A 72,089-nucleotide genomic window follows, 5' to 3' on the forward strand; every position below is an offset into this window, starting at 1 on the left:
GTAAGTTTACCGTTACCAATAGTTCTGGAGCCAATAATCTTTCCTTTTTGGTTTCCTCCGAAACCAACGAAGCCTCCAGGATTAAGTTCCAAATTTTGGGACATAGAAATTCTACCCGTCACATGTCGTGAGCATCCATTGTCCATGTACCATGATTGTGTTTCAACCGAGCTGTTAAGGATGTCTGCAACATAAATTATTTCATCCTTAGGTACCAACTGTGTGGGTCCTCTTTTGTTAGTTTTCCCAGAGTTTCTCACAACTTTGGGTCTTTGAGAAAAAGGATAATCATGGGGAATTTGTGAATGATACTTAGGTTTCAGATCTGAGTTCTTACCCTTTATATGTTTCTGTGTCTGTACAGAAACATCAAGCTCAGTGCCAGCAGGCACGAAATGCTCATGGAGAGGTTTTGGTTTTACCTTCTGACTTTCGTCAGGTTTTATAGTTTATTTACAACCCTAAACCTTTCTTGTCATTTCTGCTAACTCCATAGATCAAAGAAGTTATTTTTCTTATATCTATGGTTTTATCCAGAAAGTACTGGACTGCTCTGTCATACCTAATGACGCAATTAGTATCAGAAGCTTCTGAGACTATTTCCTCCTCTAGTTTTGAAATTTTTATTTTCAAGGCAGAGTTGTTACTTTCTAAAGAAAATAATCTTTATTTTAGACAGGAAATATCTTTCTCAAGATCACTATGAGTTTCAGAAGAAACCACTTGAACTTGTTTAAAGTTCTTGTACTTACTCTGAAGACTCTGGTACTTTTCCAACATTTCAGATATACATGATTCAAGATCAGAACAAGATAGATTAAAAAATACCTCTTCAGAGTCGGAGTCTGATTCTGATTCTAACAACACCATGTCTTCTGGTTCTTCAGAACCTTCTGGATCAGCTATTGTTGCCATCAATGCAACGTTGGCTTGTTCCTCGTCAGAATCATCTTCTTCTGATTTTGAGTCGTCCCATATAGCCATCAGCCCCTTCTTGCCTTTAGAAAAATTCTTCTTAGGCATTCTGTCCTTTTTCAACTTAGGACGATCATTTTTGTAATGACCTGGCTCCTTGCACTCAAAGCAGATAAGCTTTTTACCAGAACCTTGCTTCTTCTATTCTAAAGAAGAATCATAATGACCAATAGTTCTTCTAGCTCCTCTAAACTTACCTTGACCATTGTGCATGTGCTTCCATAGTTTGTTGACTCTCTTTGAAATTAGAGATAATTCATCATCATTTTCTGAGTCTTCATCGGAACATTCTGATTCTTCCTCAGTTTGATAAGCTTTTGTCTTCTCAGGCTTAGACTTTAAAGCAACAGATTTACCTTGCTTTTGAGGTTCATCTTCCTCGAGTTCAATCTCGTGGCTTCTCAAAGAACTAACAAGTTCTTCAACACTAATGATGTTAAGATCCTTTGCTAGATTCAAAGTTGTTACCATAGATTTCCATTTTTTAGGAAGACTTCTGATAATCTTCTTGACATGGTCAGATATAGAGTATCATTTATCCATAACTTTCAGTCCTGCAACAAGCATCTGAAACCTTGAGAACATAGTCTCAATTGTTTCATCATCATCCATTTTGAATGCCTCGTACTTCTAAATCAAGCCCAAAGCCTTTGTCTCCTTTACTTGAGCATTCCCCTCATGAATCATCCTTAGAGAGTCAAATATGGATTTGGCATAATCTCTATTTGTTATCTTCTCAAACTCAGTATAAGAGATAACATTTAGCAATATAATTATGGCCCTGTGATGATTTTTGAAATCCTTCTCCTATTGATCAGTCATAACACTTCTTGCTATATTATCTCCTTCAACATTAACTGGGTGAACGTAGCCATCGACTACAAGATCCTAGAGATCAACATCGTCACCGAGAAAGAAACTTTCTATTCTATCTTACCAATAATCAAATTTATCACCATCAAAGGTTGGTGGTTTTGCACTGTAGTGATCTCTCTCATTGTTGTTAATAATGTTAGCAGCGTTAGCAGCGACCATTGTTTCTCACACAAAAATGGATCGGTACTGAACACGGTGAAGTGTTGATAAATATTTTATCACAATCAGAACCGGAGCTCTGATGCCAATTGATGGTGAGAAAAACATAAGAAATGGGGGTTTAAATTAGGTTTTACAAAATAAGAGCTTTTTACCAACTCAAGAACACCACTTAAATGTTAATAACAAAGAGATAAAAACACAAGTATTTTTATCTTGGTTCGCTTGAAGCTCAAAACTACTCCAGTCCCCCCGCGAAGGTGATTTTGCCTTATATACAAGGACTTAATCCACTATAATCAACTAATTGCAATAATCACATAGAATAACCGTCTTGGTCTTGTAAAGGATCCGACTATACCATAGTCTTCTTAAGGACTCATAAAGAATAACCTTCTTTGTCTTCTTAAGAATCCAACTATACCTCAGTCTCCTTAAGGAATCAAACAAACAATTTGAATAATATTTTGGATGTTACAAGTTGCTTCTACATAAGAAGATTTTACACAAATGATAAATAATTACTCACAGAAAAACTGTATAGAAAAATGATAAACTTGTTAAGTTTTTGCAGCGCTTTACTATTCTTCTATGTTCTCTTTTTCTTCAAGTCTCCAAGTCTCACTTATATAGCATAAGAAGAAGATCGTTGGAGGGCAAAATGGGGAAACCAAATAGAGAGTTTATTCACTATTGGATGGTGAAAGGAGTGATATTGCGTACTGTCCTTCGCCCATAAATTCAGTGACATGTGTGATGTATAGTATTGTCCTTCCCACGAAATCAGGTAGTGGAAAGAATATTTGATTCGTACTATGAACTAATTGATCACGTACCCATTTGATCTTATCTTCAAGTTCATTGGCTTCTGATGAAAGTTGATGAAGCATGAAATGAAGAAACATAAAGTTGGATTCATAAACTTCATAATATTTGGTCAGAACCTTGTCAGTGTCAGTAGTTTGGCTTGAGATCTTCAGTATCTTTAGAATCTACAGTCAGAACCTTGATAACCTCAACGTCTGGATTGAGATCTTCAGAATCTTCAACTAAGTAACACAACTTCAGAAGCTTGCCATTCTTCAGAAGCTTAGTGATCAGAGTCACGTCCAGAAGCACGAACTGAGAGAACGTTGCAACAACAACATAGTGTCTCCTCAGAAGCTTCGCAAGAGTGAATCAGCAAAGAAGCAGAAAGATCATTGCAACATCAACTTTGAACATCTTGCATAACTTCTTATGACTAGCGCAAAAGCGGAATTGGAACTAGTTATTCAGAAACTGATGACGTTGCGCGTCATATACTCAGAATCGAAACTGGTTGTTAAAGCTATACAATAACAAACTATTAAGATACCAAAATTGTTCTCACATAAATACAATATTGTTATCATCAAAACTCAAGGTATAAATGCCGAACCAAATCTTATTCTAACATCAATGATAACGTGGACCTCAAAGTGGGTTAGAGTCTCATATGAATAAAATGCTCGAAATGGGTTTGAGTCCCATATGGGGCGACAATTCCCGAAATGGGTTAAATTCCCATGGGGAACCCGAAATCCACAGGGTGGACCTCAAAGTAGGTTAGAGTCCCGTACGAGGAAAAGACTCGAAATGTGTTTGAGTCCCATATGCAACAACGGTTATTGAAGTGTGTACGATTCCCATGGAGAATCTGAAATCAACCAGAAAGTCAAAGCATGATACAAGGATCCGTGACCCGTGTCGATAGTGTAAGACCCCAATTTTGGCCCTAAGATCCCTCATGGCCCATATCATCTCATATCATGGCCTCAAGGATCATTGCATACCCTAGCTTCCCTCCTAATGGGTGGGATACCTTATGAGTGTGGTTCTTGATCACCAAACATGTATTGCATTTGTATAATCATTGCTTTTCATATGTTTACTAACCAAATGTACAAAAATATTGTCATCTAACCTTGTTTCTTGCAGCTGAAGCAATCATCGGTCAAACAGTCAAATCAGGCCTTGAGCAATAGATGGTGGCCATTCTTGAAGAATTTGGACACCATGATCATTCATAAAGAGTTCATTTAAGTTGTGATATCATTTGGAATCAAGATCTCATGTGAAAGAGGCTTGAAATTCATCAGAACATGGCCCAGTCAAGAAAAGTCAACAAAAGTCAACTGTGGTCAACTGTGCATTTAATCAGGAATTGGAGGGCGTGAGATGGTTAGAAAGACCTCATTCATGTCCATATAAACTTCATTTGGCATTTCAAAGACCAAGGTTGAAGGAATTGAAGTCAGATAGAAAGTTTCCCAAAATGGCAAGTGGACCTGTAATCTCAGCTGCCCAAAATGGAAAGTTTTTCCCCTCAAGATAACTTCATGATACAAGCTTCAAATCAAAATTTGTCCAACAGGAAAGTTGAAGATCTTGTTCTCACAATTCCAAAAAGTCCAAGAACTTGAAAATCCCATGTGTGGTTTGCAAGATATGGTCAGATGAATTTCAAAAAAAGACCCGTAATCAGGAGGGCATAACTTCCACATGGATTGTCCAAATTGCAAGTTCTTTATATGCACAAACTCCATTTAATGTGTACTTCAAGGGTGCATAATTGGATTTCTTGGAAAAGGCTCAATGCAAAAGGCCATTTTTGAAGTGAAACAATTAAGAGGGAGGGGCAAAATGGTCCAAATTGGAAAATATGAGAAATTTGAAAATGAGGCCAATGCAACCAGCTTCCAAATGATATTTGTGATTGGTTCCAAGTGACAATTTTCTGCTACATTGCTTCTAAAGAGAAAAGAGCTTAAAATCCAAAAGTGCACATAAGCTAAATTGCACTAATCCCTTCTTTTCCTTAATTATGATTATGCTTGGATTAGTACTCCATATATATTCTTAATCCATAACAGAAATTAGGAACTAATCACAACTTCACAATCACTTTCACAGTATAACAGAAAACAAAAGAAAATTCTCTCATCTCTCATTTTTTGTTCTAACACTTTTTGCTCAAATTTCATCAAGATCTACCAAACTTTTGTGGAAATTTTCTGTGGATTCTTGACTTGCAGGTGAAATCAAGTTGCTGTTGATCAAGATTGGAACCAAAATCGCAGCCAATCCTCAACTGTTGCAAGAAGGCATTCCCATGGCAGCTTGAGAAATCGCTCAATTCAACCGTGCTGGAGCTGGATTGGCATCATCACTCGCCTTCTGAAGTAATCTCCTTCATCTGTTTCGCGTCGCCGAGCTCTAAATCGCGAACTCCATTGCTGCACAATCAAGAAAGGTCGGATTTCAAATCGCGCAATAGCTTAAATTATGTTAGGGATTTGGTAGAGTATTGATTGTAGAGTAATCTGAAGCTTTTGGATTGTAAATTCGTTGAAATTTGAGTGAGTTATTCGCAATTGAGGTTTCGATGCGTTTCCTTCTTTCTTTCGATTCGCTCTGTGTAGAAATTGATAGATGAAATCGTTTGCGTAATTGTATTCCTGATGAGAAGCCGGTTCGATCGGTATAGAGTTTGTGGATTTTCATGGAAGTTTGCTCGAAACCTAAATTCTGGGCGAAGAACATTGAAGAAGACGATGAACTTTGAAGTTTTCTGGAAATAATGCTGTGTAGATCCGTTAGCATCCGCTTCCAATATCAATTTGTGTTTTTCGCTTGCCAGAACGAATCCTAGCCGGCCACGTCAATAAGTTGAAACGCAGTGTTTTGGCTTTGGCTACATTATTACGCCTCTGCCATTCAGTAAAAATTAATTAATTAAATCAATAATAATTCCTAATTGATTATTGCAATAAATATTTAAATACTTCTAAAATTCATATAATCACCAATAATTATCCAAATAATTCAGGATTTTTTTTGTTAATCTTCTTTTTTTTCTACTTTTTTATAGAATCAAAAGTAAAAATGTTGCTTGGTAGAAATTTGAATTGCCATAGAGATGTTCATGATGTATGCCAAATTCACATGTTACACCATTTTAATGATATAATCACCATACATGATCCAAATTAATTGAAATTTTAGGTGTAGAATCTTAACTCATTTCTGGAATTTTTGACATAGGTTTTGTATTTTTTAGACCTCTGTTTTTTAGATATGGATTATTGAATTTGAGTGTGGAAATATGTGACACCATTTGATATGCAATATTCCCTGAATTTTTTGCCATGCTTCCCCTTGGCCAATGGCCTTAATTTTTTGCATGTAGCACCATTAACATGTTAGCATTCACTGTGAATTTTTGTGGATTTTTATAATCCATTTTTCTAATTAATTAGAATTTTTGCTTCTGCCTAGCATTTTTTGGGCCTTGTTGGTGACACCTTTGTATATATGTTGCTATATCCACATACCTTATCCAATGACCATGAAAATTGATAGGGTAGTTCCTAACATGTTAAGCTATCATTTGGCCTTGGTCCCACTAATTTCCCATTTACCATCACTGTTTACCATTTAATTGAAGTTGGTGCATATTTTTGACTTCATTTGATCGTGTTTTTGCATGCTTAGACATGTTGAATTAATTCCCATAGTTCCTTTTATCCAAATTGCTTGAAAATTGACATGTAGCTTGTTGAATGTCCTCTGTTTAGGATATAATTTTTGTGGAATTTTCCATGCTGTTTTGATTTTTTTTTGGATGTGATCTTGCTGGTTGCTCATATGTGGTTTACCTTTGCTTCCTTTGCCTTACATGTTGCATAGATTGAAATGTGTACATAGTTTGGATATGGGACCAATTGGGATCCCTTTGTTGTTGAAATAGCTTGACTTTGATCATGAATTGGTTGCTGTTTTAGGATTTTTCCCTCTCTTGGACCCTAGGCTTGTCCTAGTGGTCTTATTACTTACATTTGAAGTTGTTTTTGGATTTTCAGGTTAAGAAGTTAAGGCTTAAGGATATTGTTTCACATTTGGGATGTTTTGCTTGATACTTGTAAACTAATGTGGCTGTTTTGTAGGATGTTGGTTCATGTCGAGCTTTGTGCTATGCACATTATTGTTTGATTATGATTGTACATTGTTGATTATTGTATTGTTGTTTGATTATGAATGGGATGCTGATTCTGTTTGATGATTACAGGTACCCTTAGTTGCTCAGTTCTCTTAAGAACTTGCATTGCTTTGCTTATAAGCAATTGGCATTGAGGTATAGAACCTTCTTCTTCATGTAGTCTGGAGACCCGGTCTGTTATTTGGCCGGGCAAATTGTCTGAAGTCCTCCTTAAGAGGCAATGCTTGTGTGTGTTTATATTTGTCCCAAGCAGGAAAAGTCCTCATTTGAGGCAATTGGTGGAAGGTAGGGATAAGCAATCTATCCCCCACTATTCAGTGAGTCTTCTCCTTGCTCCCATTTCATGGTTGTAGCATTGAGATCCCAACCCAAGATCTATCGAGTCTAATTGGGGAAAGAGTTCCATCTTTCTGAACTCCCCCACATTCTTATATTTACATGCTCTCTCGGACATGAGATAGAAGCAATGAGGCACACCCCTCATATCCTTTCACCTGCTTCACCTTAGCCTCTCAATGGCAAGGTTAAGAGCGACACTTACCTCTTACAGTGGACTTTCATAGTCAAACCCTTTTGCTTGAGCCTCATTGAATGGTTATAGCGTGTGCTACTTGAATTTATGTGATTGATTACTTGATTCATTTATACATGATTACTTGATTTGCCATTGTGCATTTACTATCATTCATTGCTCCTTGTAGCATGTCCATTATTTCATACCTATGTGATTTGTTTGTTTACCCATTGAGGAACCAGTTATAAGTCCCTGTGAGTTGGCATCTGTTCCCATGACATGGAAGAGATAGAGTGTAAGACCTCATTGGTCACTCATATCTTCTTTGCTCCTTGTTTGAGCATTGTTGTTGTATGTGAGGATTCATTGTAAGTCCCTGTGATGTGGCATTTGTATTCCTAGGATCATACTGTGGAGGTTAACATAAGTCCAGATAGATTGGCAGTTGATTTCCCTGTTTTGTTTTCGTTTTATTCTGATGGAGATTAGTGTAAGTCCATAGAGTGGCTTCTGATATCCTTGCTTGTTTTAGGAGACAGGTATAAGACCATTGAGTGGCATCCAGTATCCGCTTTTATTTACTTTCATCTGTTACCATGTTCAGATTATTGCTCATTTGTAGCCTACTCCTAAGGACCCACTTGAATCATCTTCTATATGATTTCAAGAGGCGGACCCTCCTAAGAAGTTTTACATACACACCATTCCATTCACCCCATTGTGTCCTACCTCTTCACACATACTTTTAAAACTTGAAATAAGTGTTGTGCAAACATTCTCACCTTCTTTCCAAATTAGAAACTTGGACCTTAAGTCCATGATTTTCCAAACTTCATTTTTGTAAATACTTCATTTTGAATCAATCTTAATCATACTTTGACTCCTTTTGTGAATAATCCTAATCCATTAATTTCACTCACTCAAATGTTTTGGCTTTGTCCATTCTTGTTAATCTTTTCATGCATTAGCCATAGGTTTCAATTCTCATTGTGGTTGATGTAAACCTCACCCTATCCTTAGTGAGTCGACAATAAGACTTCCGTACTGAAAACAGGGTTAACCCCTCTAGTACGTCGAAGTTATCCTCGCATGGTGGATGTTGGTCTTGGTCGAGTTTTCTCCCATTGATAATGAAGAACCTTAAGTGCTATTGTTCAAAAATGAACTCACAAATGTTTTGGAAATCTTTTAGCCGAACTACGGCGTTTTGATCCTTACCTTTGATGGAAGGTACGTAGGCAACGGGTTCATCCGTCCAAACACAAAAATAACTAACATGTACATTCTTTCCTCATCATCCCAATCATGTTTGCACAATGCTTATGTCATGACAAATAATAATTTTCAAACAACAAAGTGTGAAAAGGGCTCCCTAGGAGTACCTAGGACGTATTGGGTGCCTAACACCTTCCCATTGCGTAATTTACCCCTTACCCCGATCTCTGATCTTTTCCATTAGTTTTCTACGTGTAAAACTTCTTAGGTTTTTGTTCGCTTTTTAACCATTCCTTAGGATAAATAAAAGTGCGGTGGCGACTCTATGTTCATTGTATACTTTGCTTATGATTTAATCAATAGATCATATAGTAACGAATACACCGCTACAGAAAAGTGGCGACTCTGCTGGGGATCAAATAATCCTTGGTGGTATTGCCAACTTTTCACCTTTGTGTGATATATTATTATTGTTATTTGACATATTTTTGTACAATTTGGGATAACTGTATTGATTGTAATGTTTGAATTGCTTGATATACAAATGCTGTTTGCTTTGGTGATCTCTGTGAGATGAGTTCTATACCCGAACTCGAGTGCACTCTAGGATAGGAGAATGGCATAGTCTCGTTGACTGGTGTGGAGTAGTCCTTAGCCAGTTGACTTGCGAGTCCATTCACTTGGTGGAGGTCATGTTGGATTAATAATGTCACACAAGTTATTTGTGGTTAGGCATTATTCGTTCAATCATGTGCCTTAGAAGCCAAGGACCTTAGTTTACCAAACCCATCTTGGCCTATTTTTTAGGACGTAGTGCGGAGGTCGTTCAGATGTAAGTTCTGATGCGATTGTTACGCGATACTACACTCATAAGAGTTCCTCTTGAGAATATTTTTGGAATACGAGTATTCGTTCCTCCGATAATATCCGAAAGATGGAACGATGATTATGGGAACCTCTGATAGAACATGTCTGGCAGGTTTTAACCCTAGTACATTCCCTTTGGGTGGTTCTTAACCAAGACTCCATGCTCGTGACTCTCAGCAAACCCGTGATTCGTGGTTGAGTCGTTCAAACATCGTTAATATCAATGGATCCCGGATCAGGTGTAAAACCTAAAATCCACCAAAGCGGCTGGTTGATATTAAGGATGTTTGAGCCGGTTCATGTACCGTTAATATCAATGGAACTTGGGTGTCGATAAGGTGAAAACCTAAATCCACCAAAATGGATGATTGATATTAGGGATACAATGAGCTTTCCCGCGACCTTTGTTTGGTGTGCCTTGCTTGATCCTTGAGTGTGTTTGTTGCATTCATACATTCACGCATTCATCCGCATTCATGTCATCAGAAAAAAGAAAATTTTCAAGGAACTCAAAGGAGTTTATTTGCAAAAAATTTCAAACATGGAAAAAACCGGGAAAATTTTTTCACCTGATATATCTGATGAGATATTCTCATATATGATCAAAATGCTTAATATTTCAAAGTTTGTAAATAAAACCCTCGAGTTCCTTTGAAGTAAAAAAACAAGCATATGCATAAACACTTCATGCATCATTTGCATAAGCAGGTGTTTTGTTCCGGTCTCCCGTCCTGTGGTCTGACCCTGCGATCTTCATTTATTTTGAAGACGCACCTCACCGGTATTATACCCGAGCAAATTCTGCCAGATTGATGGATTATCTTGAACAAGAGAATTGTGAACTCAAAGAGGAATTTTCCGGACAGAGTGCTTTTGATGGATAGATCCCGGGCTGGCATTGGCTTTTGTTTTGGGGCATATAACGAGCACGGTCTGTTCACAAGTGGAGGATTCATCCTTGATGATCCATCTGTTGAAGAGGAAGCCGCTGCTATCATTGAAGAAGATGCAGAGGATATGAACAATTTTGTTATACCTGGTGGTGTCTGCCACAATTGGGTCGCTGTGGATGTTCCAACAGTTATCCATAGATCAGAGTAAATATGCTCACTTTGTTTAAAACCCTTCTCCCATGCCAAAAGGAGAAGTGATGACATTGTTTGGCTCATATATACAATGATGTTTTCATTCAATTATTGCATTGTTAAACATTTGTTTTTCCTTTGTTTTCACTTTTTGCCTTTGCATGAAATCAGTGATCACAAAAAACCCTGAAAAACAATAAAACAGCTTTTTCATCTGCATAAATGATTTGCTTGTTAAAATTCAAAAGCTCTTCATTATCCAGAATCATTGTGCAGGGATTTCTAAACCCATTGAACATAATGATTCAACGACATCTCCCAATCTTGAATTCTTTGTATTCGAAGCAGAGGAAGATGATGTTGAAGGGGATTCCTGATGAGACTACCCGACTTCTTGAGCACCAAAAGAGGCTCATTCAGCTGTATCATGAGAATCAGCAAGACAGTTAAACTGGGGCATTGCAAATGCAATAAAAAAAAAAATAAAAAAAAAAAAAAAAAAAAGAGAGAGAAGAGGGTGAAAAATCAAAGTAAAAGCAAAAATCAGGAAAAATTTTTCAAATAGAAAAAAGGAATAAAAGAAACCTTATACCCTCAAGTCCCTAGTTGACTGATGCTGAATGGGTTCAGAGTCGTTATGACCAGTTAAATTTGATTGAAGAGAAGCGTTTAACTGCCATGTGTCATGGTCAGTTATATCAGCAGAGAATGAAGAAAGCATTCGATAAGAAGGTCAAGCCTCGTGTGTTCCGAGAAGGAGACCTCGTGCTCAAGAAAGTTTTGTCTTTCGCGCCCGATTCCAGGGGCAAGTGGACTCCAAACTACGAGGGTCCATATGTTGTTAAGAGAGCCTTTTCAGGCGGAGCTTTGATACTTACAACAATGGATGGGGAGGATTTCACTCGTCCTGTGAATTCGGATGCAGTTAAGAGATACTTTGCCTAAAAAAAAAAGTATATGCAAATGAAAAACAGAATAGCTCGCTAAGTTGAAAACCCGAAAGGGCGGCTTAGGCAAAAATGAGCGTCTCGGTGGAAAACCTGCAAGGGTAATCCAGGCAAAAGTTAGAGACTTGATAAAAAAGCATATTTGCATCCCGCTAGATTGAGTACCTCACTCTGGGGCAATCTAGGCAAAAATTAGGGATTTGGCAAGTAACTGCATCCTGACAAGACTTTCTGTTTCACCAGCCGTCTTTTCGTCAGAAGATTCTCGATTCGTCGTCAACTGAAGCTTCGAATACATCGAGATTCAAATTGGTAGAGAAAGGATCATTATGTTCAATGTAGCCCTCTTCCAATATATATCACTGATTTCAAATTTGTACAGATCTATGGAGTCTTGCCATTTGCAGGCTACCATTCCACCAAATAAAATTGAGCTTTTATCCAATTATTTGCACTCTTATTTGTTTCAATTCAATAAATGTTTTGCATGTTTTAATTGATAAAAATATCATTGTTTTAAAAAAACAAAATTTTCCAAAATTTATTGTTTTAAACAAAGTGAACATTCACGATGATAAAAGGATACTCAAAGAATTTCTCAGTGCTCTCCCGAGGGTGGCAGGGTTTCCAACAGGTAAGACATTTGTTCATACTCCTGGTTTGGTTTGTATCCTTCTTCTCCAGATTTGGTTGTTGGGGTTGTTCCCTAAGCGGAGCTTCTGTGGATTTTGACTCCCCGAGGCAGAGTGGTGTGTTGAAGACTCAGTCTGTTCTCCAGCAGTAGTCTCTCTCCGGCTTGATTGCTCAGTCGTTCAGAATATTTGCGGCTAGTGGGTTGCTATCCCCGTATCCCGTATTTCTCCCCAAGTGGGTTGCCAGCATAATTGCAAGTCGAGTTGTTGGTGGGGTTGTTCCCTAAGCAGAGTGTTGTTGAAGATTCAGTGTTCTCCAGCAGCAGTTTTCCCCAGCATGGATGATTTCCTTGTGGAAGTTTCGGCAGTTGATGGTTTGCCACCTTAGTGCCTCGTCACTTTCTCCAGTGGACTGCTATCCCCGGACTTTATTTGTCCCCTCGGCGAGTAGAACAGTTATTGATATCCCCATCGAAGTCGCGAGCAGAGTTGTTGTCACCCTCCCCAGCGCAGTTGCCAGCGGATTTATCTGTTTTCTCAGCACGGTCGTTTTCCTTTTGGAAGACTCGGTAAGTCAGTGGTTTGATACCCGGTACTTTACCTTTTCCCGGCAAAGTCGTCAGTGGAGTTGTTTACGTTCTCTCTATCAGAATGGTTGTTATTCTCAGCAGAGTAGGATTTATTTTCCTACTCAGTGGTTGATTGGGTTGATATCCCGGTATTTTCATCCATCTTTCTCCAGCATTTGTCTGCAGAGCGGTTGTTGTGGCAGTATTGCCTGTTGAACCTCTTTCAATCCCCGGTATGGTCGGTCGACGGCTCCGTCATCCAGAGATTGTATTGATTTCCTGATCACTTTTCGATCCTCAGTAGAGCGGATTTTGCTGCAGAATCTGCTGATGTGATCCATCAGATGTGTGTTCGCCCCGAGTAGAGTGGTTTGGTGCAGAATCTACTTGTTTGGTGTTTTCCTTCCTCGGTGGGTTGTTCCCCCAAGAGAGTAGTTGATGATATCCCCAGTAGAGTTGCTTGTGCAGCCAAACTCTATCAGGGTGACCTTTGCTCCCTCAGTGGGTTGTTCCCCGATGGAGTTATGTCGGATCCGTTTCCATAGCAGTGTTGCTAGGATCCCATGCAGGACTTTAAGATTCTCTTGTTCCCCGACAGATTTGTCTTTGTGGCTCTTTGCCTGTTGTAACTTTTTGTGCCCTAGTTGGGGTGATCGCTGATCCATCACTCAGAGATTTGGTATTCTCCAGATATCTCTGATTCTTTTGCTTCTGCTTCCCAGCAGTACCCGCAGATCTTTGCTTTATGGCATGTAGATCTCCAGCAGAATTGGCTTTCCAGTTGGTTTTCCCCTGGAAGTGTAATACCGGGCGTTTGATTCCTGGACCTGTTGTGTTAGAAATGTCTGTTTTGTCAGCATTCATCAAACATAAACCACGCATATTCATGCATATTCATAAAACATTCAGATATTCATGTTGCATTTTTGCCATATATCCTTTGTTTGTTGTTCCCTGCTATGGTGATATGGATCTTTGTAGATCTTCCTAAGCAGATGTCGGGTGTTTAATCTCTCCATATAGAGTCAGCCCTATAAGCAGAGAGTGTCTGTATGTCCTTCTGCAGTTCCCCACTGAGATATTTCCTCGTGGATGACGGTTTCTTCCGTTTCCTCCCAACACATATATTGGGATGGATGTTCCTATTTGAGTTATATCCTCATTAGGACATGTCTTGATTTAGTCCGTCTTTTCGGATTATTCCCGAATTGGCTATTTGTCAAATGTCTTGTGCTTCCCAGTGGGTTATTCCCCAGCGGAGTAGTTTCGGGCCTCTACCTCCATACCGGTAGTTGTAAGTCCTATTTTCCTGGCTTTCTTGGCAGAATTTGTGGTTATACACCTTTTATTCTCCAGCCAGAGTTTTGGTTTTCTACCCTCATAGTCGGTAGTCGTAAATCCTATTTTCCTGCTCTCCAGCAGTTTGTGGTTTGTTATAAACCCTATTTTGGTTTCCCGTGCGGATTTGTGATTTATTCTATCCCCACGCGGAGTTGTTGGTCTTCTACCCCGTATTCGGTAGATATAAACCCTAATTTTGTGGTCAACCCCACCATCTTTTGGCCTTCTGCCTACAAACCAGCAGTCGTAAGTCCTATCTTTGCGGTTTTTCTACAAACCGGTAGTCATAAACCCTGTTCTCTCCTTGCAGAGTTAACTTTGTTGTTCATCCCAACCGATGACAATTCCCTCTTTGTGGATATCTTCATCCAGTTCTTGATGTTGATTTTCCTTTGCTTGGATAAGTTGCTTAGATCAGCACTTATATCCCCAGCAAGTCTTTTGTGGATAATTGCCGTATGCTAGCAATTTTATCCCCAGCGGGTCCTTTCACCTTTTGTCAGTGATTGTGTTCCCCGGATCATTGATTTTCATCAATGCATCCCAGCGAGTCTTCTTTCATTTACCCTCTTGTTGGTAATGTCTGTTGCTCCCTTTGACTGGTCATCATTATATACCTAATTTGGTATCCCGATGCCTTTCTTTTCGGATTTTATCCTACAAACAACCTACAACCCGGTTCAGGATAATCTTCCATGTGAGTATTCTATCCACGTTCTGACGGTAATGGATATTATATCTCGTTCACTCTCGAGTCAATCTTTGATTGTTTTCTCCGCAGAGTCAGATTCGTATTCCTTGTGGAATCGAATGTCCATCCTATAAACAAGTCTGCTGTTCTAGCTTTCTTCAGGGTGATGAGTGTTTTGGAACACAAACCAATTCACATTTTCGGATTTTATCCTACAAACAACCTACGACCCGGTTAAGGATAATCTTCCATTCGAGTATATTATTCACGGTCTGCCGGTAATGAATAATATATCTCATGCGCTCTTTGGTTGGGTCCTTTGTTGATCATCCCCAGTCGAGTAAGATTCGCATTCCTGGTGGAATCGAATATCCATCCTATAAACAAGTTTGCTGTTCTAGCCTTCTTCAGGATGATGAGTGTTTTGGAACACAAACCAATTCACGATTCCGGATCTTATCCTATAAACAACCTACCACCCGGTTCAGGATAATTTTCCAAGCGAGAATATTGTCTACGTTTTGACGGCTATAGATAATATATCTCATGCACTCTTTTGTCAAACACTTTGTTTGTTTCCCCAACTGAGTAAGATTTGTATTCTTTACAGAATCAAATTTTCATCCTATAAACAAGTTTGCTTTCGCTCTCTTCAGGATGATGAGTGTTTTGGAACACACACCAAATCACGCCCTGGTCGGTCGCCTGTTACATACCTACAACCCGGTATCCCTGGTGTCCCTTCCTTTCCACTCCCTATTATGACTTTGGTCCCTTGTGGAGTCAGATTTCCTGAGTTTATGTACCTTTCCCAGGTCTTTCTCAGATGTTTGGTTGATTGATATCTCTCACCCTTATACCGGTCTTAGATATTCATTCTTCCCGAGTTTGTTACCCTTATACCGGTAACACCTCATTCCTGTTGCTTTTCCCAGGAGAGTCTCTTTGTTAGACAGTCCCCTACGGAGTTTCCTTTGGTGATTTTTACCTTTTGCTATATGGGCGTTTCCCCCAGTATATGCATTTTCCCGGCAGGGAGGTTCTTTGTGAATCTTTTCCTGGTCCGAGTCTGGATTTTTATCCGAAGTATCCTTTGTGGATAGCTTGAGTCAGCTTATGTCTCTCCAATGGATTTATGTTCCTCTGGAATTCTTTATTCCCCGGTGTGAGTCCTTTGCTTCCCCAGCAAGCTCTCCAGTCCGATGTCTGTTATCCCCACTCGGAGTCGTGTCTTAGTCACGCTATGTCAGTTTTGTCATTACCCTAATCAGAGTCGTGTCCTGCTCACGCATTCTTTTTCTAACTATCCCCTAAAAAAGAGTCCCAATAAGAGTCTTATTAGAGTCTTTGTTCCTGGTGAGTGTATTACTCCGATGGATCGTCTTTTTCTTCTGTGTGAACCATATATCTCCACAGAATTTGCTTTTGCATGCATACATCTGCATCATGAGGTCTCTTAGGGACCAAAATTCGTCTCATTACTATTATTTAAGCCCATTCTACCGCGTCGAGATGAAGATTTCTAAACTTCACTGCTCCGGCTAGAATGACCTTAAATAGGGGCATCTGTAAGACCCCAATTTTGGCCCTAAGATCCCTCATGGCCCATATCATCTCATATCATGGCCTCAAGGATCATTGCATACCCTAGCTTCCCTCCTAATGGGTGGGATACCTTATGAGTGTGGTTCTTGATCACCAAACATGTATTGCATTTGTATAATCATTGCTTTTCATATGTTTACTAACCAAATGTACAAAAATATTGTCATCTAACCTTGTTTCTTGCAGCTGAAGCAATCATCGGTCAAACAGTCAAATCAGGCCTTGAGCAATAGATGGTGGCCATTCTTGAAGAATTTGGACACCATGATCATTCATAAAGAGTTCATTTAAGTTGTGATATCATTTAGAATCAAGATCTCATGTGAAAGAGGCTTGAAATTCATCAGAACATGGCCTAGTCAAGAAAAGTCAACAAAAGTCAACTGTGGTCAACTGTGCATTTAATCAGGAATTGGAGGGCGTGAGATGGTTAGAAAGACCTCATTCATGTCCATATAAACTTCATTTGGCATTTCAAAGACCAAGGTTGAAGGAATTGAAGTCAGATAGAAAGTTTCCCAAAATGGCAAGTGGACCTGTAATCTCAGCTGCCCAAAATGGAAAGTTTTTCCCCTCAAGATAACTTCATGATACAAGCTTCAAATCAAAATTTGTCCAACAGGAAAGTTGAAGATCTTGTTCTCACAATTCCAAAAAGTCCAAGAACTTGAAAATCCCATGTGTGGTTTGCAAGATATGGTCAGATGAATTTCAAAAAAAGACCCGTAATCAGGAGGGCATAACTTCCACATGGATTGTCCAAATTGCAAGTTCTTTATATGCACAAACTCCATTTAATGTGTACTTCAAGGGTGCATAATTGGATTTCTTGGAAAAGGCTCAATGCAAAAGGCCATTTTTGAAGTGAAACAATTAAGAGGGAGGGGCAAAATGGTCCAAATTGGAAAATATGAGAAATTTGAAAATGAGGCCAATGCAACCAGCTTCCAAATGATATTTGTGATTGGTTCCAAGTGACAATTTTCTGCTACATTGCTTCTAAAGAGAAAAGAGCTTAAAATCCAAAAGTGCACATAAGCTAAATTGCACTAATCCCTTCTTTTCCTTAATTATGATTATGCTTGGATTAGTACTCCATATATATTCTTAATCCATAACAGAAATTAGGAACTAATCACAACTTCACAATCACTTTCACAGTATAACAGAAAACAAAAGAAAATTCTCTCATCTCTCATTTTTTGTTCTAACACTTTTTGCTCAAATTTCATCAAGATCTACCAAACTTTTGTGGAAATTTTCTGTGGATTCTTGACTTGCAGGTGAAATCAAGTTGCTGTTGATCAAGATTGGAACCAAAATCGCAGCCAATCCTCAACTGTTGCAAGAAGGCATTCCCATGGCAGCTTGAGAAATCGCTCAATTCAACCGTGCTGGAGCTGGATTGGCATCATCACTCGCCTTCTGAAGTAATCTCCTTCATCTGTTTCGCGTCGCCGAGCTCTAAATCGCGAACTCCATTGCTGCACAATCAAGAAAGGTCGGATTTCAAATCGCGCAATAGCTTAAATTATGTTAGGGATTTGGTAGAGTATTGATTGTAGAGTAATCTGAAGCTTTTGGATTGTAAATTCGTTGAAATTTGAGTGAGTTATTCGCAATTGAGGTTTCAATGCGTTTCCTTCTTTCTTTCGATTCGCTCTGTGTAGAAATTGATAGATGAAATCGTTTGCGTAATTGTATTCCTGATGAGAAGCCGGTTCGATCGGTATAGAGTTTGTGGATTTTCATGGAAGTTTGCTCGAAACCTAAATTCTGGGCGAAGAACATTGAAGAAGACGATGAACTTTGAAGTTTTCTGGAAATAATGCTGTGTAGATCCGTTAGCATCCGCTTCCAATATCAATTTGTGTTTTTCGCTTGCCAGAACGAATCCTAGCCGGCCACGTCAATAAGTTGAAACGCAGTGTTTTGGCTTTGGCTACATTATTACGCCTCTGCCATTCAGTAAAAATTAATTAATTAAATCAATAATAATTCCTAATTGATTATTGCAATAAATATTTAAATACTTCTAAAATTCATATAATCACCAATAATTATCCAAATAATTCAGGATTTTTTTTGTTAATCTTCTTTTTTTTCTACTTTTTTATAGAATCAAAAGTAAAAATGTTGCTTGGTAGAAATTTGAATTGCCATAGAGATGTTCATGATGTATGCCAAATTCACATGTTACACCATTTTAATGATATAATCACCATACATGATCCAAATTAATTGAAATTTTAGGTGTAGAATCTTAACTCATTTCTGGAATTTTTGACATAGGTTTTGTATTTTTTAGACCTCTGTTTTTTAGATATGGATTATTGAATTTGAGTGTGGAAATATGTGACACCATTTGATATGCAATATTCCCTGAATTTTTTGCCATGCTTCCCCTTGGCCAATGGCCTTAATTTTTTGTATGTAGCACCATTAACATGTTAGCATTCACTGTGAATTTTTGTGGATTTTTATAATCCATTTTTCTAATTAATTAGAATTTTTGCTTCTGCCTAGCATTTTTTGGGCCTTGTTGGTGACACCTTTGTATATATGTTGCTATATCCACATACCTTATCCAATGACCATGAAAATTGATAGGGTAGTTCCTAACATGTTAAGCTATCATTTGGCCTTGGTCCCACTAATTTCCCATTTACCATCACTGTTTACCATTTAATTGAAGTTGGTGCATATTTTTGACTTCATTTGATCGTGTTTTTGCATGCTTAGACATGTTGAATTAATTCCCATAGTTCCTTTTATCCAAATTGCTTGAAAATTGACATGTAGCTTGTTGAATGTCCTCTGTTTAGGATATAATTTTTGTGGAATTTTCCATGCTGTTTTGATTTTTTTTTGGATGTGATCTTGCTGGTTGCTCATATGTGGTTTACCTTTGCTTCCTTTGCCTTACATGTTGCATAGATTGAAATGTGTACATAGTTTGGATATGGGACCAATTGGGATCCCTTTGTTGTTGAAATAGCTTGACTTTGATCATGAATTGGTTGCTGTTTTAGGATTTTTCCCTCTCTTGGACCCTAGGCTTGTCCTAGTGGTCTTATTACTTACATTTGAAGTTGTTTTTGGATTTTCAGGTTAAGAAGTTAAGGCTTAAGGATATTGTTTCACATTTGGGATGTTTTGCTTGATACTTGTAAACTAATGTGGCTGTTTTGTAGGATGTTGGTTCATGTCGAGCTTTGTGCTATGCACATTATTGTTTGATTATGATTGTACATTGTTGATTATTGTATTGTTGTTTGATTATGAATGGGATGCTGATTCTGTTTGATGATTACAGGTACCCTTAGTTGCTCAGTTCTCTTAAGAACTTGCATTGCTTTGCTTATAAGCAATTGGCATTGAGGTATAGAACCTTCTTCTTCATGTAGTCTGGAGACCCGGTCTGTTATTTGGCCGGGCAAATTGTCTGAAGTCCTCCTTAAGAGGCAATGCTTGTGTGTGTTTATATTTGTCCCAAGCAGGAAAAGTCCTCATTTGAGGCAATTGGTGGAAGGTAGGGATAAGCAATCTATCCCCCACTATTCAGTGAGTCTTCTCCTTGCTCCCATTTCATGGTTGTAGCATTGAGATCCCAACCCAAGATCTATCGAGTCTAATTGGGGAAAGAGTTCCATCTTTCTGAACTCCCCCACATTCTTATATTTACATGCTCTCTCGGACATGAGATAGAAGCAATGAGGCACACCCCTCATATCCTTTCACCTGCTTCACCTTAGCCTCTCAATGGCAAGGTTAAGAGCGACACTTACCTCTTACAGTGGACTTTCATAGTCAAACCCTTTTGCTTGAGCCTCATTGAATGGTTATAGCGTGTGCTACTTGAATTTATGTGATTGATTACTTGATTCATTTATACATGATTACTTGATTTGCCATTGTGCATTTACTATCATTCATTGCTCCTTGTAGCATGTCCATTATTTCATACCTATGTGATTTGTTTGTTTACCCATTGAGGAACCAGTTATAAGTCCCTGTGAGTTGGCATCTGTTCCCATGACATGGAAGAGATAGAGTGTAAGACCTCATTGGTCACTCATATCTTCTTTGCTCCTTGTTTGAGCATTGTTGTTGTATGTGAGGATTCATTGTAAGTCCCTGTGATGTGGCATTTGTATTCCTAGGATCATACTGTGGAGGTTAACATAAGTCCAGATAGATTGGCAGTTGATTTCCCTGTTTTGTTTTCGTTTTATTCTGATGGAGATTAGTGTAAGTCCATAGAGTGGCTTCTGATATCCTTGCTTGTTTTAGGAGACAGGTATAAGACCATTGAGTGGCATCCAATATCCGCTTTTATTTACTTTCATCTGTTACCATGTTCAGATTATTGCTCATTTGTAGCCTACTCCTAAGGACCCACTTGAATCATCTTCTATATGATTTCAAGAGGCGGACCCTCCTAAGAAGTTTTACATACACACCATTCCATTCACCCCATTGTGTCCTACCTCTTCACACATACTTTTAAAACTTGAAATAAGTGTTGTGCAAACATTCTCACCTTCTTTCCAAATTAGAAACTTGGACCTTAAGTCCATGATTTTCCAAACTTCATTTTTGTAAATACTTCATTTTGAATCAATCTTAATCATACTTTGACTCCTTTTGTGAATAATCCTAATCCATTAATTTCACTTACTCAAATGTTTTGGCTTTGTCCATTCTTGTTAATCTTTTCATGCATTAGCCATAGGTTTCAATTCTCATTGTGGTTGATGTAAACCTCACCCTATCCTTAGTGAGTCGACAATAAGACTTCCGTACTGAAAACAGGGTTAACCCCTCTAGTACGTCGAAGCTATCCTCGCATGGTGGATGTTGGTCTTGGTCGAGTTTTCTCCCATTGATAATGAAGAACCTTAAGTGCTATTGTTCAAAAATGAACTCACAAATGTTTTGGAAATCTTTTAGCCGAACTACGGCGTTTTGATCCTTACCTTTGATGGAAGGTACGTAGGCAACGGGTTCATCCGTCCAAACACAAAAATAACTAACATGTACATTCTTTCCTCATCATCCCAATCATGTTTGCACAATGCTTATGTCATGACAAATAATAATTTTCAAACAACAAAGTGTGAAAAGGGCTCCCTAGGAGTACCTAGGACGTATTGGGTGCCTAACACCTTCCCATTGCGTAATTTACCCCTTACCCCGATCTCTGATCTTTTCCATTAGTTTTCTACGTGTAAAACTTCTTAGGTTTTTGTTCGCTTTTTAACCATTCCTTAGGATAAATAAAAGTGCGGTGGCGACTCTATGTTCATTGTATACTTTGCTTATGATTTAATCAATAGATCATATAGTAACGAATACACCGCTACAGATAGTCTTAGACGTAGGGTTGGCCGGGGAAATATGCCTTGGTACGATTTCTGATTAGTGACTTATTTGAGTTGGTGAACTCAAGTGTACATGTTTTTCATACATTGCAAATATCTCTTAAATACTTAAGTCTTAGTTACCTTATGTGAGTGATACACAAGTAACGAAGATGAAGACTTGAGTTAGGAATCGATTAGAAACTCTATAGAGCCGAGTGAACTCATATGATAGGGGAACTCTCTGAGATTATTATCTTACCCCAATATTATTGTTGTTTTCAGGTATTATTTGCATATTGAATGCAAGAGAAGTTGTCTGTTGATGTTTCGAAGAATTCTGACTATTGTGATCTTCCGATGTGAATTGTGTGCAATTGTAGATATTGTACATAGCTCTTAGTATTTATTTAGCCAGTATTATATAACATGTATCATAGATGTATTTGCTTTGTTTAGACATGTATATATAATAATATCGTTAGACACTTATATTGTATCAATACCAATTAATATTACAAATAATATATTTTATAAATGTATATTATACGTGGTGTTAGATACTTTCACCTAGTGAAAGTGTATAAACTCTCTTTACGAAGAAGTCACCCGTATTATTTTATTTTACACCATCACACATATTTGACAGACATTGTTCATTTGATGCAACAATCAACATCAAAATATTAAGCACTTGATCCCAATCTCACTAGGAAAAACAACCCACCTAATAGTTCATTCTTAAGATACTAAAAAAGATAAGAAATATAATAATTGTTTAATTGAGAAAAATAATTTCTCCTTCCTCCCAATCTCTATTAAGAAACTTTTCTTCATTCAAATCTGTCACTCCCATAAACTCATCCTTTAGAGTCAATCCCACAAATTTCTTCAATGGATTTACCTTGTTGCAATCTTGCAATGAATGACCACATAATCTTTCTAACTCTTTAAAATAGTACAAACTTTCATTAATAAAAACTGTTCTCTTCATATTTTGTATCATCACTTCAACATTTTTCCTTTGTTTCTTCCTTTCCATGCTAACATTATTGTAACAAAACAAATTTCTTTGTGAAGCCAATATGGTATCCACAACATGTTCCTTCTTAACCTTTTTAGTTGATAATTTTGAATAAAAGGTTGTTTCATGTATGGACTTTGAACAATTATTCTCTTTAATATCATCACAATCAAATTTTCTTTTATTTCTTTCTCCATTTCCAAATTCATGTGATTTTGTGACATTTTTCTTTGGCTCTTGCTTTGATTTTTCTTCAATTTTCATTTGTTTCTCAGCTTCTCATTTTTCCTCTAAAGACTTCCACTTCATCTCAAAAAGATGACTTAGCTTCATTGCTATTCTTTGAGTTCTTTCATTCACTTGGTGCAATATAGTGGCATCGTAAAATATGATCCTTACATCACTCGCAAATTGATCTATTGTAAGGTATAAACCCTTCTCTAACTTCAACTTCACAGTCTCAAAATTCATCAATGGTTGACCTGTTTGTAGATTATTTTCAAAATTACAGCATAAGTTAGAACTTATTACTTGTTAATCACATATATTTAACATATTATAAAATAGGTAGAATTTCATTTTATAAGTGTTCTTGGATAGGAAAATTAAATTTTTGATGAAAATTTAACATACTACTAAAGTTTAATTCTTCCAGAATTTACATTCTAAATATTATTTAAAAATATATAATAGTTTTTGTTAAATAAGTTTAAAATTTAAAAAGACAATATTTTTAACGCTGCTTTTTAGAACTAGGCCCTTTAAGATGGATAAAAAGTATTCATTTTAAAATATTTTAAATTATATTAATAAGAATAAATTATTATGTAAGACTTCAATTTGAAAAGATACAATATTTTAACCAAATAAAAAACATATTTTAAAAAGATAAAAAGAAAAAGAAATTACATTCATTCTAACATAACAATTATGAAAAAAGAAAATTACCATTAATCTAATTGTCGTATTACAATTGTCTTAAATTTACAATGTTAAATTTCTACCACTAAATTTATTAAGATATTTTTTAACGATTTTTGTTTTATAATTAAATATATAATAAATATTATTTTACTTTAAAAATGATGTTATATATATTTTTTACAGTCATTTCACATTATTGGATTCCATGACTTTTGAGATTTTGAATTATTGTATGACTAAACTAATAATTTTATATTGTAGATGCATAAAAATTCCAAAGAAAGCTTTTTATTTTTTCAAAAAAAAAGAGAAAACTTTATATTTTTTGAAACAATTATTTCGGTTAAATTTTCTTACATCTCAATTCATTCTTTTAAAAATCATTTATTATTAAATAAAAAATTATTATCAATCGAAACAAAATTAAAACATTAAAGATACCTTTAGAATCGTCATTAGTGGATGCCTTTGAATCCATTGTATTTTGGAAATCATTACCATCTGAATTTATCATTAACCTTCTCAAAGTTACAAAACATTGTTGTTTTTTGACATAATCCATCTTGATCACATCAAATATATTCTTTGAATGTATTTCTTGAGTATCTAAAATCAATTTTCTAACAAAATAAATATCTAAAATGAATTCTTTCAAATAAAAAATAACATGAATTAAAATAGATTTAAAATAGTAAACATACCTGAGATTAATGTGATGCTGTTAAAGTCATGATTGGTTAATGCCTTTGAATGCATTCTATTTTTGAAATGATTTCCTGAAATTGTCATTAGATCATATTGTAGTTATATGAATGACACATTACTTTCATATTTAAATTTGTAAAATACTATATCATTTAAATATCATGAAATATTTACTTGAATAATAGTATTATTGTGTGAAAAATAGAGCACTCACCTCTTCAAACTATACTTATACTTGTGGAGCAAATAACTTTGTGAAAGCTCTTAAAATATATAAACAAATAAAAACAACAGACAAAATTTTAGGAGAAAAAACGGCAATAAAATTTGGTCTCACGTGGCTTTGAATAAGGAATACTAACTAACTACTTTCATATCTTTTATTTAAAAAAAAGAATATTAATTTACAATTAAAAAAAAACTATAAAAAAGGAACACAAAAAAGAAACATTGTTGCTTTGAGCTCATACAATGGAAAGGGGTTGACTTACATACATGCCAAGTCACACTCAATAGAAAAGCAAAAGGCAAGACTAACGACTACAGTTAGAACTAACACTTAAGTGTGTACTAACTAACCAAACTAACAATGTTAGTTTAGACTAATTAATCAAGAATAAAGAGATGAAATAAGCTTAGTTTAACATATCACTAACATCCTATGCAAGCTCAAAAGGGACGACCTTCACTTGTGGGTTTGAGCTTGGATCTCAAATCTTGAAACCAACTCGTTCTCTAATAAAATGGATGTCAAGCTCTATGTGTTTGGTGCGAGCATGTAGGACATGATTATGAGAAACCAACACAACACTCAGTTTATCACATAATAGTGTTGGTGTGTAGAAGGGAATATCAAGTTCATTCAACGGAGATTCTAACCAAATGAGTTCTGATATAATGTGTGCTAAAGGTCGATATTCTGCTTCTGTACTTTAACGAACTACCAGAGAGTATTTTTCAGAGCTCAATGAAACAAGGTTTGGACCAAAGAATATGCAGGTGCCGAATGTTGACCTTCTATCATCAGGGTTACTAGCCTAGTCAAAATCACTTTAAACCCTGAGTGAAATTTTTTGAGCAGACCGATGAGCATCTAGAAGAGAAGACATAAACTAACAAACTTTATTGACATTGAAAGTTATGTGAGGCCAGGTTGAAGTCAGATATTGTAAAGTCCCTACTATGGACATGTATAATTGCGGATCCCAAAATGGCTCAGAGCCATGTTTACTCAGCTTGCGTGTACATAACATTGGGGTAGGAACACCATTGAAATTGAACATTTTGGCTCTATACAGGATATTTCTTATATATTTAGACCGAGTGAGTAATAAAGAGCCATTATTTCGAGACTTCACTTCAATACCTAAAAAAAAGAATGCCTGCCCAATTTCTTTAGAGAAAATTCAACATGCATTTTTTTGATCAAAGTATGAATCAGAGATGAACTAGAATCAATAATCAATATGTGATCTACATAAACAAGGACATAAAGAAATACGTTGGTGACTCTACGGAAATAGAGAATGATCACACCTTGAGTGAGTAAATACAAAATAAAGGAGAGCTCGAGCTAGCTTCTCATACCAAGCCCTTGGGGCTTGTTTGAGACCATAGATGGATTTGTTGAGCTTGCATACAAGAGTTTTATCAGGGCTGACAAACCCAGATCGTTGTGTCATGTAGACTACTTCATACAGGAGGCCGTTTAAGAATGCATTGTTCACATCTATCTATTGGATATTCATATCTATGTTTAAGACTTGATAACTCCTTATCCATGATCCATGAGATGTGATTATCGGTCTATATGCATAATAGTCGTACTGATTTAATGTTATCCCACTTCACAATAAAGCTCGACTACGGATACTTTAAGAATAGTGTCCTTATGTTTAATGTGATCTCATGATTAAGTCACACTTGATACATTAAACGGACTAGCTATTCTAGGGGCTTTATTAAACAAACATAATAAAGAAAAAGCCTTTTATTATTAATAAATAATTCGATACAAGTACCAAAAGTATTGGCCTCTAGGGCTTACACCAACAACCGAGTGGGTTGGAGACAAGGACTGGAGTAAAATAAGTGTAAAGACAATGAAAATAAAGTAAATTTTCAATAAATGATTTAAATGGTTTCAATTAAATGAATAAAAGGTTATATACAAGATCATACATTGTCTCACAAACTTGTTTCTTTCTTTGACGCGGGTACTTCAAGTTCTACAGAGTTTTGTATATGACTTGTCACACCTCAATCCCCATGCAGAGACTATCTATATATACTAGTGAAAATATAACTGTTTTTGATAGTTGTGACTCACATGCTCAACATGTACCCTTCTACGTGGGGCTGATGTTCCTGTCCTTAGCAGAGTCGCCATCTGTCGTACCTCTAAAAATGAAAACATGACGCTCGCGGAGCGCAATCGCACGCTCGCGAGATGGGATGAACAGACTCGCCACTGAAATTTATTTATTACCAAAATGGGAAAGGGAAAATATCGATAAAACCCCTAAAAGAAAGGATAAGATATGGTCATCGCAACCAATATCAGGGTTCGGGAGTCGGTTAAGCAAGGAGAAGGTATTAGCACCTCTCACGTCCATTGTACTCAACGGGAACCGTTTAGTTAGTTGCAATTTGAATGTTAGCTTATGTTAGTTTCTAATCTTCTACTTATTTGGGATAGAAAAAGGGAGAAGAGAAAATTTTTTGAATTAATGATAGAGGACCTAAAAAGGTTTTTATTATTAAGGGGCAGAAAAGGAACTAAACTTAATTTTTTAATTAATAGGTATGACAAGATTTCGCAATCCTGCTCCTACGTATCTCCAAGTTCAATAGAGGATTCGAGACTTACGTAGTTTTGGGTAAAACATGTTTGTTTATTGGTCGATTTCAGCGAAAGCTATCTTGTATTAATCGACAAGAAACATTGTTTTACCTGATCGCTCGACTGTGTGAGTCGAGAATGGGTACAAACTGCAAGTGCACAGTTCTATCGCGTAGTTTTAAAAGATATCGATCCCACAGGGACTTATGAATCGATATACCGTTATCTAAGGTTACTTCGTAAAGCTAAGGTGAACAATGTTTGATTGTTTGGGGGAAAGCTAAAAACTAAACTAAGTTGGTTCGCCAGTGTGTACATTCTGGTTTAAAAAGTCTTTATTGGTTTGTTGTTGGGAAGCTATAAAGTTTTCCATCATGATTTCCAAGTTGGATTTCCTAGGGGCGTTATTGTTAGGCATGGATGGGTTCGGTTTCTGATATCCCGGAGGTATATCTGGGGCTTGATTTGGAGACTGTCCAGGTGCGTACAAAGCATTATTACTTTTATATGAAAAGTTTGGATGGTTCTTCCAATTTGAGTTATAGGTATTCGAGTAGGGGCTTCCTTGAGCATAGTTTACTTGCTCTGCTTGGATTCCTGTCAAGAGTTGACAATCCGTAGGAGTGTGACCTTGGATTCCACAGACCTCGCAATTCTGAGTTATAGCAACCACGGCGGCTGGAGGTGATACATTTAAACTTTCAATTTTCTGGACCAAAGCATCCACTTTTGCATTAACGTGATCAAGGTTACTTATCTCGTACATGCCAGTTTTCGTTTGAGGTTTTTCCACCGTTGTTCGTTCGGTTCCCCACTGATAGTGGTTTTGGGCCATGCTTTCGATAAGCTGGTAAGCATCAGCATAAGGTTTGTTCATTAGTGCACCACCTGCAGCGGCGTCTATTGTTAACCTTGTGTTGTACAAGAGACCATTATAAAATGTGTGAATTACTAACCAGTCTTCCAAACCATGGTGTGGGCAAAGTCTCATCATATCTTTGTATCTTTCCCATGCTTCGAAAAGAGACTCGTTGTCTTTCTGTTTAAATCCGTTTATCTGGGCTCTTAACATAGTTGTTTTGCTTGGCGGAAAGTATCGGGCAAGAAAAACTTTCTTCAACTCGTTCCATGTGGTGACTGAGTTGGAAGGAAGAGATTGAAGCCATCTTCTAGCGCTATCTCTTAATGAGAAAGGAAAAAGACGAAGTCGAATTGCCTCTGAAGTGACACCATTAGCTTTAACAGTATCAGCGTATTGGACAAATACGGATAAATGAAGGTTTGGATCCTCGGTAGGATTTCCAGAGAATTGGTTCTGTTGCACAGCCTGCAACAGCGAAGGTTTAAGTTCGAAGTTGTTTGCTTCGATTGCGGGTGGAGCAATACTTGAATGCGGCTCATCTTGCGATGGAGCGGCGTAATCTCTAAGAGCACGAGCTGGTTCTGCCATCTCGGTTATCGAAGGAAAAAGGTTTTTGAAATCAGGAAGTTCTATAGGAGGGAGATTGTTTGCAGCACGATATTCCCGAATTCGTCGTAGGACTCGGAGATATAGTTCGATATCGTTGATTCGTAAATAGAGCGGTTCGCCTTGAGAGAGAGTGCGTGGCATACTGTCATACGGTGAACTGGACTTTATTGGATTTGTAATCGCAATGTCGCGGTTAGCAAGAGTCGCCACCGACTTTTCTTTTATCCCATAAGGAAAGGTGGAAAAGAACAGGAAAGACCTTAATTTTAAATTCTTAGGTTCGGGAGGTACTTTATACAAAGGGAAGGTATTAGCACCCTTTGTATCCATGGTTATCCATGGGCTCTTAATTGCTCAATCATTTATGTTTTCTAGTTTGAAAAAGGTGGTTGAGAAAGGTGTGAAAAATGTTTTGCAAAATGAGAATTTAACTTTGTAATGATTCTTGCATGAATGTATACAAAGTGGTTATCTCGTTTTAATTTAGAAAATAGCTTAGAAAAATATAACTCGGCAATGATCCTAGTGCGGATGTATGCTAAGTGGTGATTTTCCAAAAAAGATGTTTGAAAGGTGTGAGGTGAAAAGTATATTTTTTGGTTATGAATGAGCAATTAAGGTTATACCTGTCCGAGGTCTTTCCGGGCGTTTCCTATCCTTATGAGGGTAAAACTGTCCTTACTATTGAGAAGTAAGTAGTTTTATCCTTGGGATGTAGAAGGGTCATCGTAGGGTCATCGATTGGTCATTGAAGGCAACAGTTGTGAGGATACCTTAGCATTCGAAGGGACTATCATCATTTAACCGTAGGCTACACCGAAGGGTCATCGAGGGACAAAGTCGTATTTCCGAAGGCAACATCCGAGGGACTATGATGATTTAACCGAAGGGTCTTTGCTAAGGATATCCCCATATTCGCGGGACATGACCGTATTACGTAATCGTGGGGTAATAAAGAGAGGTCCGATATCATTTATTTAAAGTCCGGATTTTAACAATTAATTAAATAGCCGTAATCAGTTAGGTAATTAGGTCCACAGGAAATCAATGAAATCAATACATTAAAAATCAAGCTTGGTGATTCAAGATGAATCTCCATATTAAACTTAGGTCATCCAAAAGCCATCTCCTCAAGAATGTCCACACCTAAAGCGACATGCCTAGCCGGTTATTTCTTTGGAAGTATGCTGGCCTTTACATCATGCAACACACGGATTAGAGCATTGAGGCAAAATACAATTGGAAATTGCCCCATAAAATAAATATAACAGTCAGAAATTTAAGCCAAATAATGCAGAATCATCATCAGGTAAACATGAAATGGGCAGCGAAAAGGCAAAGCAGCCCCTGGTCCGGTCGCCTCTGCTTCGCCTAGCGAAGGCTCAGCGAAGGCTCGCTGCGGGCTCGCCTAGCGATGAGCTAGCGAGCGGCCACGGGTTTGAAATTTGAGAACATTAGGACCTCAACCTGCAGCATGGCTTATGGCATCCAACACATAATTATATGGTTCAGTTTCACAATATTCAAGCACATTTAAATTCTCATGCAAAACTCCAAAATATTTATGAATTCAATTATAATATCCTCCACAAATTAAGAACATGAAGTGATACCATATGCCAAATGAGAGTACAAAACGATATCATATGCAAATTAAAACACTAAAGTGGTACCACATGCAAAATAAGGACACAAAGTGATAATCATGTGTAGATTAAGAATCCTAAATCATATGCCAAGTAAGAAACTAAAGCGATAATAGTGATGCAAACCTGTTTGCAATCGAATTGCAACCTTGAATTGGCGAGCCGGATTGAGTTGGGCGGCGGTAGCTTCGGAGCGGGTGAGCGGCCTGCAGGGTTTCCGCCTTCAGAACTCTTTGGATCAGCAGGGTTTCGGTGCTAGGGTTTCCGTCCTTTTCCGTCCGTCCTCGTCCGTCTGTCTGTCTGTGTCTGTCCGTTTTTCGTGGCAGAGGAGCAGGTATTTATAGTAGTGGTAGTTGTGACCTAGTGGGCTTAAAATGAGGTCCAAAAATTCAAATTCTCGCAAGCTTCGCTAGGCGAAGGAATTGCTCTCCTAGCGAGCAAACTAGGTCTGGGCTTTTTCCTGGATCCAACGCTTCGCTGGGCGAGTGGCATGAGGCAATGTTCGCTAGGCGAAGGAGCTGCTCGCCTAGCGAGCCAGTTATTTTGGGCCGCCTGTGGATTGGGCCTGTTGTGAGTGGGCTTTTGTCCATTTGATATCAGTGCCTTGCAGAACAAGTCAGAGGGTCTTGTAATATCAACGGGCAAATTTTGGGGTATGACACATACAAATTAACGAAAGAAAGAAAAGAAGAAAAAGAAACCTTAGTCTCTACAGCGTAACAGAAGAGTTACGATATCGATTAAATAAAAGTCCCCGGCAACGGCGCCAAAAACTTGATCGCTCGACTGTGTGAGTCGAGAATGGGTACAAACTGCAAGTGCACAGTTCTATCGCATAGTTTTAAAAGATATCGATCCCACAGGGACTTATGAATCGATATACCGTTATCTAAGGTTACTTCGTAAAGCTAAGGTGAACAATGTTTGATTGTTTGGAGGAAAGCTAAAAACTAAACTAAGATCTAGATTTAATATTAATAAAACAGATATCGGTATGTAGTTCGTCGTAATTATGGAATCAATCCTTCGTCGGTCTCTTGGTTTTAAAATAAATCTTTTCAGTTGACTATATTGATTAAAAGTTTTATCTCAAACTCTCGCTCTGTTGAATAAACCATGATTTTATGTTAATGTAGCTGTCACTTATAATTAAGTCAAAAACCATTTTTTGAAAGCAATACAGTCCATAGAAACTCTTTTCAAGAAAACACTGACCGTTTAAACACCCTTATCTCAAACTCTCGCTCTGTTGACTTAGGTTATATAGTTAAATTCGAATGCTTAACTCTCGTCCTCACGTTCAATCTTTAAAAATACTTTTTGGAAAAGATCGGAATTTAATTAACTCTAAAACTTGCTCTCGCCCTGATCTAGAATTAATGTCTAATTTACACTGTCCAGTTAAAACCTCAAACTCTCGCTCTATTGATTTTAACTTCTTTATGTCTTTTACTTTCGTAAAAACCTTTGTTATTAAACCTGTAAATTGAGACCGTAAAAAGAGTGATTTTAATTCTAAACTTAATTTAACCGACTGAGTTTTGATTCCTTATTCCGCTTACTTTACATACCGATATCTAGGCGAATTAGCCAGACATGCTAAACAAACTAAAATATTTATCATGCATAAACAGACTCATCTCAGGCAGATAATATAAATAAATAATAAAACAAAGCATTAAATAATAATTAAAGAACCTGAATGAGGTAAACAATAGTCTTGAACACTCCACCACAAGCCGGTAGGATTTGTTCTTGGATTCTTCAATTAAACAACAAATTAAAACGAAGGAAATAAAACTAGATTCTAACGTAAGGTTAGATCCGGTAAAAAGGTGCACAATAGTTTCCGGTGTAGAAACTATTGCACGAAAAGAATTAACTAAATGCTAAAAAGGAAAAAGGAAAATAGAAATTGCAAAAGAGATAAAGTAGAACTCGTAAAAATAATAATGAAACAATGCCTAAGCTGCTGGAAAAATAAAATATGCAAAAGTGAAAACGGCAAAGGAAAAAGTGTGGAAAAGCTTCGGGACCCTTTTTGGTTTTGCAAGTGGCTATTTATATATGTTTGAGTAACCGCTTCCGCTGCCAAAAAGTCTTCAACGTGTATAAATGCATGGCGTGGATATAGGGCTCAACACTCCTCAACGTCTCTGAGGCGTTCCTTGCGCCAAAAAAGTAGGGGAATGGTGTGACGTTCGTCACACCATGTGTGACATCCGTCATAGGAGTGTGCAAGGCGTGACGCTCGTCACGCCCTCTGTGACGTCCGTCACATGCACGGCACCTGCGTTTTATGTTTTGGGCTGGGCTTTGACATTTGGTTCATTTTCTTTCCTTTTTGCACCTCCTTTTCTTTCATTTTTACATGTGCTTCAAAATAAGCCACCTGAGACAAATAGGAAGAAAATACCGCGTAATATCTTATAAAATGAAGTGAACTGAAATAAATGATAATAAAATTTAATTGAATTAAGTCCTAAAAAATGATATAATTTCGTGTTATCATTACCCAAAACAGATAAGGAGCGGACGTATACATCACATCAAATGGATTTACAAATCAACATTCGGAAAAACGTCACTTATCTCAACTTAAAAATTATGGACGAAGCATTGCATTGCATCATCTTAAGACAATGTGTCTTTCGTTTTGAAAAGGTTTTGAAGATTAATCGCACAACGGCGAGAAAAAGAGTTTGATTGGTTGGATATTTTTGAAGTGAATGACGAATGCTCGATGAGAACGAGACCTAAGCCTCATGATCAATCATTGGGGGTTTCACCAGAATGCTAGAAAGGAGGCGGCGTTTACCTGAGTATCCGGTTCGAAAACGCACTGGAGGAAGAATAGCTCCTTTGAGTTGACCTTATTGTTGTTTGGTCTTCCAAAAACTGTGTTTTGCAAGATGCGGATAAAGTACCTGATAGTGGGGTTATGTATATGGGAAAGAAGGAGCTCTTCCCAGTTGTAGGTATCTACACCGGAAATTTTCTTGAAAAGGCCGAAGACGTCAACTGTGTTCCAGTTTGAGTTTGGAGGGATTCTGGGGTGTACCAGACCTTCTATGGGAAATTGTAGCATGGTACTCAATTGGTTTTGGGTTAAGGAGTACTCGGTGTTAAACATACGGAAGGTTGCGGTACCGGTTAAAAATTCGTCTTCACCGGCAGGAGTGGTGTAGTCGTATGAACTTAAGAATTCTAAGGTTAGAGATGGGTAGGTGGGTTGATTATGAGTGCAAAGGAAGGTTAAGTTGGCTAGGCGGAGCATCCATTCGATACCTTGGAGTAATCCTAATTGTTGTAAACAAGTTAAATCGGGATACCTGGTGGAAACGACGCCTCGCTGTTGGAAACGCTCGAATTGCTCCCTTTGATAATTTTCATCTTCGGATCGGAAGATGATATTTCCGAAATTCTGATTTCCTGCCATTGTGATGAATGAATTTTGAAGGAGTGATTTGGAAGGAAAAGAAATGTATTTGATAGGAGAGAATGGTTTGTGGTGAATGAAGGAAGGTTTGGTGGGTATTTATAGGAAAAGAATTTGGAAGTTGGAAAGGAGGTGGTTGAAAAGTGAATGAATATGGGTAAATGTGAATAAATGGGGAAGATAAAAAGTTGAAGGGGTGTAACGTTCGTCTCCAACGGCTCCTTAACGTTCACCTAGTCTGAAGGGCGTTACGCTCGTTACAGGTGCATGACGGGCGTAACAGGTTCTTAGTGTGGCGTCCGTGACAGAATGTGTGACGCTCGTCACACTGTCTGTTTGGCCAATGTTCAGCTAGCGTCCTTCAGGTACGTTATTATATATTGTTATTATTTTTTTTTGTTTGTTTTCTACTGAATGATTTATTCTGCAATTTAATTTCTCCTGCATGTTTATTTTACTTTGTATAATAAATCATAGGTAGCAACAGTAGAGAACATAATAGCTATTGTATGATAAAATTAAATAAATAACTTCAATAAAATGATCATAATGTAATATTGGAAAGAAGAACAAAAGAAATGCGAAAAGGAAAACAAATGCGAACATGAATTCAAATAACATTAATGAATAATCTAGCTTAAAACTAAATAACTAAGAAAAACAAATAAATACTATCCATCTGCACGATCTCTGGCCGGAGGAGCAAAAGAGTTAACACGATGTAGCAACTCGTGAAACTGATCTGTCATACTGCTCATGTATCCTAGAACTTCGTGTCTCATGTCAGTAAATTCTTCTCTGAGGGCCCCTTGTTCTGACATCAAAGCTTCAATGGCGGTGTTATAATCAGTTCCGGGCATATGATGCCGGAGGTCGGATACTGCTGATTCTTCGGTCTGAACAGGCTGAGGAGGAGGGTCAATATCATAATAGCCAGATGGTGTCTGAGGGTCAGATTCAGCATGAGGGATCTGGTCATCATAAGTCTCATAGTCATCACAAATCTCATAGTCCTGGATGGATTCAGTGGATCTAGCCGGAGAGGGGGTTTCGTTCAGGTTGTAGAGCCAGTTATTGCGGTTATGAACACTAGTCCTAGGATCGGGCATGGTGAAAAGGCAAAGAACTTGGTTATCAATAATAAGCTCAAACTCGTCAGACCCTAGGTTTGCTATAAACATAGTGTTGAAGAGGAAGGGTATACTCATAGTAGTAATGCCACAAAAAGGGCTTAGGTCAAGCATAGGCTGACGTAATCCAATAGCATTACCTATCATAGTTATCAAACCGCCTATTCGGATTGGTGCTCGCTCATCCTGGATAAGATGGTCCAAATTAGCTAACATAAAAGTGGCACCGTTTACTGGACGGTTCTGGGAAGCACAAAATATGATGAAGAGTTCATCACGTGAAACTGAAGTACTATTTGGCTTCTTCCCAAATAAAGTGTGGGTCAGGATCTTATGGAAATAGCGAAAGGCCGGGTTGTGTATGTTTCCAGAGAGAAACTCATGTTCCTCGGGCTCGTCATTTCCAGTCAACTCACCCCAAAAGTGTTCAAGTTCTCTATATTCAAAAAGTTCTTCCTGGCTTACTGTGAATGTGTCAAAGGAGGTAGGAAAACCCAAAAGGTTGGTAAAGTCTCTAATATTAAATTGGTACTCCATGTTGAACATTCTGAACTGGATAAAACCTCTGCTAATTCCTTTTCCATGGCTGGGTAGATAGATTAATGAGCTAAGGAATTCTAGTGTAAGTCTCCGGTAGGTGGTGAAATGTCTTAGGATAGGGGATGTCTCCCATCCTATCTGATTCAGCAAATACAAGACACTTTGTCTCAGTCCAAGGGCGGTCATAGCCCAATCATCAGCATATAAACTAGGTAGCATCTCTCTAGTGGCTAGTTCTTCAAACTTTTGTTTCTGAGCCATTCCTCTGAATTTGATACCCATACGATCAATATGTCCCATCTGGTTAGTGTTAGCTAGAGAAAAGAAAACATGAGTTTTAGTCAGGATTTGGCCAGATGCCGAAAGAAGAAAGAAAAGTTATTATTAAATTAAAATGAATTAGGAATGAATACTAAACAGAAATTAAAAGAATAATTAAGGAAGAAATAGGAAGATAATAATAATATAGGGAAATAATAAAATAATTGTGGGTTGTCTCCCACTAAGCGCTTTGTTTAAATGTCGCAAGCTCGACAAAGAAACTGTTAAATATAATCTATTAATCCTGGAGGCGTTTCGTCTAAGTGTAGGATTTGCGAATCTCCATTGGTTTCCGCATAGTGATAGTGTTTTAGATGTTGCCCGTTTACGGTGAACGGTTCTGTGGATTTGCCTTTAATTTCTATTGCTCCACTAGGAAAGATGTTAGTGATATGAAAAGGTCCTGACCATCTGGATCGTAGTTTTCCCGGGAATAACTTTAGTCTAGAGTTAAATAAAAGGACTGCGTCGCCTTGCTTGAAGATTTTCCTTGATATACGCTTGTCATGCCATTGTTTTGTTCTTTCTTTGTAGATTCTGGCATTTTCATAGGCGTCTCTTCTGAGTTCCTCTAATTCGTTTATGTCAAGGATTCTCTTTTCACCGGCGGCTTTATAGTTTAGATTCAGATTTCTAATAGCCCAATAGGCTTTATGTTCTAATTCTACCGGGAGGTGGCAGGATTTTCCATATATGAGCTTAAATGGGGTCGTCCCTATGGGGGTTTTATAAGCAGTTCGGTATGCCCACAAAGCTTCTGGTAATTTCAATGACCAATCTTTCCTTGAAGTGGCGACTGTTTTTTCTAGTATTTGCTTGATTTCTCTGTTAGATACTTCCACTTGTCCACTGGTCTGAGGGTGGTAAGGTGTCGCTATCCTATGTCTCACGCCATATTTAAATAATAATTTTTCGAGTACCTTGGATATAAAGTGCGATCCACCATCACTGACTACTATTCTTGGGATGCCAAATCTCGGAAATATTATATTCTTAAAGAGTCTAGTTACTACTCGGGTGTCATTTGTTGGGGAAGCTATAGCTTCGATCCATTTTGATACGTAGTCAACTGCCACGAGTATGTATTTGTTACCGAAAGAGGATGGAAAAGGTCCCATGAAGTCTATTCCCCACACGTCGAAGATCTCTACTTCCAAAATACCTTTTTGTGGCATCTCGTCACGTCTAGATATGTTTCCCGTGCGTTGACATCTGTCACATTCCTTAATAGCCGCATGTACGTCCTTCCATATAGTTGGCCAATAAAAGCCGGCTTGTAGGATTTTAGAGCAGGTCTTGGATGTACTTGTGTGTCCACCATAAGGAGCGAAGTGGCAGTGTTGGATTATATTTTCTACCTCTTCTTCGGGTATACATCGACGGAAAATACCATCGGGGCCCCTTTTGAAAAGTAAGGGATCGTCCCAATAATAGTGTTTTATGTCGTAAAAGAATCGTTTCTTCTGCTGGTAGGATAAAGTGGGCGGAATTATTCCGGCGGCTAAATAATTGACGAGATCAGTGTACCATGGTGTGACAGATATAGCTAAGGTGGTTTCTACTTGCATGTCGGAGTTGTTCTCTTCTAAAGTAGCTATAAGTTTATCGTACGAGGAATCATCGTTAATTGAGGTTCTTTCCGGTTCAAGGTTCTCAAGTCTAGAGAGGTGGTCTGCTACTACGTTTTCAGTTCCTTTCTTGTCTTTGATTTCTAAGTCGAACTCTTGTAGCAACAAGATCCATCTTAGGAGTCTAGGTTTAGCATCCTTTTTTGTTAAAAGGTACTTGATAGCAGCGTGATCAGTGTAAACTATTATTTTGGCTCCGACCAAGTAAGATCGAAATTTATCTAGCGCAAATACAACTGCTAGGAGTTCTTTCTCGGTAGTGGCGTAATTCATTTGCGCTTCATCCAGGGTTCTGCTTGCGTAATATATAACGTGAAGCTTTTTATCCTTTCGTTGTCCTAAAACAGCACCTACAGCATAATCGCTGGCATCACACATTATTTCGAATGGTTCATTCCAGTCGGGTGTCTGCATTATGGGTGCGGAGATCAATGCTTGCTTAAGCGCTTGAAATGCTTTTAAACAGTTATCGTCGAATATGAAATCAGCATCTTTCATCAATAGTCCGGTTAAAGGTTTAGTTATCTTAGAGAAGTCTTTGATGAATCGTCGGTAAAAACCGGCGTGTCCTAAGAAGCTTCGTACTTCTCTCACAGTTTTCGGGGGTTGAAGGTTTTCGATTACCTCTATTTTGGCTTTGTCTACTTCAATTCCTCTGTTCGAGATGATGTGTCCTAAAACAATTCCTTCTTGCACCATAAAATGGCACTTCTCCCAGTTAAGTACTAAGTTTACTTTCACACATCGCTCAAGAACTCTTCCTAGGTTTTCAAGGCATTCTTCAAAACTTTGTCCGTATACGGAAAAGTCATCCATAAATACTTCCATGATATTTTCGAGAAAGTCGGCGAAAATTGCCATCATGCATCTTTGAAAGGTTGCAGGAGCATTACACAGGCCAAACGGCATTCGTCTATAAGCGAAGGTACCAAAAGGGCACGTGAACGTTGTCTTTTCTTGGTCATCAGGGTGAATTGGTATTTGGAAGAAGCCTGAATAACCGTCTAGATAACAGAAATGTGAATGTTTTGCTAATCGTTCTAACATCTGGTCAATGAATGGTAAAGGGAAATGATCTTTTCGGGTTGCTTTGTTTAGTTTCCTATAGTGAATGCACATTCTCCATCCCGATTCGATTCGTTTAGTTATAGTTTCCCCTTTTTCGTTTTCAATAACGGTTATGCCTCCTTTCTTTGGTACTACGTGTACAGGACTAACCCATTTGCTATCAGATATAGGATATATAATACCTGCTTCTAATAACTTGGTTATTTCCTTCTTTACTACCTCACTCAGGATCGGATTTAGTCTCCTCTGGTGTTCCCTAGAGGTTTTACAGTCTTCTTCTAACATGATACGGTGCATACAAATAGAAGGACTTATTCCTTTAAGATCAGTGATATGGTAACCTAGTGCGGTTGGATACTTTCTTAAGATATGTAGGAGTTTTTCTGTTTCGAGTCTTCCTAGGTCTGCATTAACTATCACAGGTCGTTCAAGTTCTAAATCTAGGAATTCATATCTCAGATTTTTGGGAAGTGTTTTCAGGTCAGGGGTTGGTTTGTTAAGACATTGTGTGGGGTCCGGTGTTATTGCTAAACATTGGTTAGATTTGTCTTTTAAAAGATAGTCTGATGATTTGTCTTCTCCTAACTCTGCTTCTTTTATGCATTCATCGATGATATCCATGAAGTAACATGTATCTTCTATTGCAGGTGCTTTCAAGAATTGGGAAAGAATGAACTCAATTTTCTCTTCACCTACTTCGAAGGTGAGTCGTCCTCGTTTTACGTCTATGATTGCACCGGCAGTTGCTAAAAACGGTCTTCCCAATATAATGGGTGTAATATCATCTTCTCTAATGTCCATAATTGTAAAATCCGTTGGAATGTAGAATTGACCTATGCGTACGGGAACGTTTTCAAGAATTCCTACAGGATATTTTATGGAACGATCTGCTAGTTGCACAGACATTTTGGTTGGTCTTAATTCTCCCATTTCCAGTTTCTTACATATGGATAAAGGCATAACGCTAATTCCGGCTCCTAAATCGCATAAGGCTTTGTCGATAACAAATTTTCCTATGTGACAGGGTATATAGAAACTACCCGGATCCTTGAGTTTAGGAGGCATGTTTTGGATTATAGCGCTGCATTCGGCAGGGAGTGTAACGGTTTCGCTATCTTCCAGTTTCCTCTTATTAGAAAGAATTTCTTTTAAGAATTTAGCATAGGAGGGCATCTGCGTAATAGCTTCGGTGAACGGAATTGTGACGTTTAATTGTTTAAGGAGATCAACAAATTTTCTAAATTGGCCCGCATCTTTGGTTTTAACAAGCCTTTGAGGGTAAGGGATAGGTGGTTTGTAAGGTGGTGGAGGTACATAAGGTTCCTTCTTTTCTAGGGTTTCCTTATTACTCTCTTCCTTTTCCTTAGGTTCACTTTCCTCAGTTGATTTCTTAGGGTTTTGGTTTTCTATCCTGGGATCAGACGGTCCTTCCACTTCCGTTCCACTTCTTAATATAATTGCATGAGCGTGGCTTCTCGGGTTAGGTTGGGGCTGTCCAGGGAATGTACCAGTTGGGGCAGCAGTAGGTGCTTGTTGTTGGGCTACTTGTGATATTTGTGTTTCCAGCATTTTGTTATGGGTAGCCAAGGCATCTACTTTGCTTGCTAGTTGTTTAAGTTGTTCGCCAGTGTGTACATTCTGGTTTAAAAAGTCTTTATTAGTTTGTTGTTGGGAAGCTATAAAGTTTTCCATCATGATTTCCAAGTTGGATTTCCTAGGGGCGTTATTGTTAGGCATGGATGGGTTCGGTTTCTGATATCCCGGAGGTATAGCTGGGGCTTGATTTGGAGACTGTCCAGGTGCGTACAAAGCATTATTACTTTTATATGAAAAGTTTGGATGGTTCTTCCAATTTGAGTTATAGGTATTCGAGTAGGGGCTTCCTTGAGCATAGTTTACTTGCTCTGCTTGGATTCCTGTCAAGAGTTGACAATCCGTAGGAGTGTGACCTTGGATTCCACAGACCTCGCAATTCTGAGTTATAGCAACCACGGCGGCTGGAGGTGATACATTTAAACTTTCAATTTTCTGGACCAAAGCATCCACTTTTGCATTAACGTGATCAAGGTTACTTATCTCGTACATGCCAGTTTTCGTTTGAGGTTTTTCCACCGTTGTTCGTTCGGTTCCCCACTGATAGTGGTTTTGGGCCATGCTTTCGATAAGCTGGTAAGCATCAGCATAAGGTTTGTTCATTAGTGCACCACCTGCAGCGGCGTCTATTGTTAACCTTGTGTTGTACAAGAGACCATTATAAAATGTGTGAATTACTAACCAGTCTTCCAAACCATGGTGTGGGCAAAGTCTCATCATATCTTTGTATCTTTCCCATGCTTCGAAAAGAGACTCGTTGTCTTTCTGTTTAAATCCGTTTATCTGGGCTCTTAACATAGCTGTTTTGCTTGGCGGAAAGTATCGGGCAAGAAAAACTTTCTTCAACTCGTTCCATGTGGTGACTGAGTTGGAAGGAAGAGATTGAAGCCATCTTCTAGCGCTATCTCTTAATGAGAAAGGAAAAAGACGAAGTCGAATTGCCTCTGAAGTGACACCATTAGCTTTAACAGTATCAGCGTATTGGACAAATACGGATAAATGAAGGTTTGGATCCTCGGTAGGATTTCCAGAGAATTGGTTCTGTTGCACAGCCTGCAACAGCGAAGGTTTAAGTTCGAAGTTGTTTGCTTCGATTGCGGGTGGAGCAATACTTGAATGCGGCTCATCTTGCGATGGAGCGGCGTAATCTCTAAGAGCACGAGCTGGTTCTGCCATCTCGGTTATCGAAGGAAAAAGGTTTTTGAAATCAGGAAGTTCTATAGGAGGGAGATTGTTTGCAGCACGATATTCCCGAATTCGTCGTAGGACTCGGAGATATAGTTCGATATCGTTGATTCGTAAATAGAGCGGTTCGCCTTGAGAGCGAGTGCGTGGCATACAAATCAACGAAAGAAAGAAAAGAAGAAAAAGAAACCTTAGTCTCTACAGCGTAACGGAAGAGTTACGATATCGATTAAATAAAAGTCCCCGGCAACGGCGCCAAAAACTTGATCGCTCGACTGTGTGAGTCGAGAATGGGTACAAACTGCAAGTGCACAGTTCTATCGCATAGTTTTAAAAGATATCGATCCCACATGGACTTATGAATCGATATACCGTTATCTAAGGTTACTTCATAAAGCTAAGGTGAACAATGTTTGATTGTTTGGGGGAAAGCTAAAAACTAAACTAAGATCTAGATTTAATATTAATAAAACAGATATCGGTATGTAGTTCGTCGTAATTATGGAATCAATCCTTCGTCGGTCTCTTGGTTTTAAAATAAATCTTTTCAGTTGACTATATTGATTAAAAGTTTTATCTCAAACTCTCGCTCTGTTGAATAAACCATGATTTTATGTTAATGTAGCTGTCACTTATAATTAAGTCAAAAACCATTTTTTGAAAGCAATACAGTCCATAGAAACTCTTTTCAAGAAAACACTGACCGTTTAAACACCCTTATCTCAAACTCTCGCTCTGTTGACTTAGGTTATATAGTTAAATTCGAATGCTTAACTCTCGTCCTCACGTTCAATCTTTAAAAATACTTTTTGGAAAAGATCGGAATTTAATTAACTCTAAAACTTGCTCTCGCCCTGATCTAGAATTAATGTCTAATTTACACTGTCCAGTTAAAACCTCAAACTCTCGCTCTATTGATTTTAACTTCTTTATGTCTTTTACTTTCGTAAAAACCTTTGTTATTAAACCTGTAAATTGAGACCGTAAAAAGAGTGATTTTAATTCTAAACTTAATTTAACCGACTGAGTTTTGATTCCTTATTCCGCTTACTTTACATACCGATATCTAGGCGAATTAGCCAGACATGCTAAACAAACTAAAATATTTATCATGCATAAACAGACTCATCTCAGGCAGATAATATAAATAAATAATAAAACAAAGCATTAAATAATAATTAAAGAACCTGAATGAGGTAAACAATAGTCTTGAACACTCCACCACAAGCCGGTAGAATTTGTTCTTGGATTCTTCAATTAAACAACAAATTAAAACGAATGAAATAAAACTAGATTCTAACGTAAGGTTAGATCCGGTAAAAAGGTGCACAATAGTTTCCGGTGTAGAAACTATTGCACGAAAAGAATTAACTAAATGCTAAAAAGGAAAAAGGAAAATAGAAATTGCAAAAGAGATAAAGTAGAACTCGTAAAAATAATAATGAAACAATGCCTAAGCTGCTGGAAAAATAAAATATGCAAAAGTGAAAACGGCAAAGGAAAAAGTGTGGAAAAGCTTCGGGACCCTTTTTGGTTTTGCAAGTGGCTATTTATATATGTTTGAGTAACCGCTTCCGCTGCCAAAAAGTCTTCAACGTGTATAAATGCATGGCGTGGATATAGGGCTCAACACTCCTCAACGTCTCCTCAACGTCTCTGAGGCGTTCCTTGCGCCAAAAAAGTAGGGGAATGGTGTGACGTTCGTCACACCATGTGTGACGTCCGTCACAGGAGTGTGCAAGGCGTGACGCTCGTCACGCCCTCTGTGACGTCCGTCACATGCACGACACCTGCGTTTTGTGTTTTGGGCTGGGCTTTGACATTTGGTTCATTTTCTTTCCTTTTTGCACCTCCTTTTCTTTCATTTTTACTTGTGCTTCAAAATAAGCCACCTGAGACAAATAGGAAGAAAATACCGCGTAATATCTTATAAAATGAAGTGAACAGAAATAAATGATAATAAAATTTAATTGAATTAAGTCCTAAAAATGATATAATTTCGTGTTATCATTACCCAAAACAGATAAGGAGCGGACGTATACATCACATCAAATGGATTTACAAATCAACATTCGGAAAAACGTCACTTATCTCAACTTAAAATTTATGGACGAAGCATTGCATTGCATCATCTTAAGACAATGTGTCTTTCGTTTTGAAAAGGTTTTGAAGATTAATCGCACAACGGCGAGAAAAAGAGTTTGATTGGTTGGATATTTTTGAAGTGAATGACGAATGCTCGATGAGAACGAGACCTAAGCCTCATGATCAATCATTGGGGGTTTCACCAGAATGCTAGATTCCAACGGTCCTTTTTCATTCGAGTTATTTAAGAAAATTGTTTGATGGATAACGAACACTTGAATAGAATCATTTGTTCAAAGAGTTACGCTAGAATGCTTGATCCCAACGGCCCTTATTTTTTCCAAGTTAATTTAAGTGCTTTTAAGAACGAAAGAAAAGAATGAACGGTTAACCCAAAACACATGGCTCGTGACCAATCATTCGAAGGTTTCCAACGGAATGCTAGATTTCAACGTCCCCTTCTTTCGTGTTTGTTTAGAAAAAAGTTTTAACATTTCGTTTGATTTTAAGAAAAGTCACTCGGGGTTTGATTCGTGTAAGTGAGAAATAATTTTAGAATATTGAGATTTTGAAAATTAAATATTTTTATAATTGATCAAGAAATGTCTTGTTTTGAAAATTTAGCTTGATGTTTATCAAGTTCTTGATTTTATCTTTTAAATAATAATTTTAATGATGATTGATTTTACTTTACATTTAAAATAAACAATTTACTGCAATTAGTTCTAAAAATTTCATTAGTAAAAATAATATATTATATATAATTAAACGTGTTTAATTTATAAACTACAAATAATAATAAAACTAATTAACTTGATGAATTTTTGATAAAAAAGGTAATATAAAAAATGATTTAAAAAAATTGGAAAAGTGGAAAATAGAATGGAAGGGACATAAGGCCAAGTCCATTGTAGATCCACGTTAGAAATAAAAAAAAAAATAAAAAAAAACGTTCTAATCTAAGAAAATATTAATGATAAATATAACCAATTAGTATATGAGTGTAATTATGTATTTGAACTAAATATAATTAATACAACTACTGACAACTATAAAATAGTATTTAAAAGTGGTTTATTTTTATAAATATTTTAATGATATCTAAACTTAATAATCTATAAATGAGATTGAGAAGTTAACGTTCCAACAAACAAGTATCAAAGTCCCTGAATAAAAGAAAAAAAAACAATTAAAATATTTATAAAAAAAATTAACAAGGGTAAAGTGATGATTAAGTTGATATTATCTCTCTTATTCAGTTTTAATAAATAAATGAAAAAAAACACATAGGTAAAACATTTCTATCAGAAGAAAAAAAATGCAAGCCTCGTAGATTAAGAAGATGAAGGTTTATGGTTTTTTATGATGGAAGATATGAGATTGTAATGGTTATTGTGTTAAGAGAAAAATGATATATGGTTATGTCTGGTGAAGGTCACGAAGAAGAAGAATCTTCTTCAGTTTTTTTTAGTTTATATTTTTGTGTGAGTGAGGTTGGAGACATATGTGAGAGAGGAAGATGTCATCAAGCAAGAGACAAGGAAGGGATAGACAAGAATGAAATGACTCTCATGAAGAAAAACCAGTATTCTTCTTCCAGTGTATTTTTCAATTTTTAACTTTTTTTTTTGGCTCAAGCTTTTTGAAGTGAAATTGTTTGAAAGTTTGATGTATAGCGATTGTGATTGATATTTTTTTCGTCCCTCTTTCAATGTCAAGTGTTGGTAGTTATAGCATAATTTAGGGTTTTATTTTTTAAAAAAAATTCTAAAGTTTCCCTTTTGATACTTTTAAGGTGTAAAATAAATTGGAAACAAATTAAATCGAATAATATTATACTAGTTTATATAATCGAAAGTAATTCGTAACAAAAGTATAGAAAACTCTATTTATTTATTTTTGACATTTTGACAAATAAAAGAAAAATAAACTGACTCAAAATGAATAATAGTTGGGCGCAAAAATGCTCGAAAAATTAAATTGAATGAACCAAAATGATCAGCACAAAATAAACTCCTCGAAAATGTACAGCGTTTGAACCAATTTTGAAATAAAATTTGACCGGTTAAAAGGCTCAGATTGACCGAAATGCGACCGAAAAAGTAGGCGAAAAATTAAAACGAGCACGTCGGGTTAAACTACGTGAACCGTAGATTAATACAATTGACGTCTACAAGATTGATCTTGAAAATTGTATCCCGTTAATGGGGATCAGTTCAACCGGTCTATCTGTAAATCCGAAAATTTATTTTGGTTGACATTTCAGGTTCTATGTAATATGAAATGCATGCAATAATGTGTAGATGTTGCAGAAGTGAATATGACTGTATTAATTAATTGAATGAGGGGGAAAATTATGGTATGACAGTCAACATCATAATAGCCTACTAATTTATATTCACTTGATTTTCTATAAAACACACCAAGGTTAGTAGTACCTTTCATATACCTAAAGATTCTCTTAACAATAATTAAGTGAGTCTCCATAGGATTTGATTGGAAGCGAGCACATAAAAAAAACACTGAATAAAATATGAGGTCTAGAAGCGGTTAGATAATGGAAAGATCCTATCATACCTCTGAATAACTTATGATTTACCTTACAACTTACCTCTTCTTTCTCCAGAATACATGTAGGATGCATTGGAGTCTTTGCTAGCTTGCATTCTGACAAGTTGAGCTTCTTCAGAAGTTCCCTTGTATATTTCCTTTGATGAATGTATGTTCCTTCTGAACGTTGATCAATATGGATTCCCAAAAAGAACTTGAGTTCTCCCATCAGACTCATTTCAAACTCTGCTTGGATTGACATAACAAAATCCTTGCACAACGAAGGATTAGAAGAACCAAAAATAATATCATCAACATAAATTTACACAACCAGAATATCATTCTTAAAGGTTTTGCAAAAGAGAGTTGTGTCCATTTTCCCTCTGGTAAAATCATTTTCCAAAAGGAAGTTACTTAGTCTATGATACCAAGCTCTGGGAGCTTGCTTCAGACCATATAGCGACTTTTTCAATTTAAAAAAAGTTAGGATTTTGAGAATTTTCAAAACCAGGAGGTTGGTGCACATATACTTCTTCAGAAATATATCCATTTAAGAATGCACTCTTAACATCCATCTGATAAAGGATGATGTTATGATTGACTACTAACGAAATTAAAAGATGTATAGACTATAACCTGGAAACTAGAGCGAAGGTTTCTCTATAGTCTATACCTTCTTGCTGAATATAACCTTGTGCTAGCAGTCGAGGCTTGGTTCTGACAACTTCTCTCTTCTCGTTGAGCTTGTTTCTGAAAACCCATATGGTTCCAATAACATGGAAACGCTTTGGTTTCTAAACAAGATCCCAAATGTTGTTTCTGGTGAATTAATTCAATTCCTCTTGCATAGCCAGAATCTATTCATTATCCAGAAGAGCTTCATCAATTGGTGTGAGTTCTATCAGAGATACCAAACCTAGAAAAGTCTCTTCAGGAGGTTTGAATAAATATCTAGTTCTGACTGAAGTGTCTTTATCTCCCAGAATCAATTCTTCAGAATGAGAAGTTCTTGGTCTACTCTTCTTCTGATGTGTTAGACCAACGACAACTTCTGGTTGAGTTTCTTCTAAGTCTTTTGCTTCAGCATCTTTAGCCTTTCCTTATGAGTCTTTTTATCCAGAATCATTATCCTTGGATTCTGAAAGATTGATCTTTAAATCTGAAAATTTCTAAACTAGCTTTGACTTTTTAGGGTCAAGCTTTTCATTGAATCTGACATGAATTTATTCTTAAACAATTCATGTTTCAGTGTTAAAGATTTTGTATCCTTTAGAGCATTAAGAATATCCTAACAATAGTCACTTATGTGCTTTAGAATCAAACTTGCCAAGATTCTCTTTAGTATTCAACATAAAACACTCACAGCCAAAAGGGTGACATTAAGAAATGTTAGGCTTTTTGTTCTTCCACAATTCATATGGAGTCTTACCCTTAATAGGTCTAATAGAAATTTTGTTATGAATATAACAAGTTGTGTTAATTGCTTCTGCCCAAAAATGCTTAGACATATCAGTTTCTTGGATCATGGTGCAGACCATTTCTTGTAAGGTCTTATTCTTCCTTTATACAACTCCATTTTGTTGTGGAGTTCTAGGACAGGAGAAATCCTGGAAAATACCATTTGAATCAAAAATATTTTCAAAATGTTTATTTTCAAATTCTCCACCATGATCACTTATGACTTTGACTATTTTGTAATTCATTTCTATTTGCACTAGTGAGCAAAAAGTAGAGAACACAGAATATGACTCTTCCTTGTGTTTTAAGAACTTTACCCATGCCCATCTACTATAGTCATCAACGATGACCAATCTATACTTCTTTCCATTGATAGAGGAAATTTTCATTGGTCCAAAAAAATCAATGTGAAAAAGTTCTAATGGTCTAAAGGTAAAAACAACAGTTTTCGCTTTGAAAGATGATTTAGAAAACTTGACTTTCTGACATGCTTCACAAAGAGTATCTGAAGTGAACTTCAGGCTGGGTAAGCCTCTGACTAATCCAAGCTTATTTAGCTGAGAAATCCTTCTCATGCTAACATGATCCAAACATCTGTGCCATACCCATTACTCTTCATTAACAGACATTAAACATTTTACATTTTGATCCTCAAGATCAGAAAGTCTGATTTTGTAAATGCTATTCTTTCTCTTTCCGTTAAAAAGGATTTTACCAAATTTTTGACTAACAACCTTACATGAATTTTGATAAAAAATGATATCATAACCATTGTCACTAATTTTACTAATAGACAAAAGGTTATGCATCATACCATCAACTAAAATAACTTAGTAATATAAGTAAGTTTACCGTTACCAATAGTTCTGGAGCCAATAATCTTTCCTTTTTGGTTTCCTCCGAAACCAACGAAGCCTCCAGGCTTAAGTTCCAAATTTTGGAACATAGAAATTCTACCCGTCACATGTCGTGAGCATCCATTGTCCATGTACCATGATTGGTGTTTCAACCGAGCTGCTAAGGAAGTCTGCAACATAAATTATTTCATCCTTAGGTACCAACTTTGTGGGTCCTCTTTTGTTAGTTTTCCCATAGTTTCTCACAACTTTGGGTCTTTGAGAAAAAGGATAATCATGGGGAATTTGTGAATGATACTTAGGTTTCAAATCTGATTTCTTACCCTTTATATGTTTCTGCGTCTGTACAGAAACATCAAGCTCAGTGCCAGCAGGCACGAAATGCTCATGGAGAGGTTTTGGTTTTACCTTCTGAATTTCGTCAGGTTTTATAGTTTATTTACAACCCTAAACCTTTCTTGTCATTTATGCTAACTCCATAGATCAAAGAAGTTATTTTGCTTATATCTATGGTTTTATCCAGAAAGTACTGGACTGCTCTGTCATACCTAATGACGCAATTAGTATCAGAAGCTTCTGAGACTATTTCCTCCTCTAGTTTTGAAATTTTTATTTTCAAGGCAGAGTTGTTACTTTCTAAAGAAAATAATTTTTATTTTAGATAGGAAATATCTTTCTCAAGATCACTATGAGTTTCAGAAGCAACCACTTGAACTTGTTTAAAGTTCTTGTACTTACTCTGAACACTCTGGTACTTTTCCAGCATTTCAGATAGACATGATTCAAGATCAGAACAAGATAGATTAAAAAATACATCTTCAGAGTCGGAGTCTGATTCTGATTCTAACAACACCATGTCTTCTGGTTCTTCAGAACCTTTTGGATCAGCTATTGTTGCCATCAATGCAATGTTGGCTTGTTCCTCGTCAGAATCATCTTCTTCTGATTTAGAGTCGTCCCATATAGCCATCAGCCCCTTCTTGCCTTTAGAAAAATTCTTCTTAGGCATTCTGTCCTTTTTCAACACAGGACAATCATTTTTGTAGTGACCTGGCTCCTTGCACTCAAAGCAGATAAGCTCTTTACCATAACCTTGCTTCTTCTATTCTAAAGAAGAATCATAATGACCAATAGTTCTTCTAGCTCCTTTAAACTTACCTTGACCAATATGCTTGTGCTTCCATAGTTTGTTGACTCTCTTTGAAATTAGAGACAATTCATCATCATTTTCTGAGTCTTCATCGGAACATTCTGATTCTTCCTCAGCTTGATAAGCTTTTGTCTTCTCAGGCTTAGACTTTAAAGCAACAGATTTACCTTGCTTTTGAGGTTCATCTTCTTCGAGTTCAATCTCGTGGCTTCTCAAAGAACTAACAAGTTCTTCAACACTAATGATGTTAAGATCCTTTGCTAGATTCAAAGTTGTTACCATGGATTTCCATTTTTTAGGAAGACTTCTGATAATCTTCTTGACATGGTCAGATATAGAGTATCATTTATCCATAACTTTCAGTGTTGCAACAAGCATCTGAAACCTTGAGAACATAGTCTCAATTGTTTCACCATCATCCATTTTGAATGCATCGTACTTCTGAATCAAGCCCAAAGCCTTTGTCTCCTTTACTTGAGCATTCCCCTCATGAATCATCCTTAGAGAGTCAAATATGGATTTGGCAGAATCTCTATTTGTTATCTTCAAATACTCAGTATAAGAGATAACATTTAGCAATATAATTATGGCCCTGTGATAATTTTTGAAATCCTTCTCCTATTGATCAGTCATAACACTTCTTGCTATATTATTTCCTTCAACATAATTGGGTGAACGTAGCCATCGACTACAAGATCCTAGAGATCAACATCGTAACGAAGAAAGAAACTTTCTATTCTATCTTACCAATAATCAAATTTATCACCATCAAAGGTTGGTGGTTTTGCACTGTAGTGATCTCTCTCATTGTTGTTAATAATGTTAGCAGCGTTAGCAGCGGCTATTGTTTCTCACACAAAAATGGATCGGTACTGAACACGGTGAAGTGTTGATAAATATTTTATCATAATCAGAACCGGAGCTCTGATGCCAATTGATGGTGAGAAAAACATAAGAAATGGGGGTTTAAATTAGGTTTTACAAAATAAGAGCTTTTTACCAACTCAAGAACACCACTTAAATGTTAATAACAAAGAGATAAAAACACAAGTATTTTTATCCTGGTTCGCTTGAAGCTCAAAACTACTCCAGTCCCCCCGCGAAGGTGATTTTGCCTTATATACAAGGACTTAATCCACTATAATCAACTAATTGCAATAATCACATAGAATAACCGTCTTGGTCTTGTAAAGGATCCGAATATATCATAGTCTTCTTAAGGACTCATAAAGAATAACCTTCTTTCTCTTCTTAAGAATCCAACTTTACCTCAGTCTCCTTAAGGAATCAAGCAAACAATTTGAATAATATTTTGGGTGTTACAAGTTTCTTCTACATAAGAAGATTTTACACAAATGATAAATAATTACTCAAAGAAAAACTGTATAGAAAAATGATAAACTTGTTAAGTTTTTGCAGCGCTTTACTATTCTCCTATGTTCTCTTTTTCTTCAAGTCTCCAAGTCTCACTTATATAGCATAAGAAGAAGATCATTGGAGGGAAAAATGGGGAAACCAAATAGAGATTTTATTCACTATTGGATGGTGAAAGGAGTGATATTGCGTACTGTCCTTCGCCCATAAATTCAGTGACATGTGTGATGTATAGTACTGTCCTTCCCACGAAATCAGGTAGTGGAAAGAATATTTGATTCGTACTATGAACTAATTGATCACGTACGCATTTGATCTTTTCTTCAAGTTCATTGGCTTCTGATGAAAGTTGATGAAGCATGAAATGAAGAAACATAAAGTTGGATTCATAAACTTCATAATATTTGGTCAGAACCTTGTCAGTGTCAGTAGTTTGGCTTGAGATCTTCAGTATCTTTAGAATCTACAGTCAGAACCTTGATAACCTCAACATCTGGATTGAGATCTTCAGAATCTTCAACTAAGTAACACAACTTCAGAAGCTTGCCTGTCTTCCGAAGCTTAGTGATCAGAGTCACGTCTAGAAGCACGAACTGAGAGAACATTGCAACAACAACATAGTGTCTCCTCAGAAGCTTTGCAGGAGTGAATCAGCACAGAAGCAGAAAGATCATTGCAGCATCAACTCTGAACATCTTGCATAACTTCTTATGACTAGCGCAAAAGTGGAATTGGAACTAGTTATTCAGAAACTGATGACGTTGCGCGTCATATACTCAGAATCGAAACTGGTTATTAAAGCTACACAATAACAAACTATTAAGATACCAAAATTGTTCTCACATAAATACAATATTGTTATCATCAAAACTCAAGGTATAAATGCCGAACCAAATCTTATTCTAACATCAATGATAACGTGGACCTCAAAGTGGGTTAGAGTCTCATATGAGTAAAATGCTCGAAATGGGTTTGAGTCCCATATGGAGCGACAATTCCCGAAATGGGTTAAATTCCCATGGGGAATCCGAAATCCACAGGGTGGACCTCAAAGTAGGTTAGAGTCCCGTACGAGGAAAAGACTCAAAATGTATCTGAGTCCCATATGGAACAACGGTTCTTGAAGTGTGTACGATTCCCATGGAGAATCTGAAATCGACCAGAAAGTCAAAGCATGATACAAGGATCCGTGACCCGTGTCGATAGTCTTAGACGTAGGGTTGGCCGAGGAAATATGTCTTGGTACGATTTCTGATTAGTGACTTATTTGAGTTGGTGAACTAAAGTGTACATCTTTTTCATACATTGCAAATATCTCTTAAATACTTAAGTCTTAGTTACGTTATGTGAGTGATACACAAGTAACAAAGATGAAAACTTGAGTTAGGAATCGATTAGAAACTCTGTAGAGCCGAGTGAACTCATATGATAGGGGAACTCTCTGAGATTATTATCTTACCCCAATATTATTGTTGTTTTCAGGTATTATTTGTAGATTGAATGCAAGAGAAGTTGTCTGTTGATGTTTCGAAGAATTCTGACTATTGTGATCTTCCGATGTGAATTGTGTGCAATTGTAGATATTGTACATAACTCTTAGTATTTATTTAGCCAGTATTATATAACATGTATCATAGATGTATTTGCTTTGTTTAGACATGTATATATAATAATATCGTTAGACACTTATATTGTATCAGTACCAATTAATATTACAAATAATATATTTTATAAATGTATATTATACGGGGTGTTAGATACTTTCACCTAGTGAAAGTGTATAAACTCTCTTTACGAAGAAGTCACCCGTATTATTTTATTTTACACCATCACACATATTTGACAGACATTGTTCATTTGATGCAACAATCAACATCAAAATATTAAACACTTGGTCCCAATCTCACTAGGAAAAACAACCCACCTAATAGTTCATTCTTAAGATACTAAAAAAGATAAGAAATATAATAATTGTTTAATTGAGAAAAATAATTTCTCCTTCCTCCCAATCTCTATTAAGAAACTTTTCTTCATTCAAATCTGTCACTCCCATAAACTCATCCTTTAGAGTCAATCCCACAAATTTCTTCAATGGATTTACCTTGTTGCAATCTTGCAATGAATGACCATATAATCTTTCTAACTCTTTAAAATAGTACAAACTTTCATTAATAAAAACTGTTCTCTTCATATTTTGTATCATCACTTGAGCATTTTTCCTTTGTTTCTTCCTTTCCATGCTAACATTATTGTAACAAGACAAATTTCTTTGTGAAGCCAATATGGTATCCACAATATGTTCATTCTTAACCTTTTTAGTTGATAATTTTGAATAAAAGGTTGTTTCATGCATGGACTTTGAACAATTATTCTCTTTAATATCATCACAATCAAATTTTCTTTTATTTCTTTCTCCATTTCCAAATTCATGTGATTTTGTGACATTTTTCTTTGGCTCTTGCTTTGATTTTTCTTCAATTTTCATTTGTTTCTCAGCTTCCCATTTTTCCTCCAAAGACTTCCACTTCATCTCAAAAAGATGACTTAGCTTCATTGCTATTCTTTGAGTTCTTTCATTCACTTGGTGCAATATAGTGGCATTGTAAAATATGATCCTTACATCACTCGCAAATTGATCTATTGTAAGGTATAAACCCTTCTCTAACTTCAACTTCACAGTCTCAAAATTCATCCATGGTTGACCTGTTTGTAGATTATTTTCAAAATTACAGCATAAGTTAGAACTTATTACATGTTAATCACATATATTTAACATATTATAAAATAGGTAGAATTTCATTTTATAAGTGTTCTTGGGTAGGAAAATTAAAATTTAAAAAGACAATATCTCTCCAACCAACGAAGAAAGTATTAGTTGGTACAATCCTTTTTTTAATTTACAAAATGATATCATAATGACGCAATTAGTATCAGAAGCTTCTGAGACTATTTCCTCCTCTAGTTTTGAAATTTTTATTTTCAAGGCAGAGTTGTTACTTTCTAAAGAAAATAATTTTTATTTTATAGAGGAAATATCTTTCTCAATATCATTATGAGTTTCAGAAGTAACTACTTGAACTTGTTTAAAGTTCTTGTACTTACTCTGAAGACTCGGGTACGTTTCCAACATTTCAGAGAGACATGATTCAAGATCAGAACGAGATAGATTAAAATTACCTCTTCAGAGTCGGAGTCTGAATCTAATTCTAACAACACCATGTCTTCTAGTTCTTCAGAACCTTCTGGATCAACTATTGTTGCCATCAATGCAACATTGGCTTGTCCCTCGTCATAATCATCTTCTTATGATTTTGAATCGTCCCATATAGCCATCAACCCCTTCTTCTGTTCTAAAGAAGAATCATAATGACCAATATTTCTTCTAGCTCCTCTAAACTTACCTTGACCATTGTCTCTGTGCTTCCATAGTTTGTTGAGTCTCTTTGAAATTAGAGACAATTCATCATCATTTTCTGAGTCTTCATCGGAACATTCTGATTCTTCCTCAGCTTAATAAGCTTTTGTCTTCTCAGGCTTAGACTTTAAAGCAACAGATTTACCTTGCTTTTGATGTTCATCTTCCTCGAGTTCAATCTCGTGGCTTCTCAAAGAACTAACAAGTTCTTCAAGACTAATGATGTTAAGATCCTTTGCTAGATTCAAAGTTGTTACCATAGATTTCCAATTTTTAGGAAGACTTTTGATAATCTTCTTGACATGGTCAGCTATAGAGTATCCTTTGTCCATAACTTTCAGTCCTGCAACAAGCATCTGAAACCTTGAGAACATAGTCTCAACTATTTCATCATCATCCATTTTGAATGCCTCATACTTCTGAATCAAGGCCAAAGCCTTTGTCTCCTTTACTTGAGCATTCCCCTCATGAATCATCCTTAGAGAGTCAAATATGGATTTGACATAATCTCTATTTGTTATCTTCTCATACTCAGTATAAGAGATAACATTTACCAATATAATTATGGCCCTGTGATGATTTTTGAAATCCTTCTTCTGTTGATCAGTCATAACACTTCTTGCTATATTATTTCCTTCAACATTAACTGGGTGAACGTAGCCATCGACTACAAGATCCTAGAGATCAACATCGTAACTAAGAAAGAAACTTTCTATTCTATCTTTTCAATAATCAAATTTATCACCATCCAAGGTTGGTGGTTTTGTACTGTAGTGATCTCTCTCATTGTTGTTAATAATGTTAGCAGCGTTAGCAGCGACCATTGTTTCTCACACAAAAATGGATCGGTACTGAACACTGTGAAGTGTTGATAAATATTTTATCACAATCAGAACCGGATCTTGTAAGGGCAAACTGTCATACAACATACGATCATAGGTTTCGATGATGACAAATGACCACCATGGATGAATCGGCATTGTCGATTCCACCTCTACAAAATAAATGCAACATATCACCTATCATATCCTTTTCTATGCTCATCTAAATTTCTATATTTCATACAACATATGTGGATAAAATGTGGTCATGACAAAATGCATGAAAACCATAAAAATCTGAATTTTTGCAGATTTGCAGGGTTTGAGTCGACCATAGGTCAGCGCATAACATAGTGCAGTTGGTCACGGGTCAGCGCATGGAGACTTTGAGTCGACCGCAAGGGTCAGCGCATGAGCCACGGGTCAGCGCATAACATAGACCAGTTGGTGACTGGTCAGCGCATAGTGGCTTGAGTCGACCACAGGTCGGCGCATGGCATAGTGCAGTTGGCCACGGGTCAGCGCATGGAAGACTTGAGTCGACCATAGGGTCGGCGCATGAAACTTTCATTTTCCCACGGGTCAGCGCACGCCGACCTATGGTCGACCGCTCGTGCGTAAACTCAGTTTTCTGAATATTTTCCACTGTTTGAAAAGCTGTTATTTTTGGTTGGTAAGTTGGTTATTATATATAGAAGTTTAATTACTTGTTTCAACTAACATTTGTAAATTTGAATTCAAGTGTTCAAGGAAACAAGAAAGAGTGAAAAAGGTGTCCAAGATTCATCATCTTCATCTTCAACATTTCACAACACATCAACTACACACAATCATTTTTTATGTGGTTCGTGATCGGTTAAAGGTGATAAGGTTCGAAGCTGTGATTGGAGAATCCGGTTCGGGTTGAAGCTTGTGGCAGGTTCTTTCTTGAATAAAACCGTTAGGGTTTTGTCCTCCAATACCGGTTTGTGTTTGGGGGTTTTTGGACGAATTGCTTCATCAATATTCAGCTGAGCGAAGGTGATTGAGAAGAGGAAGTCTTCATCAGTCTAGTAGCGGATTCGGTGATATTGAAGTGAAGGATTCGGGTTCGATTCGTTGTGTTTGAGATCAGCCGGGCCGAGGGTTTGAAGAACGGAAGATTCTTCAACAAAGGGGCTGGAATCGGAGGTCTAGCAACAACGATCGAAGGTCTTAATTCATCTTGAATCAAGGAGCAAGGATAGGAAGCATCATTCAACACATTGGAAGTTCTGTTGTTTACTTGCTTTGCAATCCTTGTATAAACGGTTAAATTTCACAGGTGATATCTAATTAATCATCTCAATTCTAATTTTAGAATTGAGGGCAGACGTACCCCGAAGCGAGGACGGCGGGGGAACTGCCTCATCAAATCTCTGTCTTCTTTAATTTTCTGCATAAGTGTTTTTCAGCTTAAAAATTAAGTGATTTTAGTTTAAGCAATTTTACCAAACATTGATATAAGTTGAGTAAGAGATTAAAACTCCTGTTTGAATAACAAAGTACAATAGTATATTGTACTAGGTCAATTTGAATTACTTACTCAACTCAAATATCACTTGGAGTGTTTATGCACACCAAGTGTTTGTTAATTTGCATAAGCCAAAGTTGTCTTAAGTTTGCATCTAGTTTAATTTGGTATTTTGGATCATTGGAACTAGGCTTGCTAGTAAGTGAAATATATCATTGATTGTGCAAATAGTGTAGTGATTTGTATTTCACTTTATCTCTAATCCATTAGCTTAACGCGTATCCGGTTTTCCAATAACGGCTCATTTTAGACTAACATTTTTCCTCGGCCGCTTCCGCACTTAAAATAAATTTTCAAAACCAATCTTTAAATTGGTAGCGTCGACTCAAGTTTTTAATTGGGATCTATTCAACCCCCCCCCCCCCCTTCTAGATCCGTGCCATAGTCTAACAAGTGGTATCAGGAGCTCCGGTTCACTCCGTGCTTCAAAATATAACTTTGATAGAAAATGGCTAACGAACCTAAAAGGGCTTACAATAGAGCTCCCGTTTTCAATGGTGAAAATTATAGTTATTGGAAAGACTGTATGCGGGTGCACATAAATTCCATAGATAGAAAAATATGGAACGTTATTCTCAATGGTCCAATTCAAATAACCATGACCAATGAGAACAACGAATTGGTGCCTAAGCCCGAAGCACAATGGACTGATGATGATGAAAAGAAATACAATTATGATTGGAAAGCCAAAAATATCCTAATCTCCTCACTAGGTGTAGATGAATACTATCGTGTATCCCATTGTCCTACTGCTAAGGCCATGTGGGATTCACTACAAATTGCCCATGAGGGGACGAACGATGTTAAGTTGGCTAGAATCAATACACTAACACAAGAGTTTGATCTCTTTTTCATGGAGCAAGGGGAAACCATTGCTGGCATGCAAAAGAGATTCACTCATCTCATCAATCGATTACATTCACTTGGTAGGCCTGTTTCCAATGATATTGCTACTAATAAGATCTTAAGATGTCTTAACAGGGAATGGCAGCCGAAAGTGACCGCCATCAAAGAAGCAAATGATCTTACCATATTAGACTTGACAACATTATTTGGCAAACTACAAGAGCATGAACAAGTACTCTTGAGCCTGGAACAACGTGAAAAGAAAGAAAAGAAGGACAAAGTAAAGGTGAGTGAAAAGAAATCGATAGCTCTAAAGACTTCCTCCTCGAAGTCTCAAGCAAAAGAGCAAAGTGATTATTCCTCGAGCGACGAAGAAGAAGAGGACAAGAGAGAAGATATGAGGTTGTTCGTTAAACGTTACAATCGTTATGTGAGAAAGAACGACATCCAACACTCCGAGAAGAACTTGGTAAACTTCCGGAAACAATCTAGGTACTCTAAAAGTGATGACTCAAAAGGTAAAATGACTAGAGGGTCGTGCTATACGTGTGGAAAGCCGGGTCATTACAAACCGGACTGTCCGATGAACAAGAAGACAAAGGAAAAGGAATCATACAAATCACACAAGAAATCATCAAAGCCAAGGAGAGCATACATAGCTTGGGAAAGCGACAACGACTCCTCCGATGATGAAAGTTCTAGTGATGAAGATGAAAAAGCAAACTTATGTCTCTCTGCTCATCAAAAGAACAAGAAGAAACAGGTACGACATGCTAAATATGAAAATTCCTCTAGTATGTCTCATCATGAATTGCAAACTGCTTTTGATACTTTACACTATGAAGCGAAAGAGGCCTTTAAAAGGCTTGCCTCAAATAAGAATTTTTTTTTCTCATTTGGAACATAAAATTCAAGAATCCGAAAAGAAACTTGAGGCACTTAAAGCTTCTATAGTGGAAAGCACAAAAACAAGTTATGCGGACCTTAGAAGTAGAATGATGAACTTTGGGTGTGATACTTGTTACATTTGGCAAGGTGAAGTAAGAAACCTAAAGGCCAAACTTGACAAGGCTCTTGAGCCCAAGATTACTTTTGCTATCGACAAATCAAACTTTCAAAAAAGTATGGTTAATCCATATCAAAAATATAAATATGTTATAAAGGATGAAGATAGCAAAAGCAATCAAAATGTAAATTTCTCTTGTCTTTATTGTTGCAAGAAAGGCCACTCCATTGCTAAATGTAGGTTTAGGAGATTTTTAGTTCCTAAAGGCATTTATCAATGGCTGCCCAAATGCAACCATTTCGTTCCTCACCATTCAGGACCCAATAAGCCATTGGGTACCTTCTCTTGTTAATTATATTTCCATAGGTACAATGTGTAACACCCTTCTAAAATACCCCAAATATTTAATTAAACTATAACAACATATCAATCAGAGTAATATGCAATCAAGGGTGTCACACAATATTTCACACTATTCGCCATAAATATTTAGTCATGCTCATTATTTAACTCAAAACATAAAGTATTGCACAATACGCAGCGGATAGAGATCAAATCGATCATTCAAACATGTAACATACTACATGTAAACTGGTTCAACAATCATTAACAACATAATTAAAAGGTTCCCTCCCGATGTTACATCTATCAGAGCATGACCCACTAAGGAGACTACACTAGACTCCAAGCATTCGCTTCTACTCAACTCATTTCTCGTTACCTGAAAAATAGTTGTAAGGGTGAGTTCCTCAATCGATATAATAAGCATTATAAATTATCATGTCATGTTGAGTAAATAACACATTTCATCACCCAAATCAGATTACACATTCAGCAACGGCAATATCAACTCAATCATACTCATACTCAATATCAACACAACCACACGTATAATATTGGAATACATCCATTCATATTATACGCCATACATACATTATGCAATGAGACTCCACACATGCGGTACCGACTATTCTTGAACATATAGTTCAAGCTCACCGATCAATCCAGATACGGCTACTAAGCTCACTAGTCCCACTCATTTGAGATCTAATGACTCACTCACTAATTCCTCACCATGGGAATTAGCTACAGCCCCAAAGGCTATGCTATGCACACTAATCATCTAGCATGCAACATCAACAACAAATCCACAATGATTCACTCACTAATTCCTCACTATGGGAATTAGCTACAACCCCAAGGGCTATGCTATGCACGCTATTCATCTAGCAATGCAACATCAACAACAATCTACAATGGACATATGCTCACACTCTAAGCCATACAACAGTCCATTCACAAATACATGCATAATATATACATTCACAGCATTATGCATACCATCAGACATCATCGACACATGTATCAAAACATCATATCATGTCAAATAATTAAACACAGTATTAGCACACTCTACTAATACCTATACTGCTCAAAACAGCGGGAAATAATCCCTACTATATCACACACCGATATAGGCAACCACCAATTAGGCACACAACATTTTAATTAACATTTTTTTCCACTCTGCAACAGTGTTAACCGGTTAACGCCCTGGGTTAACCGGTTAACGCAGCACAACACGCTTCCTGTCCCAAAACTTAACAGTGTTAACCGGTTAACGCCCTGGGTTAACCGGTTAACGCAGCACAAACAGCAATATTTCAGCAATCACAACAATGTTAACCGGTTAACACCCTGGGTTAACCGGTTAACGCAGACAAAACAGCAATTTTCACAATTCAAAACAGTGTTAAGCGGTTAACACCCTGGGTTAACCGGTTAACGCAAGACAGAAGCTGTTCCTGCGCTAACTCAAGGCAGAATGCAGAATTCTCCGCATTTTCCGCCATTGGAGGACTTCCGGACCTCCGATTCCAATTCCGTAAAAAGCTACACTTTCGGAAATTTACAACTAACCCAAACACAGATTCAATTACAGTCTAACACAACTTATTCATCAAAATTTCTCAGCATTTCAAAATCCCAATTAGGGTCAAATCACGGTTTATCACTACCCATTACATGCTAACCCATAATACCCATTAAACGACGATAAACCCCCCTTACCTGAGTTAATCCGGCGAATCTCAAGCTCCGAGCTCTTCTCTTCTTCAATCCTCTTCCTCTTGCTCCGCCTCTTGCCCTTTTCCTCTTTCACAATCACTTCTCTGTGTTTCACGTGAAAACCTTATTTTCCAAATGAAACTCTTTTTCCTTATTCCAACTTATATATTTTCCAAATTATATTATTATTCCAATAATAATAATAATTCAATAATTCCGAAATAATAATAATAATAATCCAATTATCTAATTAAATTAATAAATATATTATTAACTTAATTTAAATAATTATCATATTATTATCGGGGTGTTACAACTCTCCCCCACTAAAAGAGTTTTCGTCCTCGAAAACATACCTCAAGCGAACAACTCTGGGTAAGACTCCTTCATCTTACTCTCAAGTTCCCAAGTCACATTGCCACCTGCTGGTCCTCCCCAAGCTACCTTCACCAAGGCAATCTCTTTACCCCGCAACTGCTTCAACTCTCGATCCTCAATCCTCATAGGTGATGTTTCAACAGTCAGGTTATCTCTCACCTGTACATCATCTACTTGGACTACATGCGACGGATCATGAATGTACCTCCTCAACTGAGACACATGAAAAACCTCATGCAAATTCGCAAGCGACGGCGGTAAAGCGATACGATAGGCTACTTCCCCTATCCTCTCCAAAATCTGATAAGGACCAATAAATCGAGGTGTCAACTTTTTCGACTTCAAAGCTCGCCCAACACCAGTTATCGGAGTAACACGAAGAAACACATGATCTCCCTCTTGAAACTCAAGTGACTTCCTCCTCTTATCATGATAACTCTTCTGACGACTCTGAGCAATTCTCATCTTCTCCTGAATCATCTTAATCTTTTCCGTAGTTTGTTGAACAATCTCCGGTCCAACCACAGCGCTCTCACCGGACTCATACCAACATAAAGGTGTCCGACATCTCCTACCATACAAAGCTTCAAACGGTGCCATACCAATGCTCGAATGAAAACTATTGTTGTAGGTAAACTCAATCAAAGGTAAATAACAATCCCAAGCACCTCCCTTTTCCAAAACACAAGCTCTCAAAAGATCCTCTAATGACTGAATCGTCCTCTCAGTCTGACCATCAGTCTGCGGATGATATGCAGAACTCAATCTCAGCTTAGTTCCCAAAGCCCTCTGCAAACCTTCCCAGAACTTCGATGTAAATCTAGGATCTCTGTCTGAAACAATACTCGACGGAATACCATGCAAACTTACAATCTTCTCAATATACAACTCGGCTAATCTCTCTAACGGATAATCCATTCTGATCGGAATGAAATGAGCCGACTTTGTCAATCTGTCAACAATCACCCAAATGGCTTCAAAATTCTTATTTGTCCTCGGCAAACCAGAAACAAAATCCATACTGATACTATCCCACTTCCACTCTGGAATAGCCAACGGTTGCATTAGCCTAGACGGCTTCTGATGCTCAATCTTTGACTTCTGACAAGTCAAACAGGAATAAACAAAACTCGCAATTTCTCTTTTCATCCCCGGCCACCAAAATAACTTTTTCAAATCATGATACATCTTCGTAGCTCCAGGATGAATACTCAAGCCACTACGATGTCCTTCCTCCAGAATACTCTTCTTAAGTTCGGTAACATCCGGAATACACACCCGATTACCAAATTTCAAAACACCATTCTCATCAACTCTGAATTCACCACCTTGGCCTTGATTCACTAAAGTCAACTTATCAACCAAAAACACATCGGATTTCTGACCCTCTCTGATCTCATCCAGAATACCACTTGTTAACTTCAACATTCCCAATTTAACACTATTGTGAGTACTCTCACACACCAAACTCAAGTCTCTAAACTGCTCAATTAAATCCAATTCCTTAACCATTAGCATAGACATATGTAATGATTTCCGACTCAATGCATCAGCCACTACGTTTGCTTTACCCGGATGGTAATTCAAACCAAAGTCATAATCCTTCAGAAACTCTAACCATCTTCTCTGTCTCATATTCAGCTCTTTCTGATCAAACAAATACTTTAAACTTTTATGGTCACTGAAAACCTCAAATCTTGACCCGTACAAGTAATGCCTCCATAACTTCAGAACAAATACCACGGCTGCCAACTCTAAATCGTGTGTCGGATAGTTCCTTTCATGAACCCTCAGTTGTCTCGAAGCATAAGCTATAACCTGCTTATTCTGCATCAACACACCACCCAAACCCAACAATGAAGCATCACAGTAAACCTCAAATGGTTCCGACGGACTCGGTAAATAGAGATCAAATCGATCATTCAAACATGTAACATACTACATGTAAACTGGTTCAACAATCATTAACAACATAATTAAAAGGTTCCCTCCCGATGTTACATCTATCAGAGCATGACCCACTAAGGAGACTACACTAGACTCCAAGCATTCGCTTCTACTCAACTCATTTCTCGTTACCTGAAAAATAGTTGTAAGGGTGAGTTCCTCAATCGATATAATAAGCATTATAAATTATCATGTCATGTTGAGTAAATAACACATTTCATCACCCAAATCAGATTACACATTCAGCAACGGCAATATCAACTCAATCATACTCATACTCAATATCAACACAACCACACGTATAATATTGGAATACATCCATTCATATTATACGCCATACATACATTATGCAATGAGACTCCACACATGCGGTACCGACTATTCTTGAACATATAGTTCAAGCTCACCGATCAATCCAGATACGGCTACTAAGCTCACTAGTCCCACTCATTTGAGATCTAATGACTCACTCACTAATTCCTCACCATGGGAATTAGCTACAGCCCCAAAGGCTATGCTATGCACACTAATCATCTAGCATGCAACATCAACAACAAATCCACAATGATTCACTCACTAATTCCTCACTATGGGAATTAGCTACAACCCCAAGGGCTATGCTATGCACGCTAATCATCTAGCAATGCAACATCAACAACAATCTACAATGGACATATGCTCACACTCTAAGCCATACAACAGTCCATTCACAAATACATGCATAATATATACATTCACAGCATTATGCATACCATCAGACATCATCGACACATGTATCAAAACATCATATCATGTCAAATAATTAAACACAGTATTAGCACACTCTACTAATACCTATACTGCTCAAAACAGCGGGAAATAATCCCTACTATATCACACACCGATATAGGCAACCACCAATTAGGCACACAACATTTTAATTAACATTTTTTTCCACTCTGCAACAGTGTTAACCGGTTAACGCCCTGGGTTAACCGGTTAACGCAGCACAACACGCTTCCTGTCCCAAAACTTAACAGTGTTAACCGGTTAACGCCCTGGGTTAACCGGTTAACGCAGCACAAACAGCAATATTTCAGCAATCACAACAGTGTTAACCGGTTAACACCCTGGGTTAACCGGTTAACGCAGACAAAACAGCAATTTTCACAATTCAAAACAGTGTTAAGCGGTTAACACCCTGGGTTAACCGGTTAACGCAAGACAGAAGCTGTTCCTGCGCTAACTCAAGGCAGAATGCAGAATTCTCCGCATTTTCCGCCATTGGAGGACTTCCGGACCTCCGATTCCAATTCCGTAAAAAGCTACACTTTCGGAAATTTACAACTAACCCAAACACAGATTCAATTACAGTCTAACACAACTTATTCATCAAAATTTCTCAGCATTTCAAAATCCCAATTAGGGTCAAATCACGGTTTATCACTACCCATTACATGCTAACCCATAATACCCATTAAACGACGATAAACCCCCCTTACCTGAGTTAATCCGGCGAATCTCAAGCTCCGAGCTCTTCTCTTCTTCAATCCTCTTCCTCTTGCTCCGCCTCTTGCCCTTTTCCTCTTTCACAATCGCTTCTCTGTGTTTCACGTGAAAACCTTATTTTCCAAATGAAACTCTTTTTCCTTATTCCAACTTATATATTTTCCAAGTTATATTATTATTCCAATAATAATAATAATTCAATAATTCCGAAATAATAATAATAATAATCCAATTATCTAATTAAATTAATAAATATATTATTAACTTAATTTAAATAATTATCATATTATTATCGGGGTGTTATAACTCTCCCCCACTAAAAGAGTTTTCGTCCTCGAAAACATACCTCAAGCGAACAACTCTGGGTAAGACTCCTTCATCTTACTCTCAAGTTCCCAAGTCACATTGCCACCTGCTGGTCCTCCCCAAGCTACCTTCACCAAGGCAATCTCTTTACCCCGCAACTGCTTCAACTCTCGATCCTCAATCCTCATAGGTGATGTTTCAACAGTCAGGTTATCTCTCACCTGTACATCATCTACTTGGACTACATGCGACGGATCATGAATGTACCTCCTCAACTGAGACACATGAAAAACCTCATGCAAATTCGCAAGCGACGGCGGTAAAGCGATACGATAGGCTACTTCCCCTATCCTCTCCAAAATCTGATAAGGACCAATAAATCGAGGTGTCAACTTTTTCGACTTCAAAGCTCGCCCAACACCAGTTATCGGAGTAACACGAAGAAACACATGATCTCCCTCTTGAAACTCAAGTGACTTCCTCCTCTTATCATGATAACTCTTCTGACGACTCTGAGCAATTCTCATCTTCTCCTGAATCATCTTAATCTTTTCCGTAGTTTGTTGAACAATCTCCGGTCCAACCACAGCGCTCTCACCGGACTCATACCAACATAAAGGTGTCCGACATCTCCTACCATACAAAGCTTCAAACGGTGCCATACCAATGCTCGAATGAAAACTATTGTTGTAGGTAAACTCAATCAAAGGTAAATAACAATCCCAAGCACCTCCCTTTTCCAAAACACAAGCTCTCAAAAGATCCTCTAATGACTGAATCGTCCTCTCAGTCTGACCATCAGTCTGCGGATGATATGCAGAACTCAATCTCAGCTTAGTTCCCAAAGCCCTCTGCAAACCTTCCCAGAACTTCGATGTAAATCTAGGATCTCTGTCTGAAACAATACTCGACGGAATACCATGCAAACTTACAATCTTCTCAATATACAACTCGGCTAATCTCTCTAACGGATAATCCATTCTGATCGGAATGAAATGAGCCGACTTTGTCAATCTGTCAACAATCACCCAAATGGCTTCAAAATTCTTATTTGTCCTCGGCAAACCAGAAACAAAATCCATACTGATACTATCCCACTTCCACTCTGGAATAGCCAACGGTTGCATTAGCCTAGACGGCTTCTGATGCTCAATCTTTGACTTCTGACAAGTCAAACAGGAATAAACAAAACTCGCAATTTCTCTTTTCATCCCCGGCCACCAAAATAACTTTTTCAAATCATGATACATCTTCGTAGCTCCAGGATGAATACTCAAGCCACTACGATGTCCTTCCTCCAGAATACTCTTCTTAAGTTCGGTAACATCCGGAATACACACCCGATTACCAAATTTCAAAACACCATTCTCATCAACTCTGAATTCACCACCTTGGCCTTGATTCACTAAAGTCAACTTATCAACCAAAAACACATCGGATTTCTGACCCTCTCTGATCTCATCCAGAATACCACTTGTTAACTTCAACATTCCCAATTTAACACTATTGTGAGTACTCTCACACACCAAACTCAAGTCTCTAAACTGCTCAATTAAATCCAATTCCTTAACCATTAGCATAGACATATGTAATGATTTCCGACTCAATGCATCAGCCACTACGTTTGCTTTACCCGGATGGTAATTCAAACCAAAGTCATAATCCTTCAGAAACTCTAACCATCTTCTCTGTCTCATATTCAGCTCTTTCTGATCAAACAAATACTTTAAACTTTTATGGTCACTGAAAACCTCAAATCTTGACCCGTACAAGTAATGCCTCCATAACTTCAGAACAAATACCACGGCTGCCAACTCTAAATCGTGTGTCGGATAGTTCCTTTCATGAACCCTCAGTTGTCTCGAAGCATAAGCTATAACCTGCTTATTCTGCATCAACACACCACCCAAACCCAACAATGAAGCATCACAGTAAACCTCAAATGGTTCCGACGGACTCGGTAAATAGAGATCAAATCGATCATTCAAACATGTAACATACTACATGTAAACTGGTTCAACAATCATTAACAACATAATTAAAAGGTTCCCTCCCGATGTTACATCTATCAGAGCATGACCCACTAAGGAGACTACACTAGACTCCAAGCATTCGCTTCTACTCAACTCATTTCTCGTTACCTGAAAAATAGTTGTAAGGGTGAGTTCCTCAATCGATATAATAAGCATTATAAATTATCATGTCATGTTGAGTAAATAACACATTTCATCACCCAAATCAGATTACACATTCAGCAACGACAATATCAACTCAATCATACTCATACTCAATATCAACACAACCACACGTATAATATTGGAATACATCCATTCATATTATACGCCATACATACATTATGCAATGAGACTCCACACATGCGGTACCGACTATTCTTGAACATATAGTTCAAGCTCACCGATCAATCCAGATACGGCTACTAAGCTCACTAGTCCCACTCATTTGAGATCTAATGACTCACTCACTAATTCCTCACCATGGGAATTAGCTACAGCCCCAAAGGTTATGCTATGCACACTAATCATCTAGCATGAAACATCAACAACAAATCCACAATGATTCACTCACTAATTCCTCACTATGGGAATTAGCTACAACCCCAAGGGCTATGCTATGCACGCTAATCATCTAGCAATGCAACATCAACAACAATCTACAATGGACATATGCTCACACTCTAAGCCATACAACAGTCCATTCACAAATACATGCATAATATATACATTCACAGCATTATGCATACCATCAGACATCATCGACACATGTATCAAAACATCATATCATGTCAAATAATTAAACACAGTATTAGCACACTCTACTAATACCTATACTGCTCAAAACAGCGGGAAATAATCCCTACTATATCACACACCGATATAGGCAACCACCAATTAGGCACACAACATTTTAATTAACATTTTTTTCCACTCTGCAACAGTGTTAACCGGTTAACGCCCTGGGTTAACCGGTTAACGCAGCACAACACGCTTCCTGTCCCAAAACTTAACAGTGTTAACCGGTTAACGCCCTGGGTTAACCGGTTAACGCAGCACAAACAACAATATTTCAGCAATCACAACAGTGTTAACCGGTTAACACCCTGGGTTAACCGGTTAACGCAGACAAAACAGCAATTTTCACAATTCAAAACAGTGTTAAGCGGTTAACACCCTGGGTTAACCGGTTAACGCAAGACAGAAGCTGTTCCTGCGCTAACTCAAGGCAGAATGCAGAATTCTCCGCATTTTCCGCCATTGGAGGACTTCCGGACCTCCGATTCCAATTCCGTAAAAAGCTACACTTTCGGAAATTTACAACTAACCCAAACACAGATTCAATTACAGTCTAACACAACTTATTCATCAAAATTTCTCAGCATTTCAAAATCCCAATTAGGGTCAAATCACGGTTTATCACTACCCATTACATGCTAACCCATAATACCCATTAAACGACGATAAACCCCCTTACCTGAGTTAATCCGGCGAATCTCAAGCTCCGAGCTCTTCTCTTCTTCAATCCTCTTCCTCTTGCTCCGCCTCTTGCCCTTTTCCTCTTTCACAATCGCTTCTCTGTGTTTCACGTGAAAACCTTGTTTTCCAAATGAAACTCTTTTTCCTTATTCCAACTTATATATTTTCCAAGTTATATTATTATTCCAATAATAATAATAATTCAATAATTCCGAAATAATAATAATAATAATCCAATTATCTAATTAAATTAATAAATATATTATTAACTTAATTTAAATAATTATCATATTATTATCGGGGTGTTACACAATGCCTCGAGACCACCGAGAGAAGATGGGTTCTCGACAGTGGATGCTCAAGGCACATGTCAGGAGACATATCACTCTTCATTGACTTCGTGGCTAAGAAGAAGGGATATGTAACTTATGGTGACAACAACCGTGGAGCAATACTTGGTACAGAAGAGTCTGTACATGTCACTTTTGATGAATCCAATCCGAGAAACATCGGAAAGGGTAGTGTTGTTCATGGTGCAGGTACATCTACTGAAGACATACTCAAAGGTGGCGAGCCGGGGATTGATCAACCCGACATAGTCAAAATTGAGGAGGATAAAGATGTACATCATGAGGAAATCGAGGTAGCTCATTCGCCTTCAAACGATGATCTCCCTCAAGCTTGGAAGTCTTACAAAGACCATCCAATCGACAACATTCTCGGAGATATCTCAAAGGGTGTTACAACTCGATCTAAGCTAAACCTTATGCAGGGCGAATTCGAGATGAGTATGATGAGGGAGCTCACATACTTTCTCGGTTTGCAAATTAAACAGCTCAAAGAAGGAACTTTCGTGAGCCAAACAAAGTATTGTTTGGACCCTATCAAGAGATTTGATATGGCAAAAGCTAAGGCCATTGACACCCCCATGCCAACGTGTACAAACTTGAACAAAGATGAAGACGTCTATTGTTCATCAAGTTACTCCGGCATCGAGGTGATACTGTTCCTTTCTCTCTCTGCAAAGTTTCATGGTTAAATAGCTATACTACATAATAATATTGTATATATACATGATGTATCTCTTTGGATGTTTATTGTTGTGTGGCATTCTAATTATGCATCAAACTTGTGAGCATATGTGCAAAACAGTGGAAAATGCATATGCATCTGTATTTTCTTGTTGTTTGACTGAACCAATTTTCTGTTGTGCTCGTTGTAGCACCTCAAATTTGAACCTCCCATTTTGTACATATATTTTCATGTTTAGGTCATTAACATTACATTGTCCACTGCATGGCATTGCATTGTCCATTTGCCCAAGTGCAAGTCATCAGTCAAGACTGGCCAAGAGATCCAGTTGTGCAAGCAAGCAAGTGCATTTTGTAACACCCTTCTAAAATACCCCAAATATTTAATTAAAACAACAAATACATATATCAATCAGAGTAAATATGCAATTTAAGGGTGTCACACAATATTTCACACCATTCAACCATATAACTGTCATGCTCTTTTATTAATTCAAAACATAAGCATTTGCATAAAACGCAGCGGATAGAAATCTCATCAATCATGTAAAACATGTAACATATTACATGTAAAATTATTCAACAAAGTAAAAACATCCCGTCCCGATGTTACATCTATCAGAGCACGACCCACTAAGGAGACTACACTAGACTCCAAGCACTAGCTTCTACTCAATCACTGCTCGTTACCTGAAAAATAGTTGTAAGGGTGAGTTCCTCAATCGATATAATAAGCATTATAAAATATCATGCAATGTTAAGTAATTTAACACATTTCATCACCCAAATCAGATCATACATTCAGCAACGGCAATATCAACTAGAATCATACTCAACTCAATCGCAAAACACACGTATAATATTGGAATACATCCATTCATATTATACGCCATACAATACAATATGCAATGAGACTCCATGCATGCGGTACCGACTATTTGTGAACATATAGTTCACCTCACCGTCCAAATCCAGGCACGGCTACCAAGCCCACTAGTCCCACTCATTTGAGACCTAGTGACTCACTCACTAATTCCTCACCATGGGAATTAGCTACCACCCCAAGGGCCATGCTATGCACGCTAATTCACCTAGCATGCAAACATCAACAACAGTCCATAATGACTAACTCACTAATTCCTCACCATGGGAATTAGCTACCACCATAAAGGCCACAATATGCATGCTAATCACCTAGCAATGCTAAATCATCAACCACAATTCAAGAATAGACATATGCTCACACTCTAAGCCATAAAACAGTCTATTCGCAAATGCATACATAACTGATACATTCACAGGATCATGCATACCATCACACATCATCAGTATTTTATCACATAAACATATCAGATCATGCCAAAGAACAACCACAGTATTAGCACACTCTACCAAAACCTATACTACTCAAAACAACGGGAAATGATCCCTAATATATCATACATCAGCTGAATTACGTTACTCAGCTGAACAGTTAAAAACTGCACAACAACAGCTCAGGAAAATCACAATCCTGCCCATACGCGTATTGCCTAGTCCCATACACGTATGGCCCATTTCTCAGCCAAATCCCATACGCGTACCACCTATCTCATACGCGTATGCTACGCGTACCACTTCCCCATACGCGTACCAACAGAGACCAAACCACGTTCAAAACATCATCTTCCTCATCCATACGCGTATTGCCTAGTGCCATACGCGTACCAGACCATCTCATACGCGTATTGCCTAGTGCCATACGCGTATGACCAGAAACCAGATTTCCAGATCTGCTATGGTCTTCTCTGCTACGAGATCTACCAATTCCAACTTCCTATAATCCAATTTTTCACAGTAATCGTTCATATCATCTAACACGAATCATACCCTGTTCGATTTCACAAATTCTAACATTATACATCTAATTCCTACGAATTCCTTTCAATCATAATCCAATTTTTCGTTCATCCCACATTTCACAATTCTCATCATGCATCATTCAAATCAGAGGCAAATCAATGGTTTATCACTACCCATTACATATTATCCCATAATACCCATTAAACGATGATAAACCCCCCTTACCTGAGTCAATCCGGCAAATCTCTGAGCTCCAAGCTTTTCCTTCCTTCAACCCTTGTTCTCTTGCTCTTTGCCCTTTTTCCACTTTTCCACTTTTTGTCTCTTTTTCCTTTTCCACGTGAAAATAACCCTTTTTACCAAATGGGACCTTTTCTAAATTCCAACTTTTATTCCAATAATAATAATAATAATAATCCAATAATAATAATCCCAATAATATTCCAATAATTATTATTCCAATAATAATAATAATTCCAATTATTTAATTAAATTAATAAATATATTATTAACTCAATTTAAATAATTATCTTATTTTTATCGGGGTGTTACAACTCTCCCCCACTAAAAGAGTTTTCGTCCTCGAAAACATACCTCAAGCGAATAACTCTGGATAAGACTCCTTCATCTGACTCTCAAGTTCCCAAGTCACATTGCCACCTGCTGGTCCTCCCCAAGCTACCTTTACCAAAACAATCTCTTTACCCCGCAACTGCTTCAACTCTCGATCCTCGATCCTCATAGGTGATGTTTCAACAGTCAGGTTATCTCTCACATGTACATCATCTACTTGGACTACATGCGACGGATCAGGAATGTACCTCCTCAACTGAGACACATGAAAAACCTCATGCAAATTCGCAAGCGACGGCGGTAAAGCGATACGATAGGCTACCTCCCCTATCCTCTCCAAAATCTGATAAGGACCAATAAATCGAGGTGTCAACTTCTTCGACTTCAAAGCTCGACCAACCCCAGTTATCGGAGTAACACGAAGAAACACATGATCTCCCTCTTGAAACTCAAGTGACTTCCTCCTCTTGTCGTGAT

The 72,089-nt window shown here is 37.4% G+C and overlaps 1 protein-coding gene and 3 pseudogenes across 1 annotated transcript; 2 read left to right on the forward strand and 2 right to left on the reverse strand.

Moving 5' to 3' along the window:
• Positions 1 to 22,637: 22,637 nt before the first annotated feature.
• Positions 22,638 to 49,757, reverse strand: LOC127081429 (uncharacterized; annotated as a pseudogene).
• LOC127088945 (uncharacterized) lies at positions 28,320 to 28,419 on the forward strand (annotated as a pseudogene).
• On the forward strand, positions 40,882 to 40,981 carry LOC127088946 (uncharacterized; annotated as a pseudogene).
• Positions 49,758 to 52,824: 3,067 nt separating the features above from the next.
• Positions 52,825 to 54,524, reverse strand: LOC127081430 (uncharacterized). The gene is made up of 2 exons (XM_051021680.1): positions 54,410 to 54,524; positions 52,825 to 53,552 (listed from the first exon to the last, which is right to left on the reverse strand). The coding sequence occupies exons 1-2, from the start codon at positions 54,522 to 54,524 to the stop codon at positions 52,825 to 52,827; spliced, it is 843 nt and encodes a 280-aa protein (XP_050877637.1).
• Positions 54,525 to 72,089: the final 17,565 nt, after the last annotated feature.

This window comes from Lathyrus oleraceus, chromosome 5 (assembly GCF_024323335.1).
Source record: "Lathyrus oleraceus cultivar Zhongwan6 chromosome 5, CAAS_Psat_ZW6_1.0, whole genome shotgun sequence".
NCBI classification, from domain to species: Eukaryota; Viridiplantae; Streptophyta; class Magnoliopsida; order Fabales; family Fabaceae; genus Lathyrus; species Lathyrus oleraceus.

Coding starts and splice junctions, on each gene's coding strand:
- LOC127081430 (XM_051021680.1), bottom strand. CDS start 54,524: ATGGTAACAACTTTGAATCTAGCAAAGGATCTTAACATCATTAGTCTT. Junction 53,553..54,409: donor AGATGAACATCAAAAGCAAG/GTAAATCTGTTG, acceptor ATCTACAAACAG/GTCAACCATGGATGAATTTT.